This window comes from Nansenia antarctica (assembly GCF_963989245.1).
Source record: "Nansenia antarctica genome assembly, chromosome: 10".
Classification (NCBI taxonomy): domain Eukaryota; kingdom Metazoa; phylum Chordata; class Actinopteri; order Argentiniformes; family Microstomatidae; genus Nansenia; species Nansenia antarctica.
In genome coordinates, this window is record NC_137680.1 from 28,853,227 (window position 1) to 28,915,199 (window position 61,973).

Consider the following 61,973-nt stretch of genomic DNA (forward strand, 5'->3'; position numbering starts at 1 on the left):
ACTTGAGGTGGTTGAAGGTGGGCGCTCCGAGAGGCGAGCTCTCCGAGAGGAGGAGCTCCTCTTTAGCCTCGAACGGCCGGAAGCCCAGCTCGGGACCGCCGCCCCCCCCCGCCCCCCGGATCCTTCTTGGGCTGAAGCTGCTGCAGCGGGACGCCGTTAGTGACTCCTCCTACTCCTCCTTTCCGCTCGACCTCCGACCTCCGCTGCTGCTCCTGCTGCTCGGCCCCGAAGCGCTCCTCTGCGTCGGCCAGGTAGCGCTGGATCATCTCCTCCTGGAAGGGCTGGCGGTTGCTGGTGGTCAGCTGGCCGGCGAAGATGAACTTCCTCTCGCCCTGCATGGCCGCCCGCAGGATGCTCAGGCTGGCCTTCACGTCGGCGCTGTACTTGTACGGGTCGCCCTCGCTGCTCCCGCCGCTGCCGCCGGCCGACCCGTTCTGGCGCTCGCTGCCCGACGAGGGCGAGCCCTTCCCGGAGTCCTCCGAGGCGTGGGCCGAGGGGGAGGAGCCGTCCTTGCTGCCCTTCCTGCCCCTCAGCGAGCCTTTCTTCTTCCCCTCCCCGGCCCCCCCGCCCTCCTGCTTGGCCCCTCCCCCTCCGGTCACTCCGGTCCCTCCGGCGTTCTTCCCCGTCATCAGCCCGCCCACGTTCTTCTTCAGCTTGCTGCCCAGGCTCTTGCCGAAGCTGCCCAGCTTGTTGGCCACGGAGTCGGCCCTCCTCTTGTCCTTGTCCTTGTCCTTCTCCTTCTTGCTCTTCTCCTTCCCGCCCGTCCCCGTCCCCGCCCCCGAGCTGTTACTGGAGGAGCTGGACGAGGAGGAGGAGCTGTTCTTGGCCGAGGGGCCGTTCCCGTTGACGGAAACACCGCCTCCCGCGGTCGCGCCGTCTCCGTTTCCGTTGGAGCTGCTGCTGACGGACTCCTTGTCGGACTCCCCCGAGTCCGGGGGCGTGCGGGCGTCCTCCCCGGCGGAGGCTGTGGGAGACTCGGGCTGGGCCAGGGGTGCCTGCTGGGGGGGGGGGGGGGGGGGGAGAGAGAGAGAGAGAGAGAGAGAGACAGAGATAAGACATTTCAAGACAAAGAGAGGGGAGGGAAGAATGACTCAGTTGAGGAGGCTCGGGGTTGTCATTTGTGACAAATTAGTTTTGAAAGATATTACATTTATGCTATATTTGGGCATGCTGTGACCTAGATGAGGCATCATTCCACTTCAAACAATGGACAATTATAAAAACGTCCCTCTTTGCCAAGCCTCATCAGAGCGAGCGACCACCGAAAACCTGATTGAGAGCAACCCTAATGTAATCTTTCACTGGAACAACTTAAAAAGCTCTAAAACAGAGATTCTTCTGTTGCCACTTTTCGGTTAACCATGAAATTGCTGAGTTAGTTATCCTTTCAAACTCGCTAGCATTAGACTGGTGACACACAAGAGGGCTATTCAAACCATGTTGGTGCCATGTCATTTTATGACCAAAGTGGTTCTCTGTGGGTTTGTTTTCTCAGGGAGGTTTTTACAGCTGGGAGGAGACAACTGACATGATGAAAACAGGATAATACAGTGGTGTAGGACCATATAACCGTGTCTTATCTAAACCTACATATCTCTAAACAAATCGTCTGTTGTCATTTCAGCATTACCATCCATTAGAAACATAGTGGGGGCTGTCAGGAAAAATAAAATGGCGGAATATGCAGTTGTCTCTCCAACTACTGCCTAGAGCTTGATGTTCAGACTGTTGGGCGTATCGCCATAGCAACGGTACATAGCAAGCTCATAGCAACGGTAGTGAGGGGCTCACCTGTACCTCACAGGGCAGGGGGAGCCAGGTGACGGTCATGTAGCTGTGTAACAGCTGGAGCTTGGCTTCCAGGGACAGGGTCACACTGAGGGGGGGGGGGGGAGAGAGAAATAAATAAGTAAGTCAATAAATCATATACTTCCATGCCTCAAGTGTCATGTCTGGTGAAATATCTGGACTGTGGATTGTTTGAGTTTAAAATGTCTTCACAACAAACTGATAAAAAGATGAAAAGTAAAACGCACGCACACCCACACAAAATGGATCAGTATATACAAGAGTCTAAAAAAAAAAAAAAGATTCAGGAGAGAGTGAAATATAAAAGAAAAGTCGAGTGATTTACATACAATACAAACATCTGGTCCTGGTCCTAAACCCTACTGCTTCACAATATATAAGCGTTGTTATAACATATGTTATATGTTATAGTAATGCTATAGTTATTAATATCTGCATTATGTTTCTGGCAAGGATTCATACATGCATATCAACAATGTGGTATATCCACTGTTAAACCCCTAAACCCATTTTCTAAACTCCATAATGTGAATCACATGGTAATCCAGGAATTATACATTATTTCCAGATTATTGGATTATTTTTTAACCACTATCTCTGTAAAACAGGGACCACAGCATCATCTTAATCCAGTGGGCTATTTCTTATTTCCGGGCTATTTCTGTATTCCTCTCTGTGTTCTATTCATAGAAGGCATTTAGTGTTAATCTCACTCTCATTGGTACATGTCACTAATCTGGAGCAGAAGTCAATCCCCCCAACCACTGACACCAGGTCCTGTGAGGCCAGCATGTAATGTGTGTGTGTGTGTGTGTGTGTGTGTGTGTGTGTGTGTGTGTGTGTGTGATGTTGATATAAAAGCAGTTTGTTGCAGCCGTGTTTCCCATTAATTACTGAGACTGTGGCGGTCCGCCATAGTCCAATTTGTCCCGCCATGGTCTCATAACGAACTTAAAATATTTGTACACGCGAGTGATGCAATCTCTGGGATCCACACTGCATCTACTGTAGGTCCATATGATTTACCACTATTGAGAATTCCCCCACCCCACCCCCCCCGCAATTGTCAACGAAAGCATTCTCCGCTAGCAACCTCCCCCCCTCCCCTCTCCTCCCCCCTCCTCTCCTCTCCTCTCCTCTCCTCCCCTCTCCCCCCCTCTCCTCCCCTCCCCTCTCCTCCCCTCCCCTCTCCTCCCCTCCCCTCCCCTCTCCTCTCCTCCCCTCCCCTCCCCTCCCCTCCTCTCCTCTCCTCTCCTCCCCTCTCCTCTCCTCTCCTCTCCTCCCCTCTCCTCTCCCCTCCTCTCCTCTCCTCTCCCCTCCTCTCCTCTCCTCTCCTCCCCTCCCCTCTCCTCTCCCCTCCTCTCCTCCCCTCTCCTCCCCTCTCCTCTCCTCTCCCCTCCTCTCCTCCCCTCTCTTCCCCTCCCCTCCCCTCTCTTCCCCTCCCCTCTCCTCCCCTCCCCTCTTCTCTCCCCTCCTCTCCTCTCCTCCCCTCCCCTCTCCTCTCCTCCCCTCCCCTCCCCTCTCCTCCCCTCCCCTCCCCCCCCTCTCCTCCCCTCCCCTCCCCTCTCCTCTCCTCTCCTCTCCTCCCCTCCCCTCCCCTCCCCTCTCCTCTCCTCTCCTCTCCTCCCCTCTCCTCCCCTCCTCTCCCCTCCTCTCCTCTCCCCTCCTCTCCTCTCCTCCCCTCCCCTCTCCCCTCCTCTCCTCTCCTCTCTTCCCCTCCCCTCTCCTCTCCTCCCCTCTCCCCTCCTCTCCTCCCCTCCCCTCCTCTCCTCCCCTCTCCTCTCCTCCCCTCTCCTCTCCTCCCCTCCCCTCCCCCTCCCCTCTCCTCCCCTCCCCTCTCCTCTCCTCCCCTCCCCTCTCCCCTCCTCTCCTCCCCTCCCCCCCCCTCCCCTCTCCTCTCCTCCCCCCTCCTCTCCCCTCCTCTCCTCCCCTCCCCCCCCCCCTCCCCTCTCCTCTCCTCCCCTGTCCTCCCCTCTCCTCTCCTCCCCTCTCCTCTCCTCTCCTCCCCTCTCCTCTCCTCTCCTCTCCTCCCCTCTCCTCTCCTCTCCTCTCCTCCCCTCCCCTCCCCCCTCCTCTCCCCTCCTCTCCTCTCCTCTCCTCCCCTCCCCTCCCCTCTCCTCTCCCCTCCTCTCCTCTCCTCCCCTCTCCTCTCCTCCCCTCTCTTCCCCTCCCCTCTCCTCTCCTCCCCTCTCCTCTCCCCTCCTCTCCTCCCCTCTCCTCCCCTCCCCCCTCTCCTCCCCTCCCCTCTCCTCTCCTCTCCTCTCCTCCCCTCCCCTCTCCTCCCCTCCCCTCTCCTCCCCTCCCCTCCCCTCTCCTCTCCTCTCCTCCCCTCCCCTCTCCTCTCCCCTCCTCTCCTCCCCTCTCCTCCCCTCTCTTCCCCTCCCCTCCCCTCTCTTCCCCTCCCCTCTCCTCTCCTCCCCTCCCCTCCCCTCTTCTCTCCTCTCCCCTCCTCTCCTCTCCCCTCCTCTCCTCTCCTCCCCTCTCCTCTCCTCTCCTCCCCTCCCCCCCCCCTCCCCTCTCCTCCCCTCCCCTCTCCTCCCCTCCCCTCTCCTCTCCTCTCCTCCTCTCCCCTCCCCTCCCCTCCCCTCCCCTCTCCCCTCCTCTCCTCTCCTCTCCCCCCCCCCGCCACAGTCTCACAAAATCCTGTGGGAAACACTGCACAGAGAGCACGGTCATACCTTGCCAACATCACATTATCCGTGTCATCCTTTCCCCACTCCCAGTCCTTCCCAGGATCCACTGCAAAGTGCACGGGCAGCATCTTGTGTTCCGAATCAGTGAGGGGGATGACGACTGTGGAGAACATGGAGCAAAAAACGTTTAGTTTTACTTCAGTTTGTTTCTCCTCTATTTAACCAGAGGAGTCACGTTGAGATTCTCATCTCTTTTTGCAAGCGAAGCCCCTGGCCATGGACGCAGCGTAAGCATACACAACAAATTACCCAGACACAGAAAACACTAACACATTATCTAACACATACAGTTTAGTCTGTATGCAAAACACAATAGACAATAATAAAATGCCATTTAGCTGACGCTTTTATCCAAGGCGACTTACATTGCAGTAAGTGCAGAAACGTTTCAGTATATGTGTGGTGGCCTGGGAAAACCCGTCGGATGTCGCTGGCGTTCGTTTGTGGCAAAGAGCAAAAATAGATGGAAATCGCGATTTTGGCGATTTTCATATTATGTGGTATTCTAGTACTTTGAACTCCATACTACATTATGGTGAATAAACATTTTAAGAAAACAAAAGAGAAAGTACATGTTTTTATGTTTTTGTGGTGGGTAGTTTGTCTGCATCACAAGCAGACAAACGAGACCGGCCGATCTGCATAGGCTCCTCCCCCGACCCGGAGGAGAAAGGAGTCGGGGGCAGCATGGGGGCAGCATTTCTTACATTTCACTTTTTTTGACATGATACATTAAAATGCTCATAACTTTTTAAAATAAAGGGCTATCTCAGTCATTCAACCAGTTATGAATAGCTGAGAACTTCTAATTTATGGAAATATTTAAAAATGAAAATGTCAAAATGCCACCATGTGAAGGGTTTTCCCAGGCCACCACACATATATGCATATTGTTTATATAGTCAATCGATCAACAGAATGCTGAATGTGTCGTGCTTATATCAGGTATAACAGCAACCGCGCCCCCCCTTCCCCATCCCAAATTCTTCTTCCTCCAATTAGTTCGGTCTGTGTGTGTGTGTGTGTGTGTGTGTGTGTGTGTGTGTGTGTGTGTTTCTGGTCTAGCCTTTCAGGGTCTTACCCTCTTCTAGACGGTTGCCAGCGGGGGCGGCCCCTGTAGAGTAATGTAATGGGCTGTGTAATCGGAGGGCAGCGATGATGAATAGTTGCTGTAACGTTACCTTGCTCCTTGGAGCTGTCCTTCTGCTCCATGGACACCAGGGCGGAGAAGTGGGCCTGGTCGTACGCCAGGACGAGGGGCGAGCGGTGGCACCTGGCAGCCGGCACCTCCAGGGGCAGGTAGATGCCCCCGAACGGGATGGGCGCAAACGCTGGTGATGGGGAGGGGGGGGAAGAACAGGGAATACAACATTTATAATTCATGATGTGTGAGTCATAAAAAAATAAGCAGCTTAGGGATGTTGTAGCGCAGTACGATCGTTTTTAGAGTGGATATCGATTAAAGTAACGTCTTTAGTACGGTATCTGCACCAGAAAATAAGCAACGTTTCTTTGGTTTGTGATTTCAACAAAGTGACCTATCCCCCTTCTTAGTACATTTATATATACATATACACACACACACGCACACACACACACACACACACACATACACACACAAACATAGTTTATAGGTACCATAGCTAACGGGCATATTTGTTAAAAACTTAAATGCGATAACTAACAGCTCCATAAGAAGAAGAGTACTTCATTGTCCATGAAACAGGAACATTTGAGAGACATATACACATATGCACACACACACACACACACACACAGCCACACAGCCACACACACACAGCCACACACACACACACACACACACACACACACACACACACACACACACACACACACACACACAGCCCATAAACATCTGCACATCCACAGCCGCAGTGCAGTCGCCCCCGGAGAGTCAGCAGGGTGATTTCCAAGCGGAAACAGCGAGCAGATTCCCAAACATAATCCCAATCCAGGTCTGACCCTGACTTAAGCTCTTGGCCAATTTTCAAGAGTGACGATACGGTACACAAACACCTCCAGAGCGCTCCACACCGCCTGGCTCGCAGAGAGGTGGCGGGGTGTGTCGTCTCCACAAAACATGTTAATACGATATTCGCACCTCACACCTCAATTTTCAAAAAAGACGTATGCACCTCCTAAGCCCCAGGCAAACGTACTCATTATAATAATACAAAATATATATATAATAATAATACATTAGACTTTTTAGTGCTTTTCAAGACACTCAAAGACGCTTTACAAACTGAAAATATTGAGTAGTAATAATAAAAAGAAACAAAAAAGAAATAAAAGAAAGTATAGGGGCCTAATTAAGGTAGGGAGGGGGAGAGGGAGAGGGTTAACTGGTGAAGGCGAGCTTGAAGAGGTGGGTTTTGAGGGCCTGTTTAAATGTTGGGAGGGTGTAGGCCTGTCTGATGTGGTTGGGGAGGGCGTTCCATAAAAGACGTATGCACCTCCTCCTACGCCCCAAGGCAAACTTACTCATTACAGTTTTGTAGATGCTAGGTGCTTCCAATGATCAAGTAATCAGAAAATATAGATTTGTATATTCATAGATCATACTGTTCAGGATTTAGCCTTGGGAGTCGATACCAGATCTTTTCCAATGCTTTGCTGCATTCCAACTGCCAACCGTCTCAATCGATTGCTAAAGATTAAAAATCTTTTTAAGCACTTTTTTTTTTTTAAACCACCCTGTAAGTGCCTTGCTCAAGGGCACATGGGCAGTGGTAATCAACCTATAGGACAGTAGCTACAGTCTCTATAAACATAAGAATGGTCTTAGCTCCTCGTGCTTCAACTTAACTGTTGCCTTCACCAGTTAACCCTCTCCCCCTCCCCTTCCCATGTGTCCCAGCACTACCTCAATTAGGCCCCTATACTTTATTTTATTTTATTTTTTGTCTTTTTATTATTACTACTCAATCGTTTTAGTTTGTAAAGCGTCTTTGAGTGTCTAGAAAAGCGCTATGTAAGTCTAATGTATTATTATTATTATTATTATTATTATTATTATTATTATTATTAACTGTCCCTCCTGAAACCTCCCCATCCCCCTGTTCAGTTTCTCTGCTGAATATTAACAACAACAACAACAACAACAACAATCCTTCTTCTAGCATTATGACTGCCAATGGCCCCTGGCCAGGAGCAGAGATTACTTTTCTTGCGATGGATGACTGATGGATAGATGATTCGCTAACTCAGACAAATTGACAACTTGTTGTAAGGCACTTGGGAGAAAGGCGTCTGCTAAATCAGGCCATAAATATAATGTTGGTACCTTCTCCTCCGGAGTCCCTGAGCATGGTGTCAGCCACCACCACGATGGGCCTCCGCAGGACATGGGCCAGGACGAACACGTGGAACTCCTCCAGACTCTCATACACAGGCTCCTCTGACGACTCCACCCTGGGGACGACAGCACCACACGCAGTCAGAACAAGACACAAACACTCCTCTCACCTCTCACTGTGGAACAGTGGGGCTCTTTGTCTGAACAGAGGATTATTTACCACTGATGCTTTCTACCTTGAAGTGGTAAAGCGTAAACACAACTTAAAGCATGAGTCCTACTTAGGTGGACTTAGGGACTTAGGTGTAAATCACGAGTATAGTACATCAAGTTGAGAGATCCATCCCACCAGGTTTACACAGACAGTCAATGGCCACCAGTGCAAAGCTACGTCTTTACTGCCTGTTTACATCAACACGGCCAGACTTCAAAGTGGGTCTGTGCGTCAACCCCTATTACTGGCTCAATGTGTTTAGAATGAATGAATAGAGATTCAGGCTGGTCATCTTGAGTCAACAGTCTCTACTATATCCTGTGTCTACTATGTCCCAGGTCTCTACTATGTCCCAGGTCTCTACTATGTCATGTCTCTACTATGTCCTGTCTCTACTATGTCCTGTCTCTACTATGTCCTGTGTCTACTATGTCCCAGGTCTCTACTATGTCCTGTCTCTACTATGTCCTGTCTCTACTTTGTCCTGTCTCTACTATGTCCTGTCTCTACTATGTGGTGTCCCAGGTCTCTACTATGTCCCAGGTCTCTACTATGTGGTGTCCCAGCTCTCACCCGTTGCTCCCGTTGGTACTGTAGTGTATCCGGGGTTCGCTGGACGCCAGCTTCAGCAGCTCATTCCATTCCTTCTGCCACTCCTCCTCCGTGTACATCAGACCAGACTGTGTACACATACACAAACACACACACGCGCACACACGCACACACACACACAGACGCACAGACGCACACAGACACAAACACACACACACACACACACAGGCACACAAGCGCACACAAGCGCACAGGCGCACAGACGCACAGACACACACACGCACACAGACAAACAGGCACACACACACACAGACACTTGCAATTTAATTTAAATCCAGAGTAAATAACCAGGATCCAAGATCCAAGTAAAAACCTCAAACTCACAATGTAATGAAATCATCGTTCATTAGATTTGATACAATTCTGAATTCGGCCCCAAGGCAGAGCTGTATGTTGGGAGTGATGTTGCCTCTAGTGATGTTGCCTCTAGTTTGTTTTGACGTGTTGTTCTGTTCCTCTGTTGTTCTGTTGGTTGTTTATTTTCTGTTTATTTACACCTTAGGAGTACTTTTACTGTAAAGCACCTCGGTTGACAAGTGTCATGTTTAAATGTGCTATATACCGTATTTTCCGGACTATAAGTCGCGGTTTTTTTCATACTTTGGCTGGTCCTGCGACTTATAGTCAGGTGCGACTTATATATCAATAATTCATAATCTCTGACTGACATGAACTGACATACGGTAATCTCTGACTGACATGAACCAAGGAGTAACCTCCGCTAGCGCCTCATACACGATAGAATAGCCATTATACTTGACAATGTGGACATTAAACACGACAATGTGGACATTAAACATGATGTTATGGACCTTATACACAATGTTATGGACGTTATAAACGATATTAAAGTCATTTATTCCTTCCAGAGACTGTTCTATGTTGCTAAGTTACCCCCGCGAGGCTATTTTGCTACTTCCGCTAGCGCCACATACGCGATAGAATAGCCATTATACTCGACAATGTGGACATTACACACGACAATGTGGACATTAAACATGATATTATGGACCTTATACACGATATTATGAACGTTATACACGATATTAAAGTCATTTATTACCTTTCAGAGGCTGTTCAATGTTGCATTGTTTGTAGGCCGCCCTTCATCCTAACTACTTCCGTTTTTCACCAAGCTATCTTTGTCATGGCCTTATACACGATAAATAGTCGTTACACTCGACAATGTGGACATTAAGCACTATATTATGAACGTTATACACGCTATTATGAACGTTATACACAATATTAAAGTCATTTATTACCTTTCAGAGGCTGTTCCATCCTGTTTGCTTGCTCCCGCGACGCCATTTTGCTAACCTTCGTTAGCAACGCGCTAGCTAGCCCTGGCTTTACACTCGATAATTTAAGTATTTCTAACCTTTCAGAAGAAGTTTTAACGTGAATTATGTCCTTCCTGGGCTTACAAATCCTCTCATGTCTCTTCACAGTGCCAGACTAGAGTCAAGCTCAACAGGGTCTTCTTTCCCCGCTGATTCCGCCAAGCCCGTTCCCTTGAACCATGCGACTTATAGTCCAGTGCGACTTATATGTGGTTTTTTCCTCTTCGTGACCCATTTTTGGCCTGCTGCGACTTATACTCGGGTGCGACTTATAGTCCGGAAAATACGGTAAATACATTTGATTGATTGGTCTAGTCTAGACACTCACCTCCTTGTTCTGCTGGGTCTGCTGCCACCTCCACCTGCGTCTCAGCGACTCTCTCTCCTGGCCGTGGTCCATCAGGGCGTACAGCGACTTCCGCAGCATCAGGTCGCGGTCGTGGAAGCCCCACATACCTGCAAGGCCATACAGGTAGATACTAGTATTAAAAAGGTTGACCCTAGCCAACAGCAAAGAAGTTATGGATAAATGGACTACACTTATATAGCGTCTTTACCCAAAGCGCTTTACAACGACCTCTCATTCACACACACATTCACACACCAATGGCGGCAAGCTACCATGCAAGGTGCTGGCCCGCTCACTGGGAGCAATTTGGTGTGTAGTGTCTTGCCCAAGGACACTTCGACAGGTGGCCAGCCGGGGCTCGAACCGCCGATCTGCCTCATTAGACAGCGGCTCTACCTCCTGCACCACAGCCGCCCGAAGCTATGTTTCAGAGACCTTAGTTGTGTAGAAGCAAGAGTGGTGCTCTAAGGTTCACAAATATTACTAGCAAAACCACATTTCAATGGATGGATTATAAGCATACACTACATGGCCAAAAGTATGTGGACACCCAGACATCAGACCCATATGTGCTTGTTGAACATTCCAAAACCATGGAGTTGGTCCCCCCCCCCTTTGCTGCTATAACAGCCTCCACTCTTCTGGGAAGGCTTTCCACTAGATTTTGGAGCATGGTTGCGGGGATTTGCTCCCATTCAGCCACAGGAGAATTACTGAGGTTGGGCACTGGTGTTGGGGCGAGGTGGACTGGCTCTCAGTCAGTGTTCCAGTGTGTTGGATGGTGTTGAGGTCAGGGCTCTATGCAGGCCAGTCAGGTTCCTCCACACCAAACTCGGCAAACCATGTCATTATGGACCTCACTTTGTGCATGGAGGCATTGTCATGCTGAAACAGGAAAGGGCCTTCCCCAAACTGTTGCCACAAAGTTGGAAGCATACAATGAGATGCTAGAAAATTGTATGCTGTAGAATTAAGATTTCCCTTCACTGAAACTAAGGGAGCTAGCCCAAACCATGACAAACAGCCCCAGACCATAATTGATAGAATTTTGGCTCTGTGCTGTACTATATGTTTCTAGGTCATTTGGATCCTAATTAATTTGCTAGGCTAAGCCTACTCGGAAAGGGCACTCTGGTTAAGTGAATTTGCTCGGCGATAGTGTAAACAGCAATTAGTCAGGGTTTACTTTAGCTAACAGTGAACTAAGTTCTGATAATGGATATGGTGAAATGAGAGCCTTCACAGTGTAGATATTGTGTGAAAGGCTGTGATACTCACCTAATGAGGCTGCGTGCAACAGGCAGTTTCCGTCCCCACTCGTAGCCAGCGGCAATAGACTCTGACAGTTGGGTCCCACCCGTGTCCACCAATTCAGTCGACCTAACGTCAAACAGCAATGAGTCACACCCAATACGATTCTGCACAACCCACAACCTTTCATATAACCACTGTAATTAACAGTGACGACTATCATTTAGCCTACTGCTATACAACTGCCAAGGTTACCTCAGATATTAAGTCGGGCGTTGACGTAGCAATATCTGAGGTAATCCTTTTAGTTTTATATTATGGATGCATATACTTTTTAAATCAATAAAATATATATTTTTATGTTGTTTGTACTTTCGTAGTTCCATTCAGTTTCTCGTAAGACCAGATAGGTTTGGGGACAACTTTGAGCTTAAAAGGAGGCGGATCGACTAGACTTGTAATGGTGTTAGAAGTGGGATCCCTGTACACTCACCGGCGTGTTCCAAGGCCACCATCATGGACTGTTCGATGAGGTCCCTCTCGATGAAGCCGCGGAAGTCGTCGCGGTAGACGGTGAGGTCGGGCAGCTGGAAGGTGCACAGTGGCGTGTCCAGGAGGGGCTCGCTGCTGCTTCCTCCCGGGCAGGAGACGTGCGACCGGGCCAGGGACACGATGGTGGAGCTGGCGTGGGAGATGCCTCTGGATAGACGCTTCTCTGTTGCTATGGAGGGAGGGAACAGAAGAGAAGAGAGAGCTTCAACATTAAGTTAGGGAAGGTCAGGGGAAGCAGAAAAAGCTTAAGCGGGGGAGAGAGAGAAAATGGAAATGAGGAGAGGTGATAAAATTGCAGTAGAGAATACTTAGGAAAAACAAATGTTGGTTATAACCAATAATGAGAATAATAATAATAATAATAATAATAATAATAATAATAATAATAATAATAATAATTCAAGAGAGCAAAGCGGGTTTATACTCAGGGTTTACTTTACATGAACAAATAACAAAAGCTTTTTAACATTGTGATGTTATGCCAAGTATTGTGAGTTAGTGATGTCATGCCAAATATTATAAGTTAGTGATGTCATGCCAAATATTATAAGTTAGTGATGTCATGTAAGTTAGCGATGTCATGTAAGTTAGCGATGTCATGTAAGTTAGCGATGTCATGTAAGTTAGCGATGTCATGTAAGTTAGCGATGTCATGTAAGTTAGCGATGTCATGTAAGTTAGCGACGTCATGCCAAATATGAAACATTTCACTTGCCAGAGGTCTCACCTTGCACCACCTCATCCTGGCGGTGGAGAAGGGGCCGCCCTATCCGGGCCATCTCCTTTTCGGGGGCAGGGGCGTACTGCGTCCTCTCCTCAGCTAAAGAGTAGGACAGGTTCCCAGCATGCACCTGTCGAAGCTGCTCAAAGTCGCTGAGGGCAGCGGTGAGATCCCAGTTCTTGCCTGTAGACAGAAAGGCAACGTTGTGTCTGTGTTAAGCAAGCTACGCCTGATGTGGAAGTTCAACAGACTCTATGACAGGCGGTTCTGCTCGACACTCTTTTTAATGAGTTTAAATATTTACCATATGTCAACACAACCACTGTTATCTTATGTAAAGGCCACTGGCACATTCCGTTGCTTGAGTAAATATCAGAATTTAGAGAATGTCTTCGCCTCTCCACTGCTGTGTACTGCAATGCGTTACATTTTTAACCCATATTCTTATCTGCAACTTGTACTGCTGCTAGGCAACAGGAGCGCAGTCTATTCTGGCTACACAGTACCTTCCCTCCTACCTAGCCAACCGCTTTGGAACAAGTTACGACCTCTCACCGGCAGTTGTCCATAAAACTGCGAGTGGGGGGGGTTACAGACTATTCATCATAAAACATGAAACCCATGTCCAGAAGCTAGGAACATAATACGTGATCGTATGCCAAATTCGGCCATTGGGCCCTTCCCCTGAGGGAATTGGATATGTATAAGCAATTGCTGCACTCTGTCCTTCTGACAGGCTGAGGTGAAATGTTCACCGTATTGATTTGTATCCCTCAAATTCTTTCAGATCTCCATTACAGAGCTACCCCTCTGTACAGTACTTCTACTGTTAATAATAATAAATAATAACCCTTCATCGTGACTGCCAAAGGCACCTGGTCCTAGCATAGATTTGTTTTTCTTATAATGACTCATGTCTAGATGACTCACTTACTTTAGACAGATGTACTTGTAAATCGGTTGGATAAAAGCTTCTGCTAAATGTCAACGTTTAAAATAAAACAACAACTACTAAAAAACAAGCAATGTAGCTGGAGGAAAAGGGCTATGACTAGGGCGTTGGAATTCAGTACTAGAACACTGGGCCGGTTTCACAGAGACAACACTTAAGCCTAGTCCTGGACTAGCCTAAATTGTAACTAAATCGACTAAATCTAGTAAAATCTCCATTGGATATGCTTTTTTAGTCTAGAATCAGGCCTAAGCCCTGTCTGTGGAACATGCCCCGGGTCACTCACCCTCTAGCAGGTCTCTGGCCAGTCCCGGTTCAGCTCCAGTGGAACGGACAAAGTCGGACAGGACTGCGTCCATATCCAAGGTCATGTGATCATGAATTTACAGGGCGGCGGGGGTCATCAGGGCAGAGAAAACACAGGGGAGCCGCCCTCCCCGACAAGAAGACCACAGGAGCGAGGGGAAGGGGGGAGGGGGGGGGGGGCTTCTCGCCTCTCGTTACACTTCCAGCCACACCTGAGGGGAAGGAGAAAGACAGAACCACTAATTAATACAGCGTGCAGGTGAGCTGACTAGACTGGAGGACATTGGTCTCAAAAAACGTTATGAGAGAATTCAATTCAAGGAAGGAGGCAGATTCAAGGTTGTTACCACTAAAAAAAACAAACAGAGAACATGGTCAAACCCCTTGATCCTTTATAGGTGCAGGCCTTGTTTTGGTAGGGGGCAGCAACATCTCTGATGACTACAGAATATTCTGCTTTTACAAACTGTTAGGCTGTTTTTCAAATGAAACAACATATCCTGCTCTGGTTGCGTGCTTTTAGAATTTGTAAATCATTTCTCTGTGAACATCTCTCTGTGAACACCCTTCTGGTCACATGTCTCACCCATGACCACTGTTGTGGCACGTACACACAGTGGGCAAGTTACACAAAGGTGTTTGTTAAAATTTGCATACAATCAAAAGTGCAGCCACATGATAACATGTAGCCTTGCATAAGCTACTCTTTTGAATGACGCAGGGTAGCACAACTTCTCTGTACTGCATCCAGAACACTTCTGACTCTTTTGCCCCCTATAGTTAATTGTGCTTTTTCACTTGTTTAGGTCAAATCTTATTGTTATTGTTTGGCCTTCATCAAGCCACAAATTCAGTTAAACGCCTGGTCACTCTTTTTAATTTCGAAGAATTATCGAATTACGAACCTTCAACTGCCAAATTACGGAGTTATAGGCTACGTTATAAGAAATACCAAGGCTTGGTGAGAAAGAGAGAGAGAAAAAAAAAAAAAAAACTTTCCACAGACTTGAAGGTTGAACTCTGCCACCCCTTTAGTTGGAGCATCACCCTCCAGCAAACCTTCCATTCTGGACTTCAAACATGACTCACTGCACTCCCAAAAATACCATGCACAAAGGAGTCTCCATTTAGAGAGTCAGCACACGAAGGGACTGGTCGAGCCAAACAATGACTGGGTTTATAAAGAGTGCTAAACTACAGCAGCAGCAGCCATAGGCAACAGAAAGCTCATCATAGATGTTGTGTTAAACTGGCATCGCTGGGGGTCGGGAAAAAATATGTCACGTTACCATGGTAACAGTGACTGATGCGTTTTTTTGTTTTTTCCCCCCACTGTAAACCAACAATGACACATAATGGGAGATTGTGGACAGACAATGTGTGTATGGCTACAGACGAGAAAGGCTGGTGAAAGGAGAGAGACGCAGAGAGAGAAAGAGAGAGAGAGAGAGAGAGAGAGAGAGGGGGGGGGGGGGGGGCTGTCAATGCAAGTCCAGGCCAATCAGAAAGGTCACTGGCTACAAGATACCGGTGCTTGACTCGAGCGAGCTTAAAAAGCTGGCCAAACCGACGTAGCTTTAATATGCCGTGGCGTGCAGTGTGCCGACAACATATACGACCGATAACAATGTAAGATCTCTTTGAAACAAATGTGCACTTGAACTTAAGGAGGGTATCTCAACCCTCTGATACACCTAAGTCTGAGTGCTGCCTCCCGCCACCCACCACACCCAAAAAAGAAGCTAATTAATCATGCCTGCGCTCATCTTATTATTTGAGGGTCAGGGTTTAGTATGTATGTAGCCTATCTGACCTCTCTTCATTAGCTGCCGTCCCCGAGCCGCCCAACCCGTGCCCCGGCCCCTTCATCCCCCCTCTGTTCCTGCTCTGGATCTGACTCAGTGAACTCTTCACCACTGCGCCTGATGAGTCATGTGTTCTTCTCTTCTTCCTCTTCTTCTTGTTCTTTTTCCTCTCTTCTTTACACCTCTCCATCTACCTCCCTCTCTCTCTCGTGCTCTCTCTCTTTCTCTCTCTCTTGTGCTCTCTCTCTCTCTCTCTCTCTCTCTCCTTACAAAAAAAACAGGCACACACAGGCAGGCAGGCCGGAGAAGAAAGGAGTCAGGCTACAAAGGACAAAAGGGGCTTTCTCAACCAGAGTGTGTTTTTCCAGTGCCCTCTTTCCAAAGTCAGGCGACAAAAAAAACAAAAAAAAACACTCTCTCTCTCTCTCTCTGCAGGGTACCCAACACTCTTGCTGTGTAGTTTTTTTTTCCGATGATGTTCACACATCATCTACCTCTGCTTTACTTTGGGAACACACACACACACACACACACACCCCCTGCTCCAGTTTGGATCTTACGGAGAGCGGCCAGCTTACACCTCAACGTGACGGCGCTGTATCTACCATATCAGCTGGCATCGAGCCGTGTATACTCAGGCAATCAAAACAGACACAGGTGTTGAGTTGAATAGACAAGTACTTTTGGCTCTGGTGATACTTTTGTGCTTTAGAAGCCGAATCCCAGTACTATATCTCCCCACGGAACCTGGCTTCAATCCTCCCGCGTTGAGTTTACAGCCGCCTCGTAAAAGATAGTTTTTACTGCCTGACTAGTGTGAGAAAAGCCGTTATAACACCTCCTGCACGGAGGTGAGCGAGCGACTGCAAATAATGACGCATCGGCCGGACAACACGGGGCACTGACAAGCCCGACGGCCTGTGGGGCTGAGGACAGAGTGTACCCAAACACAGCAGTGAGAGGCCTTTGTGATGCCCATTCCCAGCCTGGAAGATCAGCCATTCCGACGGACCCACTCATCTTGTGATGCATCATGCATTAGGGAACTGTGAGCCAATTTCTAAACGCTACCGAATTTGGCAGTTTAAATCGAGGTGTAGGCCTTTTAACTTTTAACATACAGTACCAGTCAAATGTTTGGACATACTTTCTCCTTCAATTGAATGGGGGGGGTGTGTCCAAACTTTTGACTGGTACTGTATGGTGGATTCACATTAGGATGATATAAGAAGAACCTCGTGAAGTTATCTATACAAAGCAGGATCAATGTGAAGTGTAGGGCGGATAATGTGTACGAGTGTCTCTTGTGTATTGAAACCAACGCAGTACAACACACAAGAGTTTTTTTTTCAACTTTGTGACCCAGAAAGAGGGGAACACCATGTCTAGATTGAGAGAGAGAGAGAGAGAAAGACAGAGAGAGACAGAGAGAGAGAGAGAGAGAGAGAGACAGAGAGAGAGAGAGGGAGACAGAGAGAGAGAGAGACAGAGAGAGAGAGACAGAGAGAGACAGAGAGAGAGAAAGAGAGAGACAGAGACAGAGAGACAGAGAGAGAGAGACAGAGAAAGACAGTCAAAGACAGACACAGAAAGAGAGAGAAAGACGTCTCGGCAGAGAGACACAGAAAGAGAGACAGAGAGAAAGACAGACACAGAGAGAAAGAAAGAGAGACAGAGAGAGACAGAGAAAGACGTCTCGGCAGAGAAGGACAGAGAGAGAGAGACAGAGAGAAAGAGAGACACAGAGCGAAAGAGAGACAGAGAGAGAGAGAAAGACAGAGAAAGAGAGAGAGAGAAAGACAGAGAGGGAGACAGACAGAGAGAGACAGTCAAAGACAGACACACAGAGAGAGAGAGAGAGAGAGAAAGAGATCTAGGCAGAGAGAAAGACAGAGACAAAGAGAGAAAGACAGAGAGAGAGAGAGAGACAGAGAGACAAAGAGAGAGACAGTCAAAGACAGGCACAGAGAGAGAGACAGTCAAAGACAGGCACCGAGAGAGAGAGAGAGAAAGACGTCTAGGCGACGGCCCCGACTAGCATAACAGCTCTACCGCCAGCCCAGCCCAGCCCAGCCCAGCGCGGAACCGCCAGTGATTTGTGCTCGGCCCGGTCGGGCTTTTGTGTCTGACAGGACAGGGGCTGGGTTACGTAACAGGAGCTGACGCCACCACGTGGACGCTGAGCCGAGCCGAAGCCCGGGAGAGGCCTGAGATCAGCCAAGCAGTGGCAGGAGGAGGAGGAGGAGGAGGAGGTGGAGGTCATCACGGCCCACTGCAGCAGCCATTGTGTGCACTGCCGGGGGGGGGACTCGCAGAGGGCTAGCAACGCGACGATGACGACACTGGACCCTCCGCTACGATCGGGATACGGGAAACGACTTCGGGCCACGGCCGAGAAAACCCCCCCAGAGATTTTGCAATGACGACGACTGTGAGGGAGGAAATCCAAGCAGACGAAGACCACTGCGAAGTGATTTCGGGGAAGACGAGAGACGAGATTAAATCCTGCCAACACAGCCTTGTTTGACTAGGCTTACTAGGCCTGGTTAGTGATGAAACCCCCGAAAGACAGGAGGCAGAAACAAACGAATGGTGGCTGCTACAGTTTGAATGATAAATCGGACCCGTTACTATGTGGAGAAGCGTTAAAATCACTGACACGAAATGACTACAGCGGCCAGGACAGCTGAGGCCTCTGGTGGCAGGTAGTGGGGGACCGTGTTGGACCAACACACAGAGAGCAGAGCACATCCACCATCCACCTGGGGACAGACCCAGCTACGGCCAGAGCAGCTAGCTTAGCAGCTGGAGAAGCAAAGAATAATAACGTTGTCACTGCACAGAGTAGCCTACAAGTACTTAAGACAACAAAATGCATTGTGCATTCATGCAAGGTCACTCAATATGACATGGCCCAAATTATTTAGGCACACTTATCTAGGATGTGAAAAGAAAGGTGTAGGCCAGGCCTAGAACTGCTAAGCCACTTCAAGTCTGGAGCTTTAGAAATGACAAATGGTCAGTAGCAGGGGGCACAACTGTTCAGAGGTAGAAGTGAATTGCATGTGGCCTGGGGTGGTCCAGTGGTCTAGCACCATGGTCTACAGTGCACACATGTGCCCATGTCAGCATGGGTTCGAATCCGGCCCATGCCCTCTCTCCCTTCTTCTCCATACTTTCCTGTCTGTCTTCACTATATGTGCATTAAAAATGAAAAATATGAGTGGGACTGCCTCACTCGGAAAAAATAACTTAAAAAAAAGAAAGAACGGTGTCAACACAAAGCAAGGAAACCCAGAGTCTCCCAGCTCTGAGTAAACCTACTCCCTGTGTCACGTCTTACCTCACGTCATCCCTGCACCTGTGCAGTAACTCTACACTCCACTAACACCACTGCATTAACAAGCTGTTACATAGTCGGATAAATAGGTAGGCTAGGCCTAAATGCATTTACGCAGTTTGTGTTATTACTCAACTGGAAAAATACTATAACTCCATATACACTACTATGCAATTATCTAAACTAGGCTACATGTTAAATACAATTTAATCCTTTTTTTTTTTTTTTTTTTAAGAGTCAACTTTATTGTTATTGACAGAGTACAAGTTACTCAGACAACAAAACACAGTTTGGCATCTAACCAGATAATAAATAGTGGCATAGTACTTCAGACATGATTATGCAGACAGTATACGCATACGGTATTACAGTGAGTAGCCCAGTGTTTCCTCTACATGCATTTCATCGTGGCGGTCCGCCACGATGGAATTTCCTCCGCCACCATGCAGATTTCTCAACCCCAAAAAAAATAAAAGATTTAGGCCGCTTTTCAGACCTTCACAGCGCTAGACACACCCACAAGCGCGAAGCGACGCGCTTGCAAACTGTTTTGTGATTGGTCGAATACATCTAGGTAGGCTGCGTCTAGTCTACAAACTACTTCAGGTGTTACAATCCATTACAGATTGATTAGCAACACTGCATCAGCACGACGGTGGGTTATTGCATTCTATGGTTCGTGTTCTTATACCAGTGCTCAGTATACAAGTATTTTAAATGAACATTCGTAATGTAGTCTGATGTTCATGGTCAACTAAATCAGGCTATTTTGTGAAACAATTATGTTTCCGCTACCTTAGAACTACTTAAAGTAATTGCCAGAAATGTTAGCTAGCAATGTTAGCTAGCTATGTGTTCATAAATTCCTGGTTCCATTTTCAGATGAGTTTGTTAAAGTATTTCAAACGAAAAGTACCAGAAGATGAGGAAGACGGTCAGGTAACCACACATAGTGAAAAATATGATGATAAATACGATGTAATAATTATGATGAGACGGTATGATATGGCACGTGTGTGGTGGTCTTGCGGCCTGTCTCGTTCCAGCGAGTCAACTCGTATACATTGTGCGCTCTGCGCTGCGGGCTAAAGGGCTCTGCACACAGCGTGCGATGCAATTTCTGTTGTATGTTCTCATAGACTTCCATTCAAACTTCAAAATGGAACGTTGACGGCGACGCGCAACAGAAATCGCACGCTGTGTGCAGAGCCCTTAACGATCTTGTAACTTCGCAAACAATAGCAGCATTTAAAATGTTTTTAAAAAAAGTTTAGTTTATGTTCAACTGGAAAAGGTAGTGAGCACAGAATTTCATGTTTTGAATCTGCTAAAATTGCCTTTTAAAAAAGCCTGGAGCAGGAGAGAAGAGTGGAGCAGCAGAGAAAAGAGTAGCAGGAGAGAAGGGTGGAGGAGAGAAGAGTGGAGCAGCAGAGAAGAGTGGAGGAGAGAAGAGTGGAGGAGAGAAGAGTGGAGCAGCAGAGAAGAGTGCAGGAGAGAAGGGTGGAGGAGAGAAGAGTGGAGCAGCAGAGAAGAGTGGAGGAGAGAAGAGTGGAGGAGAGAAGAGTGGAGCAGCAGAGAAGAGTGGAGCAGCAGAGAAGCAGGGAGACAAAGGAAAACACAGACTCTCAGGCTGGGACCCTAAATGGGCACTTTATTCCTTATCATTACTTAATTTACTTATTTACTTGTGATTATTGTGATGATGGTATTGTTGTGATTATGTACCTTGCTGCAAAGCTAATGTTGAAGAACCACAGCCAAAGATTTGTATTATTGTGTACTGTAAAATAAATTCAGATTCTGATTCAAGATTTTTTTGTATCATTAAAATAATAATAGTTACAACAACCATAACCATTAGGACACAGGAATTGCACACTACCTGACTACTTGAGAAATACCTGAACACTTTCATTTTCATCTTGTTGAACTTTGCACAGCATGTTACACTATTGATTGCACTTTAATTCTGCTGTAGTGCGACTACCATCACTTATCACTTTATTCCTTATCATTACTTAATTTACTTATTTACTTGTGATTATTGTGATGATGGTATTGTTGTGATTATGTACCTTGCTGCAAAGCTAATGTTGAAGAACCACAGCCAAAGATTTGTATTATTGTGTACTGTAAAATAAATTCAGATTCTGATTCAAGATTTTTTTGTATCATTAAAATAATAATAGTTACAACAACCATAAAGCCTCCATAATGATAATGAAAAGAAGGGGAGACGATTTTTTTATTGACAACGGAATTACATGCTGGAAAAACATGCAGACACAGACAATAAGAGAGAAGTACAGGAAAACATTTTATTTTTTTGGGCCATCCTCGAGTTTTGGCTGAAATTACGTCGTTGTTTTGAGCGCGCGTGCGCGTTTTATGCTCGTGCACGCGAAAAAATCGCGCGCACGCGCGGTCAACACTACCCGCCACCATGGTAAACATTCCTGGAGGAAACACTGGAGTAGCCTATAAGTAAATGAATATAAAATGTCAATATACGTGCAATAAATATTAGCCTAATATGATATGAAATATTATTACTAGCTAGAGTAATAACAGCTTTACTACACAGGTAGGCCTAAGCGCTAAATTATTATTAGGCCTAGGCTAAGAGTTAGCACCGGTAGTAGCCTACATCAAACACAATCCACATGGCAGTCTTGAGACTAGCCAACCTGTCTATGTAATGGCCGTCATGCACTATGTTGTTTGTAAGACTTGACAAAGTCTACGGCCGAAACCGTTGTCAATTAAAATCGACACTTTAGCATCTGGGACTAGAGTGTGCGGCTTCTACTTCATTCAATAGTCTTGAGACTGGAGCCAACATTAGGCAGCCTAACTGAGAAACTGGTTTTTGACTAGCAGGGCTGCCATGATCGACTGTCTACGCCTTTAAAAACCCTCCTGACCTCAGGAGAACCCTCCCATATATATTAGATGAATGATGGAAAGCAACCCCACTATGTAGCTCTGCATAATGAGAGTGATCTGCTGTCTCAGGAGGAGAGGGAGAAGGGTCATTGTCTGTCACTTGTGCACGGAGGAGGACTCGCCATTTCATGTTTGGCCCACTTAGTCATTCATCATGTGAAACACGAGCCGCTTTACAGTCGAGAGGGAGACGCCAGCTACTGCCTGGGGGGAGGAGACGGCTCCACCTGAATACCAATAAGACCATGTACAGTCTATAATAACGCCATACCGTACCCATCATTAGCATGTTTTTTTATATCATGTTCTTAATATAAATCACTATTTGCACTTCTGGTTAGATGCTAAACTGCATTTCGTTGTCTGGTAGGCCTACTTGTACTCTGCAATGACAATAAAGTTGAATCTAATCTAATAATAATAATATTATTATATGCCATTTAGCTGACGCTTTTTTTCATGTTCTTATATATCACTATTTGCACTTCTGGTTAGATGCTAAACTGCATTTTGTTGTCTGGTACTTGTACTCTACAATGACAATAAGGTTGAATCTAATCTAATAATAATAATAATAGTATTAGGCCTATATGCCATTTAGCTGACGCTTTTATCCAAAGTGACTTACACTGCAGTGAGAGCTTACATTTTTCAGTACATATGGTCCCAGTGAGAATCGAACTCCCAACCTAGGCGTTGTTAGTTGTTAGCACCATGCTCTACCAACTGAGCCACTGAGGACCAAGCCTAGCTTTAAAACGACACCCAAAAGAAACTGCACCAAATAAAGCTTTGAAAACGACACCGTCATCAACATAGCTTAGCATAAAAGCTGTGACAGAGGAGGGATCTCTAGCTAGTTAGTGGTGAATATCGTCCCTAGTTGTTTTCTTTCCATTCTATGCTTCGGGACAAGATGACGGATGACCTCATCTATAAACGTGTCCGTTCAATTTTTAGCTTATTAACACACAAACCCTTTTCCTGTGATGTCAGCGTATGTGTGTGTGTGTGTGTGTGTGTGTGTATTGTAAAACACACCCTCTGAAACCCTGCAAAACCATGAGTAATGAGATCAGAGGGCTGATAAGACACCCGAACAGGGCAGGGCAGCGGGGCTGGTTGGGGGGTTGTCACGGCGATGATGAATGCGTCCCAGCGACAGGCCTCTGAGGCGAAGGAAAGGTGGCGCTGGGTTTAGGAAATGGAACACCAACCGCGGGGGCGCACCGTCTGTTGGTCAGCCAGGGGATGACCGGCCATTTTGTGTAGTAGATTAATTCAATCGTGTTTCCTCACTAAAATGTTGTCGGATATGTTCCAAGGCTCACAAGCTCATGAGTGGCTGACTCATTCCTCTCATTTCTTGTAATGGCGTCAGCATATTCTATTATTATTATTATTATTATATATTATATATACATAGGCTACTCTAAGGGCTGGTTTCACAGACAAGGCTTATAAGCGTAAGCCTAGACTAAAAAGCATCTTCAATGGACATTTTACATTGAACGAGTGATTTAGTCCAGGACAAGACTTAAGGCTCGTCTGTGAATGCGGCCCTAAATGTGACACGGTCTGGTGAAAAGGTCTGCTTGTCGGCGATTCTCAAGTCGTGCAAATGACCCAAAAGCTTCTTTAAAAACGTGTTTTCTTCTTTTTTGTTTTTTTCATACTACAAACGTTTAAGTGTTGAAGAGCCCACTCAATATAACAAACAACATACATGATACATGGCTTGTAAACAAACTTTTAGGACGTGTTGAAAAGCAAGGACTGTGTGATCATCTAATTAGGTGCTTTTAGCATATTGATGTATCACGTTCTATCAGGATGTGGTCATGTGCTAGATGTTCATAGTAGGGATGCACCGAAATGAAAATTCTTGGCCGAGGCCGAAGCCGAATTTAAGGAAACACTTGGCCGAATACCGAATACCGAATGTGTATCGGCAGTTTTTAATTTTATCATTGCATAAACTAAATACATTTGGCTTTTTATTCATGCTTCTCAAAGAAAGAAATTGAGATTGAAAAAAAATAACTTTTATATATAACTTATTATAACTAATTATCGTGGGATTTAATCTCTACTGCTTTCCAGGGTTCAAGTTAATGATATTCATGATTTGTCTCTACATAGGCTTCAGAAAGTATTTAGACCCCTTCACTTTTTTCACATTTTTGAATAGATTTGCCATCAATCCACACACAGTACCCCATAATCTAAGTAAAAACGTTTTTTAATGTTTGCAAATGTATTAAAATGTAAATACAGAAATACCTCATGTACATAAGTATTCAGACCCTTTGTCACTCTTAAAATTAGGTCAAATGCTAAATGTCTTCAACAAGTCATTCAACAAGTTGAATTGAGTCCACCTGAGTGTAAGGATAATAGTTCATGTTATTTCAGAATGAATATCTTTTGTTTTTATAGTCTCTGGTTTGCATAGAAACCACCGCATGATACAGCTGCATGTCATAAACTCGTGTAGAACAGCTGGGAGTCTGAATATGTTTTCAACAAGGCAACAACTCTGCTTCTTCCGCTACGACTGCTAAGCTAACTAGCTAGATGAGTGTAAGGTTGCGTTCGTAAAGTCGCTCTGAGAGCGCTGGAGCGCACACTGGGCCCGACGTCATAGAGAAACCGAGTCATTTGATTGGACGAGAGGCATTCCACGAGTGCTGATCGGACTTCCTGAGTGAATTTACGAACGCAGCCAGTTTTGAAAGTTATGTTGAGAGTTATATTTAATTGTATTGCGTCATCAAAACACGGCCACTATTCGGTGGTAAACATTCGGTGTTTTCACACATTCGGCCGAATACCGAATGTGCTTTATTTTGCGATATTCGGCCGAATACATTCGGTGGCCGAATGTTCGGTGCATCCCTAGTTCATAGCAATGTTCTTTCTTAGCTGATAGCTAGCTACCAACGCGGTGGCAGTAAACACGTCTGTTTTGAGGTATTTTCTCCAGTATTTTGGTTTGAGGTGTACCAACATTCAAATAAGCATATCTTCTTCAACCTCTTCAGAATTCAATGTATGACACATCATTTGAAAGCTTAAGAAATCTGCACTTTCACAATCTGTAACAAACCTTGAAAAAATGACCTTGCCCTACTTGGGGACTTTCTCACCAGACCCGGCCAGGTATGTGTTGATGCCACAGCTTAACAGGAAGGAGAAAATGTGGGTGAGTGTAAACACCAGAGCCAAGCCTTTCTCGGTAAGTCCCTGTTCTGTGACTCAAACGTTTTAATTGAGGGATCAGCCATAAAATAGTCATCATCATAAAAAAAAAGGGACACACGAAACAAAAATCACCAGAGTTACTTAAAACACTTGACTGGAGAAACTCAAACAAAGGTGTGGTGGTGGTGATGATAGCCCTATTTCTGTCCTTTAACCGTCCTATCTGCTGCCGGGTGCTGTAATCTGGTTACTGACTGAGCCCACGCCAGCTCGTTACATAACCTGACGGAGACGTCTGGGGCTGGCAGGGGAAGCGGGGGGAGATCAAACCCAGTTTCCCCCCCTGAGCTTCAAAACACTGCGACTCCGCTGCGCACATCAGCACAGGAGGAACAACAGCACTGTAAGAAGACATAGAGGAACATAAAGCTGCAAGACTCACAGAGGAACATAATAACCCTGTAAAAGTCACAGAGGAACAGAGGACATTAATGCTGTAAAGATAAAGAGGGGTGGGGGGGGGGCACCTGTGTGGCGTAGCTAACTAAGGTGTAGGCCTATATGCCACGTAATCGTAGGGTCCCTGGTTCGATTCAGGCCATCGGCCTGTCCTGCATGTCATCCCTCCTCTCTCTCGCCCATCCTTCCTGTCGATCTCTACCGTCTCTATCCCCCCCAAAACTGAAATGCCCTAAACACATAAATAAATGAAAATAAATAAATAACCAGAGGACCATAACTCTGTAAAAGTCAGAGGAACAGAACGTTGTAGAAGTCACAGAGGACCATAACGCTGTAAAGGTCACAGAGGACCATAACGCTGTAAAGGTCACAGAGGAACGTAACCCTGTAAGTCACAGTGCAACACAATGCTGTAAAAGTCAGCAGAGCGCACCACCACTACTGAAGTCAGGAGTGCCTCACATTGCCACTGATAAACGAAATCAGCGGTGGACAAAGAAAGTCCAAGGTTACTGCATAGCGGTCCTTCATAACACAGGGTGTGTGCGATGGCACAATTTCATGCAACGTTAGATAACACAAAGCTACACCGGGCAACATAATGCTAGTGTAGTCGACTCGATGCATAGATGAGTGTGTGTGCCCACTCAAGTGTGTGTGGCCACACTCAAGACACAGCCCTATGACAACCCTAAGAACTGATGAACGAGACAGATCAGATTTTTGTCCTTTCTATCTCGTCTCTCGGTGGGGGGGGGGGGGGGGGTGCGTCACATCAAAGCACAGGGCTTTGTTTTTGAAAAAGGGTGGAGATGGAGGTTGCATAACGTCCAAGGCGAGCATACGATAAGCATCACATCTGCATTGAAGAAGAGCCCCCCTCAGGCTGGGGTTTGGGTTTAGATAGCACAGCACAGCAGAGTGAATCCTCGTCCCGCTGCCTCCTCTGTTCTCCTGCAGCTTTCCGAGGCATTACTCCTGTTCTGCTAGCAAATTGCCGTGTCGCTAATGGTACCATCGATGTTTCCCTCCACTCAGTGGAGGAGGAGGTGGAGTAAATGTGCTTAACCAGTTGAGGCTAATGTCTCCCGTCCCCCGTCCCCCCGAGTTTTCAATGCCCTTAAGATCCTGATCAATATATTTAATTGGAGTTTGAGCATTTTTTCCTGGTCAAAGGAAAATCCTGGTCATTGTACATAAGAAAGAGAGAAGGAAATCAATGAAAGCCATTGATTAACTTAAGTCTTGAAACATTTGCTGAGTTATTGACAAACAAGCATGAAATCCAAACCACTGCTTCTAGTCCATTAGTGAAAATTGGGTTCTTCTTACAGAAAATCCTTTCCAGCTTTACTTCATCTCCCAAATAGCTATATATGGCCACTACAAAAGAGGCGGTATAGGGGGGGGAAATCGTTCATGCAGCTGAGCTTTGAGATACCAGCCCTGATAAAGGCTTGACCACCTGCTGTGAGAGTCTCTGGCTGAACATGAAGACACTCCAGGCTACAAAGACACAGGCCAGGGTTTCCGTTAACTGGAAAAAGCCTTTTCTCCCTTTTGTCTGTGGAAAAATATTGACAACCGATAAATATAAAACTCATGCCGGCCAGATTATCTGGGAGGATAAGAAAAAAAATAAACCCGAACAGAAACCGTGGACAGTCAGACCCAAACCCGAACAGAACCGTGAATATAGGCTAATAATAATAATTACTTTATTTTATTTGTTCATAGACTACCAAAACCGGTTACGGCAGGTACGGTTGTATGCACCGCTTTTGTGGTCAGAGCTGTTTATTGGGTCCAGGCATGAAGACTTCTCATACATGCCATGAATATTTAAGAACACTAGGACATTTTATTTGATTTCAACTTTCAGGTCAGATTTCTAATTGTAGATTAATTACCGTCATCTAAATGTAATTTGTGTCATTCTGAGCACTGTGGGTGGATGCCGGTCACATTGTCCGGTGTAAAATGTTCCTAATGGAAACCCTGGCCCACACACACACATACAGTACAGACACACACACACACACACACACACACACACACACACACACACACACACATATACAGTATATAGACACACACCTGATATCAAAGATTCCATGGTTTCTTAATACAATTAAGTGCTTTTCATTTGATCAATCTCAAAGCGCATTTAAAATATATAGGCCTATATAAATCAATTCACTATAAACAACTAAGAAGACTACAGGAAGGCCCGTCTCAAGAGGGTTTGAAGGGGAGAGCGTCTGGGTTGTCTCTATTGTAAAAATCACTCTGCTGATTGTAATGTTTGTTCCCATCCCAGTCTTTCCCCTCACACCCAGAACACCCAAAACACCCAGGCTTCCCCTCCACCCCTGGGCCAGCGCCAGCCTCCATCTACAGGCTGGGAGGACACTGGGTTTCAATATCCAGACCCCTTATCAGGTGCCAAAATTAGAACAGCCTCTGTTTCTTTTCTCTTTTTTTTGCAACTAGAGAGCCAAAATAAGAACAGCCCGTTCTTTCACAGCCTAAAAATAGACCGGCATAATCATGAACTTAAGACAACACCTCTCACACACAGCGCAAAGTTTCAAAACAACAGCCCAAACCAAAAGGAACAGGAGGAGGGGAATGAGACAAAGTTTCTGGTGAGCAAACAAGGCAGCTAGTCTGCATGTGACTTGACTGAAAGCCACGAGTCAACATGCCTCAAACAAAACATCCTTGATACAGAGCTCTTTTAGAGCAATAATGCCCTAAAAACAAATAATAATAAAATATATATAATAATAAATAAATAAATATATATATATATATATATATATATATATATACATATATAATAATTTTTTTAGGGCATTATTGCTCCATTGGGATAGAGACAGCAGAGACTGACAGGAAGGATGGGTGAGAGACAGGGGGGGGTGAAGACATGCAAGACATGCAAGACATGTCGACAACCGGAATCGAACCGGGGACCCCGCGATGACATGGCATGCGCCCCCAGTGTGCCACGCCTCCCCCGTGCCTGATCCAGACATCTCTTTCCATAGTCTCTGGTACATCCCATCTGCCAGAGTTAAGACGTGATATTTTGTCAACTTTAAGCCCAATGTGGTATCAAATGCTTTATTTTTTTTAACGCAGCGATGGGGGATATAGAGCTCGTCTCTTTCCTTTGAGTTTTATCCGCAAGAACGATGATCCCCGTCCCGCTCGTAGTATGTGTGGTGGGCGGCTGGTGCGCGACGTCTACCTCACCGACACACTGCTGAAGTCTTTGGTGTTGCATTGTCATAGTTACGAGACATGGCTGAGAAGCCGAGGACTGATGTTGTCTCCCGTATCATTTATTTATTTATTATTGCAACGTCGTCAAGTTATTATACAACAGGTTGCCGAATACATTTTGGTTGTCAGCTATCCCTATCCTCCCATTTTATGTTCCAAAATATGTTTTATGATATTTCTGAGACAATTAATTATTATTTCTGAGACAATTAATTGTACAGCAACATGTGGCCTGGGGTGGTCCAGTGGTCTAGCACCGCGGTCTACAGTGCACACATATGCCCATGTCAGCATGGGTTCGAATCTGGCCCATATCCTTCTGACATGCCCTCTCTCCCTTCTTCTCCTTAATTTCCTATCTGTCTTTCACTATATCTGTCCTATAAAATGAAAAATATGAGTGGGACTAAATAACTGTACAGCAACATTTGGAATTGTTCCAGGCCTATGTAACACAGACAGGTATATAGCATTCCTCTGAGTAGCCGGCCTGAGGTGATATCCTAGGAGCGCTCACTGACAGACAAACGCCAATGGACTGTTCATTAGTAACGGGCCACGTCGTAACGCTCTCCCAAGCAGAGTGACAGAGGCCTGACTTCCTTTTGTTGACATTCACAGCGGCGTGGCGGTAGCCAAGTTCAGCCGGGTTCAAACTGGCAGGATAGCAGCTTTCCAGCACAACTGTTTATCAAAGTGTCTGAGGGCTGATGTCATGGCTAAGCTACAGTAAGCGTTGTGTCGCTCGCAGAGGTCTCAAAAAAGGTAAAAAATAATAATAACAGACGTCTGGTATGAAAATAGCCGTTCTTGATTTTATGAACCAAATTCACTTACTTAGACATATGTAGGCTATCTGTTGTAAGTCGCTTTGGATGAAGGCATCTGCTAAAATGCCAAAAAGTGTTATGTAAGAGAAGTGACCATGATAGAAAATGTATTGACGAACATGTATTGACAAACATGTAATGACGAACATTCAAGAATGTTTAGATGACAGTGACGATCTGTTGATGACCTAAGACTGAACTGTACCATACCAACTGAATTCAACAACACTCATGGTGACTAAGGTCTTAGCTCCATAGAACAGACACACTACCTAGTCTGTGAATAACAAGATGACTCTGCATTTAAAGGCTCCCTGAAGTGAAAATCTTAATTTCCAGTGTTTTGGTTTGAAAATATGAAGAATTAGGTTTATTTATGTAAGCATTTAGCACTGCTGGATGTGATAGAAGAGGTTTCGCATCCATCCCCACAACCTGCTCATGTCATACTCAAATAGGATGCCTGCTTTGGGTAATAAAGCAATTATATAACTTTTTAAATCCCGAAAGACTAGATAGAAAGTGTCAATTTAGAATGTTGTGGTAAAATGCAGGACATACAAAGATCATAAGAAAATTATACAGGCTAGCTAAAGTTCAATCTCGTGCTAGATCTAGGCCTAACGCAAGCTAGCACCCGACACGGCCCAGGTCCTGCCTTCACTCACACAAAACTGTGTTCACAGTTGATGGTGGTGTCATGAGCACGGGGCATTTCTCCTGCTGGTACCATGCTCCATCAGGCACTTTATTACAGCTCCCGCCCCCCCCTTACTGCCTGGCCTCAGAGGTCTCTGCCTGCCGCGGGCCCTGGACTTGTCACTGTAGTCAGGCTTAGTAATCAGCACTCAAGCAGTGATAATTAACAGCCACTCATAGCAGAAGGCTCCAGAGACGGCTTTGGGGTGCCTATGCAGTAGCCAACAGCACATCGCTTACGCCCCCCCCCCCCCCCCCCCCCGCAATCAATTCTCCTCCCCCTGTGTTGTGTGCCATGCAGTGCCATGCTGTCTCATGCCACACTACCCCTTGATGCCAACTATGGTGCAGTCTAAACACTCCATAAATATGCAAAATAATAATAAGCATAATATTGTACCGTGAAGGGAGAGAACACGTACCTGACGGAGCATGTCCACAGAGGGTGAGGGATTATAAGAGGACATAGGAAGGTTTATAAGAGGACATAGGAAGGAGATTTATAAGAGGGCATAGGAAGGAGGTTTATAAGAGGACATAATAAGGAGGTTTATAAGAGGACATAGGAAGGAGGTTTATAAGAGGACATAAGGAGGTTTATAAGAGGACATAAGAAGGAGGTTTATAAGAGGACATAAGAAGGAGGTTTATAAGAGGACATAAGAAGGAGGTTTATAAGAGGACATAGGAAGGAGGTTTATAAGAGGACATAAGGAGGTTTATAAGAGGACATAAGAAGGAGGTTTATAAGAGGACATAAGAAGGAGGTTTATAAGAGGACATAAGAAGGAGGTTTATAAAAGGACATTAGAAGGAGGTTTATAAGAGGACATAAGAAGGAGGTTTATAAGAGGACATAAGAAGGAGGTTTATAAGAGGACATAAGAAGGAGGTTTATAAGAGGGCATAAGAAGGAGGTTTATAAGAGGACATAAGAAGGAGGTTTATAAGAGGACATAAGAAGGAGGTTTATAAGAGGACATAGGAAGGAGGTTTATAAGTGGACATAGGAAGGAGGGCATTACATTTTAATGTAAGTTGAACTCATAACCTTCTGATCGCCAGTCCAACTCACTATCTACTAGGCCACCAGAACCCCTTGTGTTATGGCTCCTCTCTGGGAGAGTTCAGGCTGTTCAGGGGGGACGACACTGACGCACCCATCAAGCTTTAATGCCAGTTTCCATAAACTGCTTGTGGATGTAGGCCTACTACTAGCTGGAGTACGCCCATTGGCTACTGCAGCGGTGAACCCTGAGCAGAGGGGTGTCTCTGCTACTAGGACTGCAGCATTGAGATAGGCAGCAGGGCTGTTTTTATTGGACTCTGTGAACAATCTGCCCTGGTTTCAGTATTCCCGGAAAAGTGCCAACCTAAACTCAGCACATCGTAGGCGAGACCTGATATTGCGCTCGCTGCTCTTTATTGACTTCTTGTCTTTGTGCAGAAATGCAGCCAGCCTCTGAAATAAGCAGACGATGCAGAGAGGCTACATCAATGCAGAGATCTGCAGTCAATATTCATCAACAGTACACAAAAATAACAAAGTGAGTGAAACGAAAATGTGAATAAATGACAGTGACAGTGAAAGTGGCAATTAAAAAGCGATCCCAGACTCAACTCTTCTGTCACCAATCTTGTTAGAATAAATGTGTGTTTCGATCTGGTCTCAGCATCAGGGAATAGCCTACTACTAATAGCCTCAGTCCTCAGTCCTCAAGATGCTACTGTAACTGCATGAAAGCCATTATAGTCATGTTTGTTGTGATATGTATAACAATGTGCATGTCGTTACATAACTCACATTTAGAAGAAGGGCAGGGTGAACGGTAATTTATGCATTAGCCTAATCCTTGGGGGCTTCCGAGACATTTCTTCTAACCGAACTTGTATCTTTGGCCGCAATCCTTTTTGGAATCAACAACAGCAGACTCATTAGTTATACAAAAACAAAATAAATGCTAGCCCTTAGACATTAACATCTCAGAAGTTTGGGATCAAAAAACTCTGCAGCATGCCATATCACTGCAGGGGTCCCGGTTCGATTCCGGCCATCAACATATCCTGCATGTCTTCCCTCCTCTCTCTCATCTAACCTTCCTGTCAATGAAGCAGAAATGCCCTAAAAACATATTTAAAAAACAACAACAACAACAACAAAATATCCAGGTTCTACATGTATCGTAGGTGATGTGAGGTACGTGAGTTGACATCTGGGTGCACTAGAAGTAGACTTGAGCTCTCCAGCACCAGTATGGCTCTGGGCATCAGTTATCTAATGAGTAAGGCCAACCAAACCATTGCCCAGGCCCTGGCTAGGCTAAAGCCTGTGGCTAGGCTAAAGCCTGTGGCTAGGCTAAAGCCTGTGGCTAGGCTAAAGCCCGTGGCTAGGCTAAAGCCTGTGGCTAGGCTAAAGCCTGTGGCTAGGTTAAAGCCTGTGGCTAGGTTAAAGCTCCTAGCTAGGCTAAAGCTCCTGGCTAGGCTAAAGCCTGTGGCTAGGCTAAAGCCTGTGGCTAGGCTAAAGCCTGTGGCTAGGCTAAAGCCTGTGGCTAGGCTAAAGCCCGTGGCTAGGCTAAAGCCCGTGGCTAGGCTAAAGCCCGTGGCTAGGCTAAAGCCCGTGGCTAGGCTAAAGCCTGTGGCTAGGCTAAAGCTCCTGGCTAGGTTAAAGCCTGTGGCTAGGCTAAAGCTCCTGGCTAGGTTAAAGCCTGTGGCTAGGCTAAAGCTCCTGGCTAGGCTAAAGCCTGTGGCTAGGCTAAAGCCTGTGGCTAGGCTAAAGCCTGTGGCTAGGCTAAAGCTCCTGGCTAGGCTAAAGCCCGTGGCTAGGCTAAAGCCCGTGGCTAGGCTAAAGCCCGTGGCTAGGCTAAAGCCTGTGGCTAGGTTAAAGCTCCTGGCTAGGTTAAAGCCTGTGGCTAGGCTAAAGCCCGTGGCTAGGCTAAAGCCTGTGGCTAGGTTAAAGCCTGTGGCTAGGCTAAAGCTCCTGGCTAGGCTAAAGCCCGTGGCTAGGCTAAAGCCTGTGGCTAGGCTAAAGCCTGTGGCTAGGCTAAAGCTCCTGGCTAGGCTAAAGCCCGTGGCTAGGTTAAAGCCTGTGGCTAGGCTAAAGCTCCTGGCTAGGCTAAAGCCCGTGGCTAGGTTAAAGCTCCTGGCTAGGTTAAAGCTCCTGGCTAGGCTAAAGCCTGTGGCTAGGCTAAAGCCTGTGGCTAGGTTAAAGCCTGTGGCTAGGCTAAAGCCTGTGGCTAGGCTAAAGCCTGTGGCTAGGCTAAAGCCCCTGGCTAGGTTAAAGCCTGTGGCTAGGCTAAAGCCTGTGGCTAGGCTAAAGCCTGTGGCTAGGCTAAAGCCCCTGGCTAGGTTAAAGCCCGTGGCTAGGCTAAAGCCTGTGGCTAGGCTAAAGCTCCTGGCTAGGCTAAAGCCTGTGGCTAGGCTAAAGCTCCTGGCTAGGCTAAAGCCCATGGCTAGGCTAAAGCCTGTGGCTAGGCTAAAGCTCCTGGCTAGGCTAAAGCCTGTGGCTAGGCTAAAGCTCCTGGCTAGGCTAAAGCCTGTGGCTAGGCTAAAGCTCCTGGCTAGGTTAAAGCCTGTGGCTAGGCTAAAGCCCCTGGCTAGGTTAAAGCCTGTGGCTAGGCTAAAGCTCCTGGCTAGGCTAAAGCCTGTGGCTAGGCTAAAGCCTGTGGCTAGGCTAAAGCCCCTGGCTAGGTTAAAGCCTGTGGCTAGGCTAAAGCTCCTGGCTAGGCTAAAGCCTGTGGCTAGGCTAAAGCCTGTGGCTAGGTTAAAGCCTGTGGCTAGGCTAAAGCCCCTGGCTAGGCTAAAGCTCCTGGCTAGGCTAAAGCCTGTGGCTAGGCTAAAGCTCCTGGCTAGGCTAAAGCCTGTGGCTAGGCTAAAGCTCCTGGCTAGGTTAAAGCCCCCGGCTAGGCTAAAGCCCGTGGCTAGGCTAAAGCCTGTGGCTAGGCTAAAGCCTGTGGCTAGGTTAAAGCCTGTGGCTAGGTTAAAGCCCGTGGCCAAGCGAGCGTTAGCAGTGACAGGCAGCCAGAGTACTAATGCTCATGTGAATCCCCACGTGCTGCTGGCCTGGCAGTTGGAGCGGTGGCCGGCTTTACGTCAATCTCTGTGATGTCACCCCCAGCAAAAGGCTGCTCTTCAGCTCCTGTGGGGATGGGATTACAGCTGCCCTGTGCTGGCTCTGCGGCAGAGAGTGAGAGGGGACTGTCGTCCTGTCTTGTCTCTGGAGTAGAGTGAGAAGGGACTGTCGTCCTGTCTTGTCTCTGGAACAGAGTGGGGGGGGACTGTCGTCCTGTCTTGTCTCTGGAGCAGAGTGGGGGGGACTGTCGTCCTATCTTGTCTCTGGAGCAGAGTGGGAGGGACTGTCGTCCTGTCTTGTCTCTGGAGCAGTGAGAGGGATCTGTCGTCCTGTCTTGTCTCTGGAGCAGAGTGAGAGGGGACTGTCGTCCTGTCTTGTCTCTGAATGAATTAATGGTCTTTATTGTCATTGCTATAGTACAGGTACCAAGCAACGAAATAAAATAAAAAATAAAAACAAGAAGGGAAAGGAACTGGTTTACATAAATAAAGGCTATGTACACTATCCACTATACTATACTGTACAGATAAAACGACTAGGGTTGTCATATTGCACATAGTGTTATTGCACATTCATTTTAAGTGTCGCAGTTTGCAGGCTTGAAATGTACACATTTGTGCCTCAGCACTACACCTGATTTTTTCAATCCAGCAGCTGCCATCAATCCGTCCAGACTGTCCAGGGCCCAGAACCTAGGTCTTTGCTGTGTTCAGGGCCTGGATGGCCCTGGGGTAGAAGCTGAGCTTCAGTCTGTTTGTCCTTGCGGCCATGGTCCTGTACCGCCTTTTCGAGGGCAGCCGGGCAAAGTGTTCGTACCCAGGGTGGGTTGGGTCTCTGGAGATCTTGGAGGCCTTCCTGAGGCAGCGTGTGTTGTACAGCTCTTCCAGAGCAGAGTGGGGGGGGACTGTCGTCCTGTCTTGTCTCTGGAGCAGAGTGAGAGGGGACTGTCGTCCTGTCTTGTCTCTGGAGCAGAGTGAGAGGGGACTGTCGTCCTGTCTTGTCTCTGGAGCAGAGTGGGGGGGGACTGTCGTCCTATCTTGTCTCTGGAGCAGAGTGGGGGGGGACTGTCGTCCTGTCTTGTCTCTGGAGCAGAGTGGGGGGGGACTGTCGTCCTGTCTTGTCTCTGGAGCAGAGTGGGGGGGGACTGTCGTCCTGTCCTGGCGGCAGGGTGAAGGGGAGCCAGCGACTCGTGATCGTACCAAGGCTTCACACTCAGGGCTAGGAGGTATAGAGTTTTAACAAGATACTTGATGTATTTGTGTGCGCGAAACAGCCATGGGCCGTATCGTATCAAGTTTTTAGAGTTGGTTTTGTGTGTGTGTTTTTTTTGCTCAAGATATTTGCGTTGGTCCCCCTCCCCCCCATAAAATGTACATTGTAAATGCAGGCTGTTTCGACAACTACAACTAGCCTATATCTTAACTTCATGTTAAGACTGGTAAGGATAGGATAAGGATAGGCTAAAAGCTAAAGGAAACATTTATCCCAGATGACCCTGTATGTGACCCCAGTTGCTGAGATAACATGGGATAGATATCTTTTACACAAAGAAAAGCAATTGCATGAGCAAAGTGGGTTAGGCTTGATTAATCTCACACCCATATATACCGGAACTCTTTCAAGAAGGTATTCAACATGTTACAACTAGGCTATACCAGACACACCAGTGAAGAACCTAACCCTTGAGTTGAAGTCGGCACCTCAAATGAAATGTAATTACACAAGTTTAAGAAAGCGTTCAGACTGAGTATCCTCCTGTACAGCCGTCTGGTGCCCTGCGTCTAGAGTAGGGCTGTCCCAAACGACTATTTTTCTAACGATTAATCTACCGATTATTTGTTCGATTAGTCGGTTATTCTAACGACTAATTTAACGATTAGTCTAACGATTTTTTTTTGCTGTTCGGTTAATGTATCACTTAATTTCCCCCAAATAAATGTCAAAAACTTCTCTTATCAACATTTCAGTATTTTATTCAATTATTCTTGCACTGCAGGGCAATATTCCACACAACAAAAAAGATCCTCTCTTTCTTACAGTCCAACATAAAATATAATATTATAAAATATAAAAGTTAACTTCAAGTAAAAGGAAAAGTGCAAGTAATGCAGTAAATTCTGTAAAAAAGCGAAATTCTAACCGGAATACCGTATACCTCTCAGTAACAATCTTTAACAATAACAATCTCAATAACAAACATAACATTCTCCCCCTCTCTCTGCTCTCCCCCTCCCCCCTTAGCTCTCTCCCCCTCCCCCCTTAGCTCTCTCCCCCCCTCTCTCCCTTCTCCCCCCTCCACCTTAGGCATTACTGTGGAGGAATGTGAGCATGTCACACTCACACACAGACACACAGAGACAAAGATACACACACATGCGTGACACATACACACACACACACACACACACACACACACACACACACACACAGACAAACTGTTCCGTTGTGAGACAAGCATCACTTACGGCCCGCGACCAGTCAGAACAGGACTGTGGTAAACACAACAGCTTAGCTAGTACTGTTTTAGGAGATAAATATGGAGATAATAGGGCTATGCCCCGGGGTAGAAACACAAGACTATAGCTGGATAAGGTCTACAGGTCATCACGGTCATTTTAAGCCGTCAGCCAGCCCGCTACGACCACGGGAAGTAATGTTAAAAGTGAAGTTACTTCTGTTAAACTGGCTATAAGCTAACATCGCTAATCGCTAACTCTCTCCGTGTTTGCACTGGTCGCAGCCATTTTGTTTATTTATGACTAACCGACGCATATTACGCAAACCGACGTATTGACGTAGTCGATTACGTCGATGACGTCGAATAATCGTAACAGCCCTAGTCTAGAGTGCACAACTAAAGGAGGTGAGAGAAGGGACTCTAGAGGGGTGTGATCGATGAGGCTTGGTTTCTGGGCTTCTCCACTCCTGACACAAACGGACAGACACACACACACTAGGGCTGGGTTCAAAAAATCGATTTCCCGATTCTGAATCGATCTTCATTAAATGAGCGATTTATCGATTCATAAGTCCCGAGATCGATCTTTCATTATTTTATTTTTTGTATATATAAACCCCTCAAAAAACGTTCGGAAACGCTTTTTTTGTTGATTATTACCGGTAGGCTATGTTTGTAGCCCCTTTATTTACATCGGCTGCAGTAAAGCACGTTAAAAAACACTTTTTGTAGTTGCAAAATGTTGGTCAATGATGTTCATATGTTCCAATAAAATGTGTTCCAATAAAAAGTGCATTCATGTAACTGCTTTGGAGTCAATTCATTGATATGTTTAACAATGCTACATGTTATAGGGTTCCTTGAACCATTTATAGCATTAATTCTGAGAATCTCTTTCATATTCAAGCAAAAAATGTATATTTTAACTAGATCGAATCGGAATCGAATCGAATCGAATCGAATCGTGAATCGAATCGAATCGTGAGCTCACTGAGCTGGTGAATCGGAATCGAATCGTTTTGGGAAATCAGTGGCGATACCCAGCCCTAACACACACACACACACACACACACACACACACACACACACACACACACACACACACACACACACAGCCCCGGGCACTGGCTGGTCTGTCACAAGGCTGGCAGGCTTCCAGCCATGCCGGGGAGGGGAGGGGAGGGGAGGGGAGGGGAGGGTGGGGCCTGACAGGGTTTTATGAGTCGCTGTCTGGGTGCACAGACTCTTACAGACAAGCTTCCTATTGATCCCCAGCTGCTGAGGAATCATGGGGACGGAGAGAAACTTTTTTGTTGTTGTAATTTCAAAAAAAATTCACAGCACATCGGTTTCAGTCTTTTTTTTGGTCGTAGTTAAAGAATGCTGCATGCTAGAAAGAAACACAACCAAACAGGAATGCATGGTAGTAGTGTCTTTCTAGGCAACTCGCATGGTGTGTGCGGCACTCTAATGCAAGCAGCTGGCATGGGGTGTAGGCCGAGAACCTACATTTCGCATTAGGTTGCGTTCGGAATTGGAATGTTCTGAATGTCACCAACATGGTTCAGCTAATCAAAGCCTTGCATATCAGTTAGCATGCCACTGTGACATATTGCATCCCGCAAGGACCAGGGAGTGAGTCACACTGGCCTGTAGGTCCATCAACACGGGCTCTGCTGAATATCCTGCGGCTGGGAATACATTGGGTTGTTGATTCCGACATGGACCGTACCAAATAGGCTACATTTATATCCAGAAAAAACTCCACACATCAAAGCAGCAAAGCAGCAATGAAAGACGCATTAACTAACGCGTCGTTTGTCCCACTAACCTGGAGAAGTATCTCATCTATTTATTAATTGGCCTGACCGTGTGTGTAGCCAGTAGAGTAGAGGGATCCTATGAGAATAGCCCCCACTCCAAATGGGCTTTGAAACTGACACTGGATCCTTGATACGCAGACATGCACACACAGACACACACACACACAGACACACACACACACACACACACACAGAGACACACACACACACACACACAGAGAGACACACACACAGAGAGACACACACACAGAGAGACACACACACAGAGACACGCACACACAGAGACACACACACACACACACACACAGAGAGACACACACACACACACACACACACAGAGACACACACACACACACACTGAGACACACACACACACACACACACACACACACAGAGACACACTTTGGGAGAGCCAAGCAAGACGACTTTAAAAGGATCAGCGCAGTGCTGATGGAGGTAAACAAACTGGGCAGCAGCTAATTCTGAAACGGTAAGCTCACTTCTCCCTGAAGCTCTTCATAGTTTTCAAAACCACGTGATTACCCCTAAATGTCACTTGGGGTAAAATCGTCAAACAAGCAAGCAGTCCATAGCTTTGGATCTACAGAACGTGTTTGAAAGCTGTTTTCACATGCCCAGTCCACCATGATTTCGTAAGGTGATCCGGACAAGGAGATCGGGCCCAAAATCGGTGTGAAGTGTCCCTTTAACCTTTTATCTTATCTCAACGTTGCTGAGGCAGCAGAGTTCCTCACTGAAATATAATACTCATACGACGCAGCCATGGCAACCAACACACTGCTAATGTTTCTATGAGTTGTGACGGGTGGCGGAAAGACATCGGTAAAAGACATCGGTTCACATTAAGTTCCCCTTACGACTGTGCAATAACACTGTAATTAGGCTACTCAAATTGTTACCTTTTCGTTTGGTGACTGTAACTAGTGGGGGATTGAACCCTGGGGGGTATTCCAGCAACGTTGCTAAAGGAAATCAAAACGAGCCAGGGTTTTCCTTTAGTAACGTTGATGGAATACCCCCCTGGTCTCGCACTCCCCAAAACCAAAACGTGGGGAGATGAAAGGAGGGTTTGAAAAGAGGGAGCGCTTTGAACATGAAAAAATTAAAATAAAACTAAGCATAATTGTTCCTTCTTCTCGCATCTTGACTGCCAATGGCCTCTGGCTCAAGAATGGATGACTTTTTCTTGCGATGACTGCTGGATAGATGACTCACTTACTGAGACAAATGTATTTGTTGTGTAAGTCGCTTTGGATAAAGGCGTCTGACAAATGCCAAAGATGTACTGTAATGTAACATCAGCTCCCACATCTTCACAAAGAGGGCAGAAGCTACTCTTGAGTCTTGACCCATCGCAGAATTACGTCCAAAGTTCCTATTGTGATGGGTTAGCTTAAAAACACCAGACTCAATGTAGGCCATTAAGAGCTTTTCAGAGGAGTGGTGTTGAAGTACCGAATGAGGAACAGATATGAAAAGGAGCCATGCACTCACAGAGCTACCCTAACTGGGGCACGGGTCCATGGAAGATCATGTGCTGCCGATGACCTCACAGGTGTATCACCTAAAGGACAGCTAAGCACACACTGGAAGCTTCCGCAATTCCAAACAGGTCCATAGGCCCTAACACAAGCAGATATGTGATATCAGATATGCTGATATCACCAGGTCGTTGGTGTCATCCCCTTTCATCATGGAAGATGGTGACAACACTTTCTATCAGGGTCTCTCCAACGGTGTGTCTAGCAGCCAGCCATTCACAGCACTCCAGTGTTTGACAACCGTCTCTAGATCTCCAAGGCAATATGGAGGCAAAACATACAGTCATTTGAATATTGATGAGGGAGACTCATGGACACGTTGCAAATTCACAGAGTCACAGGTTTTACATGTCTCATTCAGGCTGTCGTCAAGACTCAAATGGCTCCAAGGCGCAACTATTTGTGAACACTCTTGTCAAAACAAATTCTCTCAAACGACCACTCTATCCCTCTGTAACGGTGGCATGTTGCTGTGCATGTTTATAAGGCTGTTATAAGGTGTTCTAGGCTGTTATAAAGTGTTCTAGACTGTTATAAGGTCTTCTAGGCTGTTATAAGGTGTTCTAGGCCGTTATAAGGTGTTATAAACTGTTACAAGGTGTTCTAGGCTGTTGTTGACTGCTGCTGCTGCTGATCTGCAGCTGTCAGCGTATCGGCTGATGGTAGAATCCGAATATCACGAAGGGACGCTACCGCTCTCCTTAAAAAGAGAGCCTCAGGTGTTCTGTGTGCTGCTGCTGCTGTATGCATCAATGCGCTCCTTGAGGAGCGGGAGGGAGGGCTTGCGTAACAGAGCCTGACGGTGCAAACTTGCACTCACACCCTAGCAGAGCCTGCTCACTGGGGAACACTCCTCTCCTCTTGCCACGGCTAGCCCCCCCCCGCCCCCCGTGCATTTTGCATTTTAGACATGACCCTGCATCGCCGTGGTGATGAGGAGAGGTGGGAGGAGGGTGAGATGTTCTCCTTTCTCCAACGACACAGTACCTCCCTTTGAATTCCATTCCACAGCGCTTCCACAGTGGTTAGGCGGTGTGTGTGTGTGTGTGTGTGTGTGTGTGTGTGTGTGTGTGTGTGTGTGTGTTTGTGTGTGTGTGTGTGTGTGTGTGTGTGCTCCCTCAGAATTCCTCGTGCTTATGTTGTTGTATTTGTGCATTCCTCACCCTCTTCCATTGAACTGGACACAACATTGAAAGTGTTGTTTTCTTTCGAAAATTGCTACCAAATGAACTGGGATAACAGTAAACCATGATCACATGATCACGAGCGAGGCTGTGTGACATTTTTCCTAGAGCGCCACGGCCAGCTTTTCTTGTTTTCTGCTGTGAGAAGAAAATGATATTACGTGACTACGCTATGCACTTGTCCACTATGAGGTGATTGATGCTGGTATAATGACAGGTCTGCACAAGTCCAAATTAGATCACAACACATAACTTCCACAGTCCCTGTCTCACTAAGGGAGGAATTCGACACGTTCTTGGGGTAAAATTAGAAGGAATAAGTCACACCATACAACTCTGAGTCAAATCTTCCAGAACATGAGCAACGGCGCCAGCTCCTAAACCAGAACTAGGCTTAGCCTACGACGTCCGATCTGACAATGATTGTGTTTCAAATGCATACAGGCCTACGCCTGATTGATGCTAGGTCTACATCATCTGAGTGCATACCAGAAGGCTAGAATGTAGAAACAGGGCCTAGTTGATAGTTAGCCGTCGCTTATTCTGTCTAACAATATGCCCTCCTCCTGAAGTCTAATGACGCAGAAAGCATACCCTGTAGGCTCAAGCAGTGAGAAGAACTTGTCCCTGTCCTAGTTTTCATGTTGCAGGTTGGCTGCCTTACTGGACTCCTGGCAAACAAAAGGCGGCTTGTAAATAAAGAGCTGAATAATTCAAGCCAAAACTGTAACGCTACCCTCCCATTGTAGTGGTGTTGGCAATGCTGGCAGGGGAACAAGCAAAGCCCCAGCCCCTAGTTTGTAGTGAGTGCAACACAGAGGCATTTCCATAGGCCCCCCCTATGTATCCATCATTCAGTGACATGATTAGAGATGTTGTCTGAACCCTGGAACAGACATCACTGGTCATGCAGGGGCTAGGGGTGTCAGCTAAATGGATAGAGCATAGGCTAGTGGTCTTTCAGATTTGGTCACTGGTTGGTTAACATGTTTTCAAATGCATAAGAGCATAAAGAAAAGACTCAGTTTGTCATCCTTTCATTGAGGGATTTATACACTATAATATGAATTATGTGATATATAAGCTAGCCTGCCAGCCAGTGTGGTGGGAGGAGGAGAGTTCCAGCAAGCTTTTACCTTTTGGCACCTTTTTACTACAACAAACATTAGGCTAAAAGATGATGATAATCAACCCAAAGTCAGGTCAGACGGGCGCAGTGATGTGAAGTGTTGACCGGCCACAGGAGTGTGAGTGAGTGTGTAGCGATGTTAGCTAGCTGGGGGTTGGACTAATCCCTGCAACACAATCGATCCATGCATGAACTTTCATTGTACACTCATTGCAACGCACATAGTATCAGGTGTGCAAATGTCACTTTTTCAGAAACACCCGTGCTAATCACATCCTCCCCATAGCGAAGAGATATCATTGATGAACGAGAAAATGTAAGTTTGTGTGTATGTCTAACAACGTGATATATAACTGACGCGTTCCATGCCGCTCCAGCAGTTAAACCCACCCTCCCCCCCCCTCCATAGAAGCTGGATGGCTGTGCCCCCTTGTCTGCTTACCTTGAGCGGCCTCGCAGAGATGTCTCTCATCGGCCCATAACAGTCCTCCCGCTGGAGAAACACTGTGTGAGACCCTCCACGTTTTCAGAGAGCAGTTGTTGCTAACTTTTGAGTTTCTCTCCAGAGGTCGCAGCGTATATTAAATCCAACACAGGACCTCAGCGACAAAGTAATTTCTTCACTTACAACAACAACAATGTCAACCAAGGCGCTTCAGAGCCCGCCCACAGCCGAGGCAGACACATTCTATCACCGACCAATGGCAGAGCAGACTGCCGCGTGACTGACACTCCAATGCGCCAATGAGCACGCTAGGCTGTTTGATGGATATATCCCAGTGGATGTAAGGACAAATGGGATTGGGGAAAGGGGGAAGAACCTTTATCCGTCAATTGGCTGCAGAGGAGAAGAGGTGGGCATCGACTCAAGGAGCCTATGGGCGTAGGTTTGGAGTCGTGAGTGACAGCTGCTTTTGAGTTGCCAAATTGGAGGGGGCGGAAACCTTGCTTCGGTGAGGTCATCTGGTATGATGTAAACACTAACGTCACTATGTTCAGCTCCACTTGCGTTGATCATTCATCACACGTGATTCATTTACTAAAAGCACCATAAATGAAGGTCCCCCCCATTCAATCAAAGTATCTTGTTATAATGACACCAGCACACAGTTCACTTTAAAAAAAAGTTTTATTTCCTCATGTAATATGTAAAACAAAAAACACTGCAGTTGCATACAATGCACAGAACAACCAGTTTAAACAAATTTCAGAAGGGATTCATAAAAAAAACTACAAATCAATACTTAAAAACAGCTGGTCTTCTTTTTTTTTTTTTTTAAGTCCACACTTCGCACAAGAAAAGCAAAACGACATCACTGCCATTTCACTGGAACAATTAACTGTTGATTCTACAACACTTGTCTGGGATGTTTCCGATTAAACAACTGGTCGTTAGCCACCAGTGAGACTCAGGACGCAAATACAGAGCTCAAAAGTACTAAAAAAAATGACCCTTCCAAGAGTGGATGACAAAAGGGGAATATAAACTGCCTGTCAAAGTGACAGACAGACAGACAGACATGTTGGAGCCGGTGGAGAAGGAAAGCTCCACATCAGCGCCGCCTCCTGTCAGGACTTCTGCTGCGCCTGCGTCCTCCACCCCTGAGGGGAGAGAAGAAGAGTTTCACTCAAACATCGAACCAGTCAAACCATTTACAACAGTCACATCAATGTATAGTACATTTACATTAGTTACATTTTTTGTAAGCAAGTTAAGTCAGAAAATCATCTATCCACCAGTCATAGCAGGAAAAAGTAATCTATGCTGCTCAGGCCTGGAGCCACTCGCAGTCGTCGTTCTAGAAGGAAGAATTATTTTTTCATTTCTTTTTTTGTACACACAAACAACCAATGAGTAGATTATAACACGCATTCAATCATTGCGTGTGTGTGTACAGGTTAGAAGTAGTGGTCTGCACCATAACAGAGGGCTCAATTTAATGCAGGTAAAGGGGTTCAGAGGAATCAAGGACAGCTAACTGCTCTCGCTCTCGCTCCCTCTCCTTTCACTCTCCCTCCCTCTCTTCTCCCTCACTCTTTCTTTCTCTCTAACGTATAGCAAAAATACTGCTCACTGGCAGGCAAGACTCGCCTACATTTACATTTTAGACATGTAACAGACGACTTTATTATCCAAAGCCACTTACAACAAGTGCATGTGTCCAAAGTAATTGAATCACCTGTACATCAGTAATCATCATAAGAAAAATAAAATAAAAACTATGCTAGGACCAGGTGCCTCACCTCCTCTTGCTCTTGGGTGGCCCTCTGACAAAGCCCCAGTCCACACTGATGGGCTGGCCCATCATATCCTGGGCATTCAACCCCTCCATGGCAGCCTGGGCTTCTTTGTATGTCTCATACTCCACCAGCGCATAACCCTGGAGGAAAAAAAGACAGACACCACAATTTTAGACAAGTACACTAGAGCAGTGGTTCTCAAACCTCTCCTCGTGGACCCCCAGCCGCTCCACATATTTGATCTGTTCCACCACCAGCACACCTGATTCAGCTAATCAAGTAACTAACAAAGCGATTATGATTTGAACTTGATTAGTTGAATCAGGTGTGCTGGTGGTTGAACAGATCAAATATGTGGAGTGGCTGGGGGTCCCCGAGGAGAGGGTTGACTGCATTAGAGGTCCTCACGGGTCCTGCCTGAGCGGGCCTGGGTCCAAACATTGAACAAGCCCTCGGGGGTTTGGGTTAGGGTGTTGTTCGAATACCACAGATCTTGTGTGAATGACGCTACAGCTGGTTTACCCGTCCGGACCTGTTAAACAGCGTTGATCGTGGGAGCACGGCTTCTGTCCGTGCGCATCACCACACAAAGCGATCACATATAGCGTGAGTGTAGGGGTGAACAACGCATTTTGCCTACTTCTGTCCTGATTCAAGATCAGAAGATGTCCTGCAGTATAATCAGGTTTCAAACGTTTCAAAACATCGTCATTATATTCCTCTTTCGTACTCGTGTTCATCATTCACATTCAAGCAAGCAAAAACCTTTTGGTCTGTGGATTAATTGGCTTCATCGGAGAAGTACACGTTCTGAGACATTACTACCACCCGCACTGTGTCTCCTAAGACACCCGCTTTTCCCCTATACTGACTCTCCAGTGTCTATTAATAGCTTTTTTTTTTTACGTTCTTTCTTCTTCTATCACGACGACTGCCAATGGCCTCTGGCCTGAGCTAGGTCACTCTTCCTGCTAGAACTGGTGATGGTTGATGATTCACTTGCTTAGTCAAATGTATCGATTGTAAGTCGCTTTGGAATAAGGCGTCTGCTAAATGCCAAACATTTTAATGTAAATGAATGGCAAACTGTGTATGTTGAACAAAATGTTGGCTACAGTTTGTCTGTAATGTATATAATCACTCAGGGCTAGAACCTCATGTCTCGTTGTTCCATGGGTCCGGGTGTCTATTTAAAATAAGAACAGGTCCATTCAGGTTTGTGTAGGAAATCCACAGGATTTGGTAGGGGTCCACATTTTTGGACCCAAGAACACTAAACTGCACTAACTGAAGTAGCCTATGAATTAAAATGTTCAGTGCAGTGCATTATTTAGTTACGGCAATACACCATTGGAAAAAATAATGCTTGTGAGAAAATCCTTACAGGCAACCGTGTAGTGCCTGCAATGGTAAGCGCTTTGAACTTTCACACCTCATGTCCACCTTGCAGTGAGGACAGCCCCAAATTCAAAGAGAAAGCACATTATCCTTTGAGAAATAATCGGTATAATGCTGCCACCTAGTGTCATGTAGAGGGATTGCATAAGAAATAGCAAAATCATGGTCAGAGTGGTCTTGGCAGAAAATGATGTTCGCATTCACGTTGTCCAGGGTTCGACAGCAACGCTTGCCCAGAGCAAGTAAAAAAGGTGCCGGGTTTGTTTGCACGAGCCCGACGACTCTGCTGGATCCTGGATATTTGTACCTGTGTGCAGGAAGAACAACAGACGGCGCAGGCGCCAGACCAGACTAGATGATCTTGGAGTGATATTATTAAAGCATACGCGCCTGTCGATCACCCGTCGCATTGTGCACACTTAAATAATATCTTCACTCTGCGATCATGTAGTCTGGTCTAGTCTTGTTCTTCCTGCACACGGGTAAAAATATCCAGGATCCAGCAGCGTCTTCGGCTCGCGCAAACAAACCCGGCAAATGTTTTACTTGCTCCGGGCAAGCGGTACTGTACGAACCCTGTAGTCTGAAAAATGGTGCAAGACACAGATGTGTGGACTGTCCCTAACCTTGAGGTAGCCTGTCCTTCTGTCCAGGTTCAGGTGCAGGTTCTTGATCTCTCCGAACTCTGCAAACTTGTCGTGGATGTCCTCCTCTGTGGCCTCTTCATGGACGCCAGTAACAAAGAGGATCCAACCCTCCACAGCTGAGAGAAACAAAGACAAACATGGCCGTGTCAAGAAGCTGCCTCCATACGGCATAACACTGCCAGTGGCAAGGTTTACAAATGCTATTACAGGGTGACTCACCAGTTCTATTTCCAAAATACGTAAAAGTAAATTCAAAACATTATTAAGTACAGATCAAAACCAAGACGTATATTATTATTCATTCGAGTGTGCAAATTATCTATGCCATTTTCTTGAAATATAGATGAACATTCTTTGTGTGCTTATAAGCTATTCAATCCAATAATGTTTGCCAACTGATGGGACAAGATCCAGGGTTGTGGGCATCTTGGGGCGCTTCGGCTAAATCTTTTTTGTGCAACTGGCCCAGAGCATCATTTACAGTGTTACAGTAGACCAAACATCCCAAAATGTTGGGAACAACTTGCTGTGTGGATGTTATACTTGGGCAACCAGCAAAAACACCACTGCAAACATATGGAAGCGTCTGGTCACACTTTAGGAACATTATGGAAGTGTCTGGTCACACTTTAGGAACATTATGGAAGTGTCTGGTCACACTTTAGGAACATTATGGAAGTGTCTGGTCACACTTTAGGAACATTATGGAAGTGTCTGGTCACACTTTAGGACCGTGGTACGTACATCTTTGTGGGCCGGGTTCATCTCCATCCTGCTCCACAGTATCATAGTCTTCTCTGACTCTGGACCTGGCTCCCTCCTCTAGAACAGGGGACACAGGGGAACACATTGCATTATACCTCCCATGAAAAACACACGACAGATCAACATGGTACCCTCTGGACAACACGGAAAAGCAGTCCAAGTAAGTGCTGCAAAGACAGACACACAACTCTCAAACGCTCTGTAAAAGAGCTGGTAATGTCCACTCACCTGAGCCGAACCCTCGTCCCTTCCTCCTCTTGGCCTTCTCTTTCAGCTTGTGGATGCTCTCTGGGGGAACGGGAGGCAATAAACACACATGAACTTGTGTCCTGTATCGTGTTGGTGTTGAGATCAACATCCTAGTGTGTTAACGTCGCTTCTTCGTTGCCAGGTAACTGCTGCTAACCGCAACATGGAAACGTTTTATGAGCTAGCTACGAATGAATGAATGAAAGCTTTATTTCGAACATGTGGAAAAAAAGAAATAGTTATAACAACAAAAAACAAAACAAACAAAAACAAAAAACACTATTTAGTTCACATGTCCGAAAAGGAGTAGGAAGAAGCATAAGCTTATTTAATCCTACCCCTTCTCCAATACTCAAAGATTAATAATTAATAATCTACAGTTAACTTCAATATTAATATAATTTTTTTATTATTAAATCAAATTTATTTACGTATTTACATATTTAGCTAGTAGCTAGGCTAGTCACACCGGGCCTCGCGGCTTCCGTACAAACGGATTCGTTGTCTAGCCGACTAGTTAGCATGATACTGAGGTCAGACTGCAACCCCGTGTCCACTCCTAATCATTTAAGTTGGGCTCGGTAGCTAGCAGGTCATTTGGACATTGTTTAGCGCTTACACCAATCTCTCTCTCTCTCTCTCCCTGGTTAACACAACATACTGGTTAGCTAGTAAGGTTAGCTAGCCACACTACCCGTTCAGGATGAATGGGGCTACCAGGCCCATCCAGGCATCGCTGCTACGCTTGTTAGAAGTCTGGCAGAAAATCTAAAATCCCCACAGCTCCATACGCCTGGGTTTCTAACTAACCTACACACGTCGTGTTAGATGTGATAAAGTTTACCATCACCATCCTCATCCATAGGGAACTCCTCTCCTCCCGCCTCGTGAAGGTCCAGCACGTCCGCCATGTTGTCTTGTTGTTGGTGTAGATGTGTGTGGATGTGGAGAAGTGTGCGGACTGCGCATGCGTACATATCATATCCAGGAGTCTCGGGCTGTGTTCGAAATGGCATACTAGCATACTCAATGAGTATATACTGCATACTGCCTACTAAATTCATAATAAGTATGCCAATACCAGCCGACCGAAAATCTAGTATACATTTCTTGCATACTAAAATTTCACATAATCTACAGTGTGAACGCACTGCATACTCAAAATCTAGGTCATATCTAGTATGAGTAGTATGCTAGTATGCCATTCCGAACACAGCCTCGCTCACTGTGGCAAGGTTGCCAGATTGTGTGAACAAATGAGTTTTCTTCCATAAACTGTACTGATTATACATTTTATTTGTTTCAACCGTAACATGAATGTAACAAGTACCAAAGAATAACATGTTACATTTAAGACACATGTTTATACATTTTCATTCATGAAAATGTCATCAAGAAAATGCTGTTTCTGTTTATTTTTGTTGAATTCCACCTGTTGACCTGCATTGTGCTGGTACAAATCAAATCACAACACCTTTGGAAGAGGTCTGAATAAAACTAGGTGACCTATGACCTTTTTCTGCAGACCAGAGTCGAGCTGTACTGTGCTTGTCTGGTTACACACATCCACCGATAGTTGCTGCATGGAACTAGGCTGGAAATGACCATGTGAAAAGAACATATTCGGGTAGGCACTGTAGCATGTGCAGCACCCTCACTATTACTCGTGATTTAGATTTCGAAAACGGCTCAAAACTACTAGCCTACAACTCCGACCACTCTGCAGCAGAACACACACACACACACACACACACACACACACACGCACACACACACACACACACACACACACACACACACACACCACACAGACACACACACCACACACACACACACACACACACACACACGCATACATACACAGACACATACACACACACACACACACACACACACAGACACACACACACACATCCTACAAGGGACAGAAAATGTATTTCTATCCTTTGCATGTTGTTATTGTTATTTGATTGGCCAGCGAGGGCAGAATGTGTGTGTGTGTGTGTGTGTGTGTGTGTGTGTGTGTGTGTGTGTGTGTGTGTGTGTCTGGTCCAGATCTATAACCACAGAGATGTTTAAGAATTGATAACAGCCAGGGGTATTTCATCCAAAATATACAATCCAAAATGCACAGCTATCAAGTCTTTGTACAGTACAACACTGGTGATGTTCTGATCACTGATACAGTAAAAGGCATTCAGACATAGCAAAATAGACATTTTGTTAATTTGGTAATAAAATACTTTATTAATAGTATATTGAAAATGTAAAGTTGTTCAATGTTTGAAAAGGTTTTTCAATGTCGTAGGAGGAGTAGGTTTTAATGTCTGGATCTCCATCCCTCGTCACGAGTCTATCTACCCTTCTTTTCTGTCTATCTACTCTTCTTTTCTCTGTCTATCTACCCTTCTTTTCTGTCCATCTACCCTTCTTTTCTGTCTATCTACTCTTCTTTTCTCTGTCTATCTACTCTTCTTTTCTCTGTCTATCTACTCTTCTTTTCTCTGTCTATCCCTCGTCTTAATCGCTTTGAACTCAAGCTGGGAGGGGGTCAGAGTTCTGTGCAGCCTCCTTAGCCTAGTGTGCCTGCAGTGCAGTGACCACTTCATCCACCTTGGAGCTCAGGGAGTCTGGAGCCTCCAGCATGTGGAGAAGTTCAGAGTTGTCCATCTCCAGCAGCATCCCTGTGAGCTTGGCAGCTAGACTGGGGTGTGTTTTCTGGATAAGCTGGAAGAGATGCTCACCTGGAGGGATGGAGAATCAAACAATCAGTAACAGTTATTATACAGTATAGCTAACGGGGATCTACAGATCTAACAAGTAGACTCACCCAGCAGCTGTTTCCGCTCCTCAGGAGGAGTGGCAGCCAGCAGGGAGGCAGTCAGCACAGGAGGCTGCAGCTGCATGGGGACCTGTGTCTGGGGAGCCATGTGCTGCTGTGGGTAGTGTTCACCAGCTGCATGCTTGTTCTGGGGCACAGCGCACATCCTGGCTGTAGCTGCATTTGCACTCAAACCCTGAGTGGCTGTGTGCATAAGAAGACACTCATAATCAAAAGCTTATTCATTGTAAATGTTCTGATATTGGTCTAATCTACTGTATGTGCAGGGTTGCTTCAATAAATATACTGACCGATTCGCTGAGAGGTCTTCATACAGGAAACCTGGGACGGTGTGGCGTTCATAGAATCGAAAGTCTGAGGCTTGATGAAGGGAATGTTCTGGAAGTATTGAGGTTGCACACTCTGGGTGGCCCAGCCTCTCAGCTGAGCCAGCTGGTTGGTGAGGTAGTAGGCAGCACAGGTCTGGACCTGTGGAACGAGAGCCATGACGTATCCAGATGGTGGAGCAGGCTGGTAGGGGTTGTTGACTAGGTTGGGCATGGCGCAGACACTGTACTGTTTTGTGACATACGCCTGGTGCTGTGCTTGGCGATCCTCCCTGCGCTGGGCCAGGGCCACAAACAGCGGCTTGGTGGTCACAATGCGGCCGTTCATCTCAGTCACAGCCTTGGTGGCGTCCTCAGGGGAGGAGAAGCACACAAAGCCAAAGCCCTTGCTGCGCTGACCTTCCATCATCACCTTTGCACTGGTGATCGTTCCAAAGGAGGAGAACGCTTTGTGCAGACGCTCATCATCCAAGCCATCATCCAGGTTCTTCACGTACAGATTGACACCCTGGTAGAGAGAAACCCTGTTTAGTATAAGTATACTTATATGTATATAAGTATACTTATATGTATGTATAAGTAATGTCAATGTATAAGTAATATCTGTCTATGTATAAGTAATATCAACTTCTGTGTTAGTATCAGAGAACTGGAGGCCACAAACCTGGTATCTGGTCATACGCTCATGCTTCATGTGTTCAAACTGGCGCTTCAGCAGAGTCTGGCGCTCTCCTCTCTTCTGGGCACGGCCCACATAGACCTTTCTCCCGTTGATCTTCATACCATTCATGTCGTCAACGGCCTTCTGGGCATCCTCATGCCTTTCGAAGCTGACGAAGCCGAAACCCCGGGACTGACCATTGTCATCAGTTATGACCCGGACACTCAGGGTCGGTCCATATATTTCAAACTTTTCCTTCAGTTTTTGGTCATCCATATCCTTTCCAAAGTTTTTGATGTACACATTGGTGAACTCTCTGGCCTTGGCTCCATGTTCAGCCTCTCGTTCTTTTCTAGATTTGAAGTGTCCAATAAACACTAATTTGTCATTGAACAGCATGCCATTCAATGCCATTTTAATGGCTCTCTCAGCAGCCTCCTGGCACTCAAACTGCACATAGCCATGGCCTTTAGATTGGCCATTCTCATCACAAACAACCTTACAGGAAAGGACCTTTCCAAATGTAGAAAACGTGTCGTAGAGGTCCTGGCTGTCAATAGATTCCTCCAAGTTCTTGATGAAAACATTTACCCCACACTTCCTCAGTGAAGGGTCACGCTGAAACCACATGATGCGCATAGGTCTTCCTTTGAGGTCATCGAAGTTCATGGTGTCCAGGGCAAGCTCTGCGTCAGCGTGCTGTTGAAAGTTGACATAGGCATACCCAAGGGATCGTTGGGTGATCTTGTCCCTGCACACTCTGATGGAGATAATTGCACCAGCAGAGCTGTATTTCTCATGCAACATTGTCTCAGTGGTATCCTGGTGGAGATCTCCAACATACAAGGAGGCCATATTCATATTTAGTTGAAGAGAAGTTGAGAAGAAATCTGATATTAATTAGTTATTTTATGTAAACCAGCTCTTTTCCCTTCTTGTTTTTAGTTTTTTTTTTCCTAGCACCAGGGGAGCCCCCCCTCCCAAATTTCGTTGTATGGTACCTGTACTGTATTAATGACAATAAAGACCATTCATTCATTCATTCAAGAGAACTGGACTGATAGTGAGACTAGGAGTTAGGAGCTAAATCCAGAAGATGGCAGTAGTGCAAGGTTAAAAATGCAAGCTGGCGTTAGATCCAACAGAAGAAGAAGAAGGATATGCTAGGGCTACCCATATAGGTATATAATCTAGATGAGGCTACCCCCCATGCATGAACACAACCACGTGCCTCTGCTGTTGACAGTTTGCAGGTGTCACATTCAACCATGGAAGACCGTCAAGCTGTCGCCGACGCTTCTAAACTCTGTCTCAACAGTCTTTTAACAGTTTAATGAACAGCTTAAATACATAGCCATCCCAAACTGTCTTGCTATTAGACGATTATGATTGACTGTGTTGAATTAGTCAAGGTATAGAGGAATAAAGTATCAATGTGTACAATATAAGTTGATAAAGTAAGATAGGCCTATTTAATTTTCCACAAAAAAAATCTAAATAATAGGGCCTACACTGGCGTGTTCATGATGACAGTCTATCTATATGTAGGTAAGACAAAGGATTAAACATTGGTTGCTTTTTCTAGCCCTGGAACCAATACAAAGAGAGTTTTGCTGCATTTCACTGTGAAGTGGAACAAAGTAGGCTTTCACATGACGTATATTCTGTTTTAATAGGTCTGCATGGTATATCAGTATTAACTGAATTCTGTGTATATTCAGTGTCACACACACACACACACACACACACACCACACACACACACACACACACACACACACACACACACACACACACACACACACACACACACACACACACTCTCTAGCATGAGATTACAGAGCAGCCAGGAAACTCCCCCCTCCATCATAGCACCTCTTTCTCTACTAATGTGCTGTTCTGTTTCACTCTTTGTGAAAGATGCAATCTTAACACAATCCTATCCCACCATCTGATTCCAGAGACTAATGTTTTTGCCCACTCTATGAGGAATGTGCTAAACAGTGCATTCTATGTAGTCAATTGCACTTTGACTCCAAACAAGACAGAGAGAGACACACACACACTCACACACACACACACACACACACACACACACACACACACACACACACACACACACACACACTCTCACTCACACACACACACACACACACACACACACACACACACACACACACACACACACACACACACACACACACAGTGGTTGGAGTTACAACAGATTTGATCAATGAGCTTAGGGTGATCTTTCAAAGGCAGTTAATTCACAGTCATCATTTAGTGTGTCACTTTAGGCATCTTTGGTCAACCTAGTCTAATTAGATGCGGTAATTAACAATCCTAGGAGAGATGATGGATAATGACAAAATATTTTCTCAGTAAGCAATGGTTGTTGTTGTTGTCTTTCTAACATGTGCTGGGTGAGTGATAGAAACCTTATCTTTGTTATTTTACATAATATTAAGTTATATTACATTTCCACTTTTTTGTAGGATAATATCGATATCCTTATCTCCACTTAAACCAAAGATAAACTCGAATGCACGATATGTCTAGTAGAGGAAGACAACAGAACAGAACTGAAAATGAACTTTGACCTAATGAACACTAAACCAATATGAGTAAAGCACCTATGTCCACAATTTCCAATCTGGACTGAAATACCTGCCTACGCTCTCCAACTGTTTGACCCAAAACCAAGCCATAACATTGTGTTTATTCTGATGAATAGCAATTGAATTAATTATCTTTATTGTCTTTGTAACCGGTACAACGAAATTTAAATGCAAACCCTAGGTGCTAACGAACAAACACAGTCCTAAGATAATAAAACAAAATAAAATGAATGAGACATAAATAGACATAAATAGGGGGGATGTAAATAAAAATAGGGGGATAAGGGATCGGTAGACATCTGAGAATGTATCTATTATGTGAACTTCTATACTTCTATACACTATATGGCCTATTCACAGGGGGGAGTTAGCATGTAACTGTGTACTTTTATAAACATATAAACATATGGACTAGTAGACTTGTAGTATATGACCCTCATCACAAGAATGTAAACATATTGCACGCTTATAGAACATTGCACTATTCCCATGGTTATTGTAATTGGTAATTGGTCATTGGTCATTGAAGAGCAAGAAAGGTACACTTTTTTTTTTTAAAGCATCTCGAATCATATGATTTATATACAATATTTACAACAAAGTCAGAACGCAATCAAACTCGACAACAACATATTTCTATTGAATATGTGTTTAATGTGGAAAAAAACTGTAGATCCATTCAGATCTCAATTAAAGATTTAACCATAAAATAGGCTACTATTTTTTATTTCTATGGCATGAGGCAAAGAAGAAGAGTTCAAAGGTTTTCGAATACAAGATGTGACAACAATCACTCAGCAATACAATATACTTTGAACTTTATTATACTTTTATACTTTATCTACTGTTACCACGGTGCGCATGAGGGAATGGCTGATAACCTGATGACCAAGGTAATGTTAGGATAAGGTTATCTAGAGGTAGAAACGCTTTGTCAATACTATGTTCAGTCGTATTCTTTTTCAACTTTTATCTGTGTTTCAAGTCTGTAATAACAGAAAACAAATCATATAGAAATGTAACGGAGAAAACCCCAAATCCTAATAAATACAAGGCTATGACTGGTTGTACTGTATAAGTGTACTGTATTGCATATGAACCAGGTCATATTCAGATTTCATACGAATTTGGTCTTCTGGTTTTTGTGTGAATGAATACAAATGAAGAGTGGTCTTGTTGGTTTAAGACAAAGGGAGAAGACCAGGAAGTATACTGTGACCTGCCACCTTCTATTCTATTCTACTGTATACTATAAAAGTATTCTATTCTATTCTACTGTATACTATAAAAGTACTCTATTCTATTCTACTGTATACTATAAAAGTACTCTATTCTACTGTATACTATAAAAGTATTCTATTCTACTGTATACTATAAAAGTACTCTATTCTACTGTATACTATAAAAGTACTCTATTCTATTCTACTGTATACTATAAAAGTACTCTATTCTATTCTACTGTATACTATAAAAGTACTCTATTCTACTGTATACTATAAAAGTACTCTATTCTATTCTACTGTATACTATAAAAGTATTCTATTCTATTCTACTGTATACTATAAAAGTATTCTATTCTATTCTGCCATTTTGGACTAAAATCTCGATGAAAGAAAATGAAAATGTGTTAAATAGAACAAAAAAAGATGTGAATTTTTTTGGGGGTTAAATCATCTGGGGAATTATATCTTAGTATTTTTAGTTTTTAGTTTTTGTTTCTTTTAAATGAGTTTTTACTATAATAAAATTATGAATAATTTTAACAATCATAGTACCGCGTTGTACTGTAAACACATACACACATGCATGCACGCACGCACACACACACACACACACACACACACACACACACACACACACACACACACACGCACGCACGCACGCACGCACACAGAAACACACACACAGACTTTGTTTTTTTACTATGACAGACACATGAAGGTTCAGCCAACACAAGGGTTACGAATTCCCCCTCAGGCATTTCTGGGATAAGTTGGGTTGAATTGATTAAATCAGTTGCACCTCTCCCCCCCAGACATTACACACACACAACCACACACACACACACAAACACACACGGACTTTGTGTTTTACTGTGACAGACACATCAAGGTTCAGCCAACACAAGGGTTACAAATTCCCCCTCAGGCCACTTCCTTTTACATGTACACAGGCCAATCAAATTGTGAGTAGATCTAACCCTCTTATCTAGGAACTATAAAAACCCTTTCCCCCAGAGAGAAGGTACCACAAGGTCTGAGAAGAACTCCAGCAGTTAAGGTAAGTCTCACACAACCTTGCTTTGTCTGATGTCTAATGTCTCAGGGCCGGTTTCACAGGCGAGGTTTAAGCCTAATCCTAGACTAAAAAGCATCTTCAATGGAGATTTTACATTGAAAGTGTGATTTAGTCCAGGACGAGGCTTAACACTTGTCTTAAGCCGTGTCTGTGAAACCGGCCCATTGTGTTTTAATGTGAAAGTATACAGAACAAACAGCCATAGTAGTTCTAGTCTGTAGAAGGAGAAAGAGTCGTTTTTGTTCATTTGTGACTGTGGTATGTAAATATCAAGAGGGAGATTGTTGATAAAGTTGAGCAATAGGACAATGCAGTATAAAACGGTAACAATCGTGAATCCTTTTATGAAGAATTTAGTAGCTTTATTACAGTATGTGACATAGTACAGATTGATTGTGAGATTGTAGATAGGAAACATGATGTTTCACCAGGTCAGCATGAGACATTGGTAAAAATTGTTCATTATAAGGTGTACATTGTTTGTGTTTGATATTGCTAACAGTAGTATATCATAACCTGGAATTTAGCACATTAACCTGGTTTCATCCCAGACATTCTTACTTGTAAGTGAATTGAATATGTACATTTAACACAGTTTGTATAATTGCATCTGAAACCAACAGTATTGTTGAGCTAATCTTCTCGCCTTGTCCATCAGCAATCATGAAATTCTCTCTCGTCGCTGCCCTGGTGGTTGTGTTGGCCATTGCCCATGGTAAGAATTGATTCCATATTTTATTGTATAACGCTATTAAAAAACACAAACTCTTCTCATCATCTACAACCACAAAATATAGCTATATGTATAACCAACATTGTGTTCTATGTGGACTGTTTGAGCGCAGTGGTAAAAGCCTTTATTGGCAGCTCACAGTCAGAGACTGACTTGTACTGTATGTATGTTTTCTGTGTTTCTGACAGGCACTGAGTCATCGCCTCTGGTGAAGCGCGACGTCTCCGCTGACATGGAGAAGCTCGCCAAGTACTTCCAGGACATGTCCGTCATGGTGTCCAAAACCGCAGAGGATGTCATTGAGAAGCTGAAGGTCAACGAGCTGGCAATCCAGGCCGAGTATGTCACCAACTGTCAATGTCTCTCAGTATATTTCTCAGTATAGAAATACTATATTTTACTTACTTACTTTTTTACTTACTTACTAGTAGATTACATGGCTGATTTAAATCGTTTTTCTTACTCTTGAGGGCAATCTTTCTTGAACATCCAAGGAGAAAATCAGAAAAAAAAATCTTCAATGGAGATCAGAGCTGACTAAACCCTAAGAGTGACAGCCCTCTCTGTCACTGGGCTAGTCACATTAAGCATAAGATCATTTAATTTGGCTCACACATCGGCTTTCATGTTGTTTGTTCATATACCTTTGTTGACAGAGACAATGCATGTGAATCACCATGTCTGCTTTCGAATCGATGTCAAAGGGTCTGTCAGTTAGTCAGTGCTATGATATAACGCTAGCTAGCTCTGTGTGGGAATGGGAAGACTGCTTCATGAGTGTTTGTCTCTCACTCCTCTTTCACCACAGGACTTACCTTGAGGAGGGGAGAGTCCAGCTCCAGCCTGTGGCTGACAAGTTGACTGAAAATGCTGAGAAGATCAGGGAGCAGCTGGAGCCCCTCGCGGAAAGCATTCAGGCGCAGGTCAGACCTGTGGCCGACACCCTGCAGGCCCAGTTCGAGCCCCTGACCAAGAACCTCCAGGACCAAGTCCAGATGTTCTACCTGACTTTTTTGGAGAAGACCAAGGACCTGTTCCCACAGGACATGCTCCCCCCCCAGCTCCCCAAGTTCTAAGGCTAGGCATTGGTACACCGCAGCTACAATAACACCCCTGTAGCTTGCGTTCCCATACGGTTCTGCCCAGACTCTGGAAGGGTGACACCAGCCACCCCTGTACGCCTGTGTTTCACTTGTGTCTGTCCATTACACTCCCTCTTTTGACATCATCTGCACATTTCTCCATTAAAGGGGTTGAAAGGTGACCATTTTGTGTGATTGTTTTCTTTGATATGGGTCACAGGGGTTTTGTTGTGGTTTTTATGGTGCTGTGTATGATTTATTGGAGGTCAAAGGTTGTTTGGTTGCGCAGGTCAATATTTGGTTCAACACTGACCTTAAGGCCCCTGTTGTTCTCATTATGTATTTGTTAATATTGTGAAATAGGCAGTTTGAATTCCGATGGAGTTCAGGGCTGAACACTCATATCTACAGCTTTATCAGCACTGTTGTAGGAGACTGCTTTAACAGGGAGATGGATTGGATAGATAACGAACAGTCAATGGTACTGTATGCAAAATGGATTTTATATGTTTGAAATGCATATTGAAAGGTAGCTACAAAATCACTTGAGAAAATGCAATGGTCAGGTTCACAAAGTCATCCCAGGTTTACACTGCGGACAGGGACTTGACCCAAGCCCTTCAATGTCTCGGAAGCCATCTTCTATGATTGTGTCCATGCAGCCACGGCAGTAGTGGTGGCCACAGGGGTGACGCCAAAGTTTCCAGTGTTGAAGGCGACCGCAATGCTGACAGACGCGCAGCGCAGTTGTGCATCTGGCTGGCAGGGGCATGAGAGTGACCTCAGAAGACGTGCCTACCACATGACTGAAGGAGGGCAAAAAGATTATCCATCATCATCATCATCATCATCATCATCATCATCATCATCATCATCTAAAGATAGATCTAAAGTAGTCCTAGTAATTAAAATGGTAATTGAATAGCAGTAGTATTATCAATAATGTTAAAAACCCCCCAAAAATATTAATGTATTATTATTATTAACAACCATAATAATAACAATTAAAATAATGATTGTTGTCTTTTTAAAATATTAATATTAGTGTTATTATTATTATTATTATTATTATCATTATTATTATTATTATTATTATTATCATTATTATTATTATTATTATCATCATCATCATGTTTTTTTTTAAGCTGCTGTTTCAAAAGCAGACACTGTAGTTGTTTAGCCCACCTGTCATCTGAATCTTGTCCTTTCACCAACTGACAGCAAGGAAAGATGGAAAACATCCCTCTCAAACACCTCCGTACTCTAGTCCATACTCTCATTGCTTTTCAACAAAAATAGGTGAAAGGGTCCAAACAAACAAACAAAAAATATATATTATCAGCAACTATTTGTGATGCAGTGAAGTGAACAAAGGCCCAACAAGTTTCAACAAGGTAAAATGTACAGTTACCTACCTGTCGACATCTCCAGCCTACACTGAAGCAAAAAAAGCAGGAATTTCCTTTGGAATGCTAAGAATTCTAAGATGAACAAAGAATGGGGAGTGTCAAAGCCATCAACAATTTTTGCATCATAATCAGAAAATAATCAGGAAATAAATCTGGAAAAAGGACATTCATTCAATTGTCTAAAAAATGGAGACATGGATATACCATTTAACATGTTTAACTTATACACTTTGTACAGTATAAAAAGGTATTTCATTTCATTTATTTTATTATACTACTCAATATTTTGAGGCTGAAAGGTTGATAGCCATGAGCGTGATGATCACTGGAGGTCTATAAACATTTTCTCCAACAGGGGGCAAAATAAAAACCTCTTGACAGTGTGCATTTGTGAAGACAAGTTTATGACAACATCAGGCAATTAAATTAGTCTCAAAGCAATGAGGAAGACCATGATTTGTTGTCAGTTTTAGAACATAGAACAACAAAATCACTACTGCTATGGACCTTAAACTGACCTAAGGATGCATTTTCATCTGGTTTATGTTGTACAAACAATCACATTAAGACACAATTATTAGCCAATCTAAAGATTTTAACTATCACTCATAACTGCCATGGTAAGTTCATACACATTAGCTACACATTTGGCACAATTAAAAAACGTATTGATGCCTATAATCGGTGAGAAGAACATGGTTGTTTCAATTACTATTTTTTTAATTAAAAAAACAGCAACATTTATTAACAATAACCCAAACATTTCAACCCAGTAGCACTAACAAAATAAATCTTACTTGCCTCCTGAAATATGTGACAGTTGGTGATGTTCTAGAATAGACCCATTCAGCCACAGTGTTTCTCCCAGCATCTACATCCAGCCTTCTCCGTTGCCAAGCTACTATCCGTACTCAAGGTGTCCTCCTTGAGCTGATGTTTGATATAATTCATCCCCTTATAGGACTGGAGGAGGTTTTCATGAAGCCTGTCTCCTTCAAACTGAACTTATACATCACAACAACAACCCTCAAACCTCCTGGCTGAAGGCTAGAGAGACTTGAAGGAGGTCAGTTGCCAGCTCTGCCAGTTAGATGACCTTCCCCTTGTACTTGAACATTAAATGTAGAATTGGAAATGTATCAAGAGCCCTAACGTACCGACATTCAAAGAAACACATGACAAACCCCCCCGCATTTGTTATATAAATATAACAAATACATATAATCTCTGCATCTCTTCTTTGTGGACGTTTATTTATGTTTTACTGAGTATGACGTAGGGTGTTATAGTATCTTGTTTAAAGCATATTCTTTATGCTGTTGAAAAGATGTCGTAGAAATGTGCAGTATCAACCAACTGCTGTCTTCATAACATTTAGTGCCTATGTAATGTAGCATACAGTCGGTGGTTATAAGAACTGTATTGACACCTACAGTATATGGCTGCATGTGGCTTTGCTGTATTCTGTCATTTTACATAAGCACACAGCAGATATAAGTGCTCCAAATATTTAGTAACCTAGGGCTTCATACGACAGGTTAAGGCTACTCAAATACGGTATTAAAGAGGATAAACTGGGGATAAACTGGTGTGTGAGTTGTCAGACACTGGAGGGTCAGTGAAGGGACAAGGCCAGTGTGATGTAGGTGGGTAGAGTGTCTGGATGGAAAGCCTGATAAGCCAGAGATAAGTGTTGTTAAGCCTATCTGGGCACACTGTGTGTCCTTAAGACTGGTACAGACAGTTACTGGCATGTAGGTGGACATGGAAGGAACACCCAGA

The 61,973-nt window shown here is 45.0% G+C and overlaps 4 protein-coding genes across 5 annotated transcripts in view; 1 reads left to right on the forward strand and 3 right to left on the reverse strand.

The window, feature by feature from the left end:
* The window catches only part of otud7b (OTU deubiquitinase 7B), a gene marked incomplete at both ends in the record, with an annotated part of 14,794 nt that extends 608 nt beyond the window's left edge, over positions 1-14,186 (reverse strand). The window contains 12 exon segments of the mRNA XM_080540623.1: positions 1-119; positions 121-998; positions 1,792-1,876; positions 4,488-4,602; positions 5,684-5,833; positions 7,810-7,937; positions 8,609-8,715; positions 10,319-10,446; positions 11,618-11,719; positions 12,084-12,311; positions 12,870-13,046; positions 14,102-14,186. The exon segment at positions 1-119 is cut by the window's left edge and continues 608 nt beyond it. Coding sequence (XP_080396749.1) covers positions 1-119; positions 121-998; positions 1,792-1,876; positions 4,488-4,602; positions 5,684-5,833; positions 7,810-7,937; positions 8,609-8,715; positions 10,319-10,446; positions 11,618-11,719; positions 12,084-12,311; positions 12,870-13,046; positions 14,102-14,186 — 2,302 coding nt within the window.
* A 29,847-nt stretch (positions 14,187-44,033) lies between these two features.
* Positions 44,034-49,156, reverse strand: rbm8a (RNA binding motif protein 8A). 2 transcript variants are annotated; one of them, XM_080540170.1, is made up of 6 exons: positions 49,074-49,156; positions 48,203-48,262; positions 47,954-48,031; positions 47,189-47,325; positions 45,168-45,304; positions 44,034-44,525 (listed from the first exon to the last, which is right to left on the reverse strand). In XM_080540170.1, the coding sequence occupies exons 1-6, from the start codon at positions 49,132-49,134 to the stop codon at positions 44,477-44,479; spliced, it is 522 nt and encodes a 173-aa protein (XP_080396296.1). In that variant the 5' UTR covers positions 49,135-49,156; the 3' UTR covers positions 44,034-44,476. The 2 variants fall into 2 exon arrangements, with proteins under 2 accessions (XP_080396296.1, XP_080396295.1); XM_080540169.1 differs by having other exon boundaries at positions 49,068-49,154.
* Positions 49,157-50,800: 1,644 nt separating this feature from the next.
* Positions 50,801-52,907, reverse strand: LOC308166835 (polyadenylate-binding protein 1A-like; the record flags this gene model as incomplete). The annotated part of the gene is made up of 4 exons (XM_080541159.1): positions 50,801-50,853; positions 51,054-51,248; positions 51,356-51,899; positions 52,056-52,907. The coding sequence occupies 4 exons, from the start codon at positions 52,905-52,907 to the stop codon at positions 50,801-50,803; spliced, it is 1,644 nt and encodes a 547-aa protein (XP_080397285.1).
* Positions 52,908-56,853: 3,946 nt separating this feature from the next.
* Positions 56,854-58,964, forward strand: LOC308166427 (uncharacterized protein). Its single transcript, XM_080540728.1, has 4 exons — positions 56,854-56,949; positions 57,626-57,682; positions 57,889-58,039; positions 58,509-58,964. Exons 2-4 carry the CDS (start codon positions 57,631-57,633, stop codon positions 58,774-58,776), a joined length of 471 nt encoding a protein of 156 aa, XP_080396854.1. The 5' UTR covers positions 56,854-56,949; positions 57,626-57,630; the 3' UTR covers positions 58,777-58,964.
* Positions 58,965-61,973: the final 3,009 nt, after the last annotated feature.

Coding starts and splice junctions, on each gene's coding strand:
- rbm8a (XM_080540169.1), bottom strand. CDS start 49,134: ATGGCGGACGTGCTGGACCTTCACGAGGCGGGAGGAGAGGAGTTCCCT. Junction 48,263..49,067: donor TATGGATGAGGATGGTGATG/GTAAACTTTATC, acceptor CCGTTCCCCCAG/AGAGCATCCACAAGCTGAAA. Junction 48,032..48,202: donor GGGACGAGGGTTCGGCTCAG/GTGAGTGGACAT, acceptor CCCCTGTTCTAG/AGGAGGGAGCCAGGTCCAGA.
- LOC308166427 (XM_080540728.1), top strand. CDS start 57,631: ATGAAATTCTCTCTCGTCGCTGCCCTGGTGGTTGTGTTGGCCATTGCC. Junction 57,683..57,888: donor TGTGTTGGCCATTGCCCATG/GTAAGAATTGAT, acceptor TGTTTCTGACAG/GCACTGAGTCATCGCCTCTG. Junction 58,040..58,508: donor GAGCTGGCAATCCAGGCCGA/GTATGTCACCAA, acceptor CTTTCACCACAG/GACTTACCTTGAGGAGGGGA.